We start from the raw sequence: 72,089 nt of genomic DNA, 5'->3' as shown, positions 1-72,089 counted from the left end.
AATTGCTTCCCCCATCATAATTTTTAAGTTTTTATTATTACTTTTTTTAGTTTATAATTTTTTATTTTTTATTGATACACTATAGTTCCACATCGTAAATGTGGATCATATTGACAATGGTATACATTCACACAGTACTTGAGGCCCTTCCCAACAATGAGTGTCCAGGTTGACCATGCTACATTCACACTTAGACACAAATTCGAATGTAGCTTTTCATTAACCAACCTCAGTCTTCTTTATCTTCTATCCTTCCTTTCTAGCTTTGCTGAGGTTTCCTTTCCATTATCTGTAGTCCCTCTGTCATCCTTAATACTCCCCAGTTTGGGCATATTAGAGAAAACATATGTCCCTTTTCTTTCTGTGTTTGGTTGACATCCCTTTAACATAATGTTCCCCAGGTCTTTCTATCTTCTTGTGAATGACATGATTTTGTTCTTTATTGCTGAGGAGAATTATATCATATGTATTGCACATAATTTTGCAATCCATTCATCTTTTGATGAAGACCTAGGTTGGTTACATATTTTGGCTACTACAAATTGTGCTGCTTTTAACATGGGTATGCATATGTTACTGTAGGTCTCTGATTTCAACCTCTTTGGAAAGATAACCAGGAATGCTATAGCCAGATCATATGGTGGCTCCATTCCAAGTTTGCTAAGGAATCTTCACACTGATCTCCATAGTGGCTAAACTAGTTTGCATTCCAACTAACAGTGTAAAAACATTCCTATTTCCCCATATCCTCACCAGCATTTGTTGTTATTTGACTACTTGCCACTGTGATTGGGGTTAGATGGAATTTCAGTGTATCTCTCTGATGGCTAATGATGTTGAAAATTTTTTCATGCTTCTATTGGCCATTCTCATCTCTCCTTTTGTGAAGTGTCTATTCAATTCAGTTGCCCATTTCTTGATTGGGTTATTTGTTTTTCTAGGGTATTTGTTTCTAGGTTATTTGTTTTTTCTTTTGAGCTCTTTGTATATTCTGGATATTAGCCCTCTATCAGAGTGATGGCTGGTAAAGATCTCACATTCTGTAGGCTTTCTCTTTAGGATCTTGATGGTTTTCTTTGATAAGCCAATTTTTTTTTAGTTTGATGCCATCCTACTTGTTAATTCTTGTTTTAATTTTCTGTGCTTTGGATGTCTTGTTGAGGTAGGTACTACCTGTGTCAGTATGTTGGAATGCTGAGTGTATACCCCTCTAATAGTTTCACAGTCTCTGGTCTAATTTCCAAGTCTTTGCTCCATCTCCAGTTGATTCCTCTATATGGTGAGAAGTAAGGATTTAGTTCTCTTTCTACAAATAAATATCCAGTTCTCCCAGCACCATTTGTTGAAAAAAAAATCTGTCTTTTTTATAGTGTATGAATTTGGCCTCTTTGTCAAAGATCAATTGACTGTAAGTGTGTGGGTTTGTTTCTGTATCTTCTATTCTGTTTCATTTGTCTGTATGACTGTTGTTGTACAAATACCATGCTGTTTTAACTACTATTGTTCTATAGTGTAATTTGAAGTCAGGGATTGTGATTTTCTCCCATTGTTCTTATTGCTGAGAATTACTTTGGCTATTCTGGGTCTTTTCTTTCTCCATGTGAAATTCATGACTGATTTTTCTAGGTTTATAAAGAATGCTATTGATATTTTGATAGGAATTGCATTGAATCTGTAGATCACCTTGGGCAGAATGGCTGTTTTGATGATATCTATTCTGCCTATTCATGAGAAAGGGAGATTTTTTTCATCTCCAAGGTCAGCTTCAATTTCTTTCTTTAATGTTTTATAGTTTTTGTTGTAGAGGCCTTTTACATCTTTGGTTAGGTTTATTCCTAGGTATTTTGTTGATTTTGAGGTTATTGTGAATGAAATAATTTTCTTTATTTCTTTCATTATAGATTAATTGTTGACATATAGAACAGCAACTGAAGCTGAGCTTGGTGGCGCATGCTTGTAATCCCCGTGCTTGGGAGATGGAGACAGGAGGATAGTGCAGGTTTGAAGCCAGCCGTGCTGGCTTAAGAGACCCTGTTTCCAATAAAAAAGTATAAAATAGGTCTGGGAGTGTAACCCAGAGGTAGAAGGGTTTCCAGGAACTCCAGTACCACCAAACAAATAAAAAATAAATAAATAAGAAGAAAGAAAGAAAGAAAGAAAGAGAAAGAAGAAAGGAAGAAAGAATGAGAGAAAGAAAGAAAGAAAGAGAACAGCAACTGATTTATTTAGATTGATTATGTATCCTGCAACTTTGCTGAATTGGTCAATCAGATCTAGTAGTCTTTTGACTGAGATCTTCGGGTCTTCTAGATATAGGATCATGTCATCTGCAAACAAGGATAATTTTATTTTCTCTTTTTCTATTTGAATTCTTTTGATATCCTTCTCTTGTCTTATTGCTGTGGCAAAAGTCTCAAGGACTATATTGAAAAGAAGTGGTGATAGTGGACATCCCTGTCTTGTTCCTGATTTTAGAGGAAATTCTTGCAGTTTATCCCCATTCAATATGATGTTGGTTTGGGTTTACTGTATATTGCTTTAATGATGTTGAAAAACATTCCTCATTCCAATTTTTGGCAGTGTTTTTAACAAAAATGGGTATTGGATTTTGTCAAATGCTTTTTCAACATCTATTAATATGATCATGTAGTTTTTGGTCTCAGTTTTATTTATGTGTTGAAGAATATGTATTGATTTTCATATGTTAAACCATCCTTGTTTTTCTGAGATGAAACCAACTTGTTTGTGGTATACAATTCTTCTGATATGGGTTTAAAGGTATATAACTGATATTTTTTTAGAATATTTGCATCTATGTTCATCAAGAATATTGACCTTCAATTTTCTTTTCTTGAGGTATCTTTATTTGGTTTTGGTATCAATGTGATATTGACCTTGTTGAAGGAGATTGGGAGAATTTCATTTCTTTCAATTTCCCAAAACAAATTGTGAAGTACTGGGATTAGTCCTTCTCTGAAGGTATTATAGAACTCAAATAAAAACTCATCTGGGCCTGGGCTTTTTTTGATGGCAGAAATTTTGTTGCTGTTTTTTTTTCTTTCTTACTAATGGCTGGTTTAGGTTTTCTATGTCCTCTTGGTTCAATTTAAGTAGGTTATATGTGCTTAGAAATCTATAAAATTCTTTCACGATATTCAGTCTATTGGAGTATAAGCTTTCAAAATAGTTTCTGATAATCCTTTGAATTTCCCGACTGTTTTGATGTCTCCTTTTTCATTTCTGATTTTAATTATTTGAATTGATTCTCTCTTTCTTTTGGTTAGGTTGGCCAAGGGTTTGTCAATCTTATTGATCTTTTCAAAGAACAAGCTTTCTGTTTTGTTGATTCTTTTGTTTTTTATTCTCTATTCATTTATTTTTACTCAGATTTTAATAATTTCCTGTCTCTGCTGGCTTTGGGATTAGACTGATGTTGTTTTTTCTAGGTCCTTGAGTTGTGTCATTAAGTTGTTTACGTGGCAATTCACTGTTCTTTTAATGTGGGCACTCAATGCTGTAAACTTTCCTCTTAACATTGCCTTCAAAGTATCCAATAGATTTTGGTATGTTGTGTCTCTATTTTCATTTATTTTCAGAATTTTCTTTATTTCTCCCCTTATTTCTGATCTTACCCACTCATCATGCAATAGTGTATCATTCAATCTCCATGTATTTTAATAGTTTCTTTTGGTCCTTCCTGTTGTTGATTTCTACTTTTATTCCATTGTGGTCTGAAAAGATGCAGGAAATTATATTACACCTTTTGAATTTGCTGGTGCTTGCTTTGTGGCCCAGGATGTGATCTATTTTGGAGAAGGTTCTATGGGCTGCTGAGAAGAATGTATATTCTGCTGTTTCTGGTTAAAATATTTTGCATATGTCTATTAGGTCCATTTGTTTAATAGTTTTCTTTAGTTCTGAAGAGTCTTTACTCATCTTTTGTCTTGAATATTGATCTAGTGGTGTGAGTGATGTATTGAAGTCTCCCAATATTACTGTATTTTGGTCTATTGAGACCTGATATCCTAAAAATTTTGTTTTACAAATGGGAGCGCATCCACATTTGAGGCATAAACATTTACTATCATTATATCTTCTTGGTAAATTGTTCATTTTAATGTAAGGAAATGTCCTGCTTTGTCTCTTATGATGTGTTTTAGCTTAATGTCTGTTTTGTTGGATATCAATGTCACTACCCCTGCCTGTTTTTGGTCTCCTTTGGCATTATATATCTTTTTCCATCCTTTTACTTTTATCCTAGGAATGTCTTTGGATATAAGGTGAGTTTTTTGCAAGCAGCATGTATTTGAATTATATTTTTAATCCACATTTCCAGTCTATGTCTTTTAATTGGTGAGTTAAGTCCTTTTGATGTTCAGGTTTATTATTAAAATATGATTTTTGTTTCCTGCCATTTTGATCTATCTTCTGTTGGATATGATGTTATTTTTTCTTTGCTTAGTTGCCCTGCTGATCAAATTTATCTCTTCTCTGGTTCTAAAATTTGCTTCTTTTTTCTTCTTTTTGGTTTATTTCTTTAAGTATTTTCTCTAGTGTTAGCTTTGTATTCATGAATTTTTTGAGATTCACCTTATCTTGAAACACTTTTTATTCTTCATCAAATTTGTATAATAACCGTGCTGGATATAGCAGGTTTGGTTGAAAGTTGTTTTCTTCTAGGGTCTGGATTACATCATACCAGTCTCTCCTGCCAGTCATGACTTGGGTTGTAAAGTCTGGGGTAATTTTTATTGTTTTGTCTCCGTACATCACCCCTTTTTTTGTTCTCACTGCTTTTAGGATTCTTTCCTTAGCCTCTATGTTAGTCATTTTTATTATTACATGGCATGGGGAAGCCTTTCTTTGATATTCTCTTAATGGTGTTCTGTATGTCTCCTGTACATGTATGTCCAAGTCTCTTTCCATATTTGGAAAATTCTGTGAAATTATTTCTCTGAAGACATTACGAATGCCCTTGGTCTGTACCTCTATCCCTTCTTCAGTGCCTTTTATCCATAAGTTAGGATGTTTCATGTTTTCCCATAGTTTTTGGATGTTTAGGTTTTGTTGCTGTAATGACTTTTGTATGCTGTTGCCTGTGCTTTTGGTTTTGAATGAACTGTCTTCTAACAGTGATATTCTATTTTCTATTTCATCTAATCTTCCTGAATTTATCTCTATTGCTATAAAGGGAAATATTTATTTCTTTAGCTTTTCCATCTATTAGAATCTACCCACATATATTGGCTTGTGGCCCATTAACTCAGTCTTCAAAGCCACGAATTCTGTTTCTACTTGACTGTTCTTCCATTATTACATCTCCCTCTGACTTTCTTTTCTGCCTTCCTCATGCACTTTCAAGAAGACTGGTGATTCAACTGGGTGCATCTAATTAAATAGATTGCCTCTCTATTCAAATTCAGCTGATTAGAAACCTTAATTCCCCTTTTTAATGTCATTGATATATTCACAGATTCCAGGTATTAAATTGTGGAAATTTGGGGGGAACCTCTATTCTACCTATGATATCATCCCTCAAAGAATAAAGTGAAGATATAGGGAACCCTTTGTTACAGAATTGAGGAGAAGATTGAGGATCCAGACTGGTGAGAATGTTGGAATCTAAGGACAGAGACAGGTGTGCTGGCGCACTCCTATAATCCTTGTATTTGAGAGCCTGAGACAGGAGGATAATAGATTTGAGGCCAGCCTTGTCAACTCAGTGAGACCCTGTTTAAAAATTTTAAAAAACAATCAGAATGGATAGGAGTATAGCTCAGAGGTAGAATGCCCTGGGTTCAATCCTCAAAATAAAAAATAAAAAAAGAATATGAGGTTTTTTTTTTTTCCAAAATGGCGACTGAGGGACACAGCACCTCTCAGTAGCTGAAGTAAATAAAGTTTAAATACTGAGAAAGCAGTGTCTAAATCAACAAAACAAATACATACCAGGAACCAAAACACATCCTGGTACCTCGGCGGAACCCTGAACTTGAACAAGAAGAACAAAGATCGGACACGGGACCTGCTGCAGATACAATCTGACCGCGGACCAGAACGCTGAGCCGCGGGCTGCTTTGGCAGCTGTCCAAGGAGCTGCCTGCCCGATATTTCCACGGCAAGATAATCCGGGAATAAAAACGGACTTAGGACCGCATCCTAAGCAGCGAGCAGCACCCACCAGAACTCTGTCTGCCCACCAGCGACCGGATCACATCGGCACAGAGACTCACACGGATTCCTGCACCAAGACAGGTACCTGAGGGCGCCCTAGTAACTGGGGTCCTAGCGTGTGCGCAGTCGCAGTCTCAACCCCCCACCACGGGCTCAAGCCTCAGAGCACTCTCCTCGCGCATCCTGCCTGTCCCCTACTAGTAATCAGTGCCTGTACACTGCCCTCCTAAATTGGAGCCTGCTTCTGTGGCTAACCCCTGCCACCTTGCCAGAGCCTACCCTCCAGGCTGCAAAAGCACTGGGAGACCCGGAAATCTCCTTGGGGCACCCCCAGCCTCTACGTCCCGCGGGACGCAGAGACCATTGCTGGACACCGCACACTGGACCCTTGAGCACCTACCCTGCACCCCTGGCCCACCGCGGGGTATTCCCAACCTCCTGGTAGCCAGATGCTTAGTTCTAAGTGAGAACACAGCTCAATACACCTTGGAAGAACATACCAGCAGCAATAGACAGCTGCACCCACTCTCACTAGGGTCCAGTATTAACAGTGCATCCAGCCTGCACTCTTGGAATAGGCAGAGCTCTGGCAGTAAGTGTGGCCACCCAGGAACCAGCATTCATTTGCCCAGGGCACATCTTGGGACCACACCGGCTAGCCCAGCTGGAATTTCCAGAGACACAAGAAAATCCATCGGGCCACAAAATCTGCTCAGGACCTCAGGGGGAAGTTCCAATTACACTTTAGTCACTCTCCACCCCTGCTGTAGGGAAGCACAGGCTGGAGGCGAGGGTGGTGAGTGCAGATGTGCTGACCACAGGTTAGAATTTCGCAGAATCTGTGAACTGTACAGAATCAAATAACAGTGAAACCAGACACCCGGACACATAAACCTAAAGCAGCTAAAGGAGAAAAAGGTGTCCAAACACCCAGAGTGACTTAAGAAGATAAAAATAGAGTACAAAGAAAACTAAGAGACATTGGACGGTATCCTGAAAGCTACCAAGCAATCAGATACGCACATATTATATGGACCTGACCCCATATGCGTAAATAAGGAGGACTGTTTGTTTTACTTTTAATGTGGATGTTATGTTTTCTTTTGCTTTTAAAGTGCTTTTGTTTTAGTATGGTTATTGCTGATTTCTTTTTTTTTTTTTTTTTTTTTCTTTCTTCTTTTAATCCAAACTTCTCTTACTTTAACTTGTTGTTTTATATATATATATACATTGGATAGTTTGCCTTATTTTTTTATTTCACACGGCTGCTAGTTCCTTTTATTTTATTCCTCTTCCTTTTTCCTCTCTCTTCCCTTTTCCTTCCTTTTCTTTCATTCTCCTCCTTTGATTGGTTTACCTTCCTTTTTCTTGGATTACATAATAGTCTTGGTATCTTGAGGGGATTCTTTTTTTTTTTTTTTATGTCTGTCTGCTCCTACCAGCATCCCTATTTACAAACCTTCCCACACTAACCTACATACATTTCTCCCCCAAAACTTTTCCCCATAATATACCTCATGGTTTAAAACTCAAAGTATTTTTTATATCCATAACTACTCTACTAACAACAAGAGTCCTAGTAGTTAACTCTCTCTCATTCATAGCAAGTTATTACTTTATCATACTTAAAGTCCTTCTCAACCTAACATATCCTCCACCTAATCTGACTCCTTTACCCATCACCCCAGCTCCTCCCACATCACCCACTTTCAACACTGGAAAGGCACAGCTGACTGGCCGATACTCCTAAACTCCTAATATTAAGATTTGACTAAACACATTACTCACGAACGATGGGTAGAAATCAGAAAAACAGGACAGAGAACACTATAAATATGAGAACCAGGAGTTATGAAGAGACAGCAGAAATCACGAATACTGACCTACTAGAAATGCAAGAAGGGGAGTTCAGAATCTTGTTGTTCAATATGATGAAAGGTTTTAAAACAAGTATAGAGGAGGTTAAAGATGAAATAGAAACACTAAAAAAGAATCAGAAAGAGGTCTGGAATGAAATGAAAGAGGCAATAAGTGAAATGAAGACAGCAATAGAAAGAAACTCTGGAAGATTAGATGAAATGGAAAACAGAATATCAATATTAGAAGACAGTACATCCCAAACCGAAAACACAGTCAGCGATATACAGAAATCTTTACAGCAACAAAACCTAAACATCCAGCAATTATGGGATAATATGAAGCGCCCTAATTTACGGATAATAGGCATTGAGGAAGGGATAGAGGTACAGACCAAGGGCATATGTAATATCTTCAAGGAAATAATCTCAGAGAATTTTCCAAATATGGAAAGAGACTTGAATCTTCAAGTACAGGAGGCATACAGAACTCCACTGAGACAGGACCAAAGAAAAACCACTCCACGCCACATAATAACCAAATTGACCAGCATAGAGGCCAAGGAAGGAATCTTAAAAGCAGTGAGAACAAAAGGACAGGTGACATATAGAGGCAAAACAATAAGAATCACCCCAGACTATACAACCCAGGTCAGGAATGCTAGGAGAGACTGGTACGACGTGATTCAGACCCTGGAAGAACATAACTTCCAGCCCAAATTAATCTATCCAGCAAAACTACTATTCAAGATCAATGGGGAAGTCAAAGTCTTTCAGGATAAACAGAATCTCAAAAAATTCATGAATTCAAAGCCAACACTAGAGAAAATTCTTAAAGAAATAAATCATAAGGAAGAAAAAAGAAGCAGACTCCAGAATCAGAGAAGAGAGGAAGTTAATAAGTGGGCCATTTAAGTAAAGAAGAAAGATCACAACACCCAAGAGTAGACAGAACACAAAATGGCAGAAAACAAAAAGCATATTTCAATAATATCACTTAATGTCAAAGGACTTAACTCACCAATCAAAAGACATAGACTGGCAATGTGGATTAGGAAACATAATCCAAACATATGCTGTCTGCAAGAAACTCACCTCACAGCCAAAGACATTCACAGGTTGAAGGTGAAAGGATGGAAAAAGATATACCATGCCACCAGTGACCGAAAAAGAGCAGGGGTAGCAACCCTGATATCCAACAAAACAGACTTTAAAATAAAACACATCAAAAGAGACAAATCAGGGCACTTCCTTTTATTAAAAGGAACAATACACCAAGAAGATATAATGATAGTAAATATTTATGCCCCAAATGTGGGTGCAACCACATTCGTAAAACAAACCCTTCTGGACATAAGATCCCAAGTAGACCCAAATACAATAATTCTGGGAGACTTTAATACGCCTCTCACACCACTGGATCGATCTTCGAGGCAAAAGATGAGTAAAGATGCTTTAGAACTAAAGGAAACCATAAACCAAATGGACCTAATAGACGTTTTCAGAGTATTTCAACCAGGAACTACAGAATACACTTTCTTCTCAGCAGCCCATGGAACCTTCTCCAAAATAGATCACATCCTGGGACACAAAGAAAATACCAGCAAATTCAAAAAATGTAATATAATCCCATGCATCTTTTCAGACCACAATGGAATAAAAGTAGAAATCAACAACAGGAAACTCGAAAGAAAGTATTCAAATTCATGGAGAATGAATGATACACTACTAAATGACGAATGGGTAAGAGCAGAAATTAGGGAAGAAATAAAGAAATTTATGGAAACAAACGAAAACAGAGACACAACCCACCAAAACCTATGGGACACCATGAAGGCAGTACTAAGAGGAAAGTTTATCGCATTGAGTGCCCACATAAAAAGGATGGAGAACCACCAAGTAAAGAACCTAATGAAACAACTCAAGGATCTAGAAATTCTGCAACAATCTATTCCCAAAGCCAGCAGAAGACGAGAAATCATCAAAATTAGAGCAGAAATAAATGAAATAGAGAACAAAAAAACAATTCAAAGAATCAATAAAACAAAAAGTTGGTTCTTTGAAAAGATTAATAGAATTGATAAACCCCTGGCCAACCTAACCAAAAGAAAAAGAGAATCAACTCAAATTACCAAAATTAGAAATGAAAAAGGAGATATCACCACTGATAGTGAAGAAATTCAAAACATTATCAGAAACTACTTTAAAAATTTATACTCCAATAGATTTGAAAACCTGGATGAAATTGACAGATTTCTAAACACAGTTAACCTTCCTACACTCAACCAAGAGGACATAGCAAGCCTAAACCAACCAATAACAACCAAAGAAATAGAAACGGCAATAAAAATTCTTCCACCAAAGAAAAGCCCAGGCCCAGATGGGTTCCCAGCTGAATTCTACAAAACCTTCAGTGAACAACTAATACCAATACTTCATAACACGTTCCGGGAAATTGAAAGAGATGGAACTCTTCCAAATTCCTTCTATGAGGCCAGTATCACATTAATCCCCAAACCAAATAAAGATACCTCAAGAAAGGAAAACTACAGACCAATATCCTTAATGAACATAGATGCAAAAATTCTAAACAAAATACTAGCTATACGCATTCAAAACTATATCAAGAGAATAATTCATCACGACCAAGTCGGTTTCATCCCAGAAAAACAAGGCTGGTTCAACATACGCAAATCAATACATGTTATTCACCACATAAATAGAACCAAGAACAAAAACCACATCATCATAGCAATAGATGCTGAAAAAGCATTCGACAAAATCCAACACCCATTTATGTTAAAAACACTGCAAAAAATTGGGATAGAAGGAAAGTACTTCAACATCATCAAGGCAATATACTGCAAACCCAAAGCCAACATTATATTGAATGGGGAAAAACTGCAAGAATTTCCGCTACAGTCAGGAACAAGACAAGGATGCCCACTTTCACCTCTCCTTTTCAATATAGTCCTTGAGACTCTTGCTGCAGCAATCAGACAAGAGAAGGAAATCAAAGGAATCCACATAGGAAGAGAGGAAGTGAAATTATCCTTATTCGCAGATGACATGATCCTTTACCTGGAAGACCCAAAGAACTCAACCAAAAGACTTCTGGAGCTGATCGACAAATTCGGCAAAGTCGCAGGTTACAAAATCAACCTAAAGAAATCAGTGGCCTTTCTTTATGCCAACAACGAATCCACAATGAAGGAAACAAAAACAACAATTCCATTCACTATAACCTCAAAACCAATAAAATACCTAGGAATAAACCTAACCCAAGATGTAAAAGACCTCTACAACAAAAACTATAAAACATTAAAGAAAGAAATAGAAGAAGACCTTGGAAGATGGAAAGATCTCCCGTGCTCATGGATAGGCAGAATAAATATCATCAAAATGGCCATTTTGCCAAAACTGATCTATAGGTTCAATGCAATTCCCATTAAAATACCAGTGACATTCTTCAGAGACCTAGAAAAATCAATCATGAACTTCATATGGAGAAAGAAAAGACCTAGAATAGCCAAAGCAATTCTCAATAACAAGAAACACGCAGGAGGCATTACAATCCCAGACTTCAAACTATACTATAGAGCAATAGTAGTAAAAACAGCATGGTACTGGCACAAAAACAGATATACTGACCAGTGGATTAGAATAGAAGATACAGAAACAAACCCACACATCTTTAGTCAATTAATCTTTGACAAAGGGGCCAAACACATACGCTGGAGAAAAGACAGCCTTTTCAACAAGTGGTGCTGGGAGAACTGGCTAGCCATTTGTAAAAAGATGAATCTAAACCCCTATATCTCACCTAACACAGGAATCAACTCAAGATGGATCAAAGACTTAGAAATTAGACCTGAGACGGTGAAGTTAGTAGAGGAGAACATAGGTTCAACACTACAACATATTGGCACAGGCAGTAACTTTCTCAACAAAACCTCCAAAGCTCAGGAAATTAAAGCAAGAATAAACAAGTGGGATAACATTAAACTAAAAAGTTTCTTCTCATCAAAGGAAACTATCAATAACCTAAAGAGGAAGCCTACAGAATGGGAAAGGATCTTTACCAGCCACCATTCTGATAGGGGGCTAATATCCAGAGTATACAAAGAGCTCAAAAGGCTCTACACCAACAAAACAAACAACCCAATCAAGAAATGGGCAAATGAACTAAATAGACACTTCACAAAAGAAGAGATACAAAGGGCTAATAGATACATGAAAAGATGTTCTTCATCACTGGCCATCAGGGAGATGCAAATCAAAACTACACTGAGATTCCATCTAACCCCAGTGAGAGTAGCAAGCATAAAGAAATCAAACAACAACAAATGCTGGCGAGGATGTGGGGAAAGAGGAACTCTTTTACACTGTTGGTGGGAGTGCAAACTAGTTCAGCCACTATGGAGATCTGTGTGGAGATTCCTAAGAAAGGTGGGAATAGATCCACCATATGATCCAGCTATACCACTCCTGGGTATCTTTCCAAAAGGGTTGAATTCAGAGAAATACAGCAACATATGCATACCTATGTTCATAGCAGCACAATTTGTAATAGCCAAAATATGGATCCAACCCAGATCACCATCAACAGATGAATGGATAGCAAAACTGTGGGAAATACACACAATGGAATTCTATTCAGCCATAAAGAAGAACAAAATTTTATCATTTGCAAGAAGATGGAAAGCCCTGGAAAGCATCATGTTAAGTGAGATCAGCCAAGCACAGAAGGAGAAGATACACATGTTTCCTCTAATATGCCCAAACTAGAAAACACAAAGGATACCAGTAGGACCCCAGATATTAGAGGGGAAATACTAGCTAAGTTTTAATGGAAAGATAGGAGAGGAGAAAGGCCGATCTTGATTAAGGAGCATCTTCACCTGAACATGTGTAAAATTATGAATAAGACATGGTTAACCTGGCCAACCATTGGTGGGGGGGGGGGGAGAAAACGGGGGCGGGGGGAGAGGGCACCAAATATAGTGTAAATGTATACTATTTATGTTCAATAAAAAAAATTGTTAAAAAAAAAAAATAAATAAAAAAATAAAAGCCCTGGAAAAAAAAAAAAAAAAAAAAAAAAAGAATATGAGGCCAGAGAAACCCCAGTTGGTTGTTCCAGTTGATTGTTTTCTAGGATGGCACAGAAGCCACTCCCTTCAATGATGCAATAAAAATGTACTAGTAAGGGAGGTATGAACAGTGTTTAGACCCCAAGTGAGAGTCCTACATAAAGATGTTCCTGTAAAACTTTTTCATCCTTAAAAATGGTAGTGTTGGGATTCCAGAATAAATTAAAGCAGCATCTGTTAGTGGTCTTTTGTATGTTATGACCATATTGATAGCAGGCCAATGTGTAATTATGTACCTACTCCTGTAGTGCTCTCTTACAATGAAAAGGAGCTCATGAGATTTCTAGGATCAATTTGGCTAGAAGAAAACCATATGAATTGACTCCCAATTAGTATTTTGAAAGAATTGTTTTATGAAAATCTTAGCTGATGAAAAACAGTAATTATAATCACTGCAAGAGCAAAGTGTGGTTCCTAGCCCAAGTTGGAAATAAGTGGATTTTAAGACTTAAAAACAGTGATTGGATGATATGTAGTGTCTTTATTAAGTAGGACCACTGCAGTGAAAGCACATAAATATCCTTTTGATACTTTCTCCAAAGGAAATTGTGTGCCAGTGTCATTTATGTAAAAGGGAAAATGGGATACCAATACTTTTCATGGATAATTAGATGTGGGTGCAGAACTCATAATGATATCAATGAATCAAAAATGCTATCGTGGTTCTCCATAATTTATGTAAGATAATATGGAAGCCAGGTGATAGAAATATGTCCAAATAAATTTTTCAGTCTAAGGGGTGGGCTCTTAGACTCAACTCAGTTTTATTTAGGTTAATTTTCCAGTTTCTAAATATGCGTAGTAGGTTATACATTTTCAGTGATTCCTGTCCTCTATAATAGATGCCCATATGTTAAGAAGAAACAAATGAATAGTCCCAAAACATTCTTTTACTTTCAAAAAATACTAAATCAGAAGCAGTATTTTACTCTGAAAGATATTTCAGGGAAGTGTCACCATCAAAGAGGAAAATGCAGAAGGAATGGTCTCTTTCTTGTCTTTTTTATAAATATATATCCTTCCTGAAAAATTCAAATATTTTACTGAGGAAGATAATGGGGCTATAGTCATAGTTCCATATCCTGAGTCTTTTATGTTTGGTAGGAGCAGAGAATTTTTTTTTTTTTTTGGTGGTACTGAAGATTGAACCCAGGGGCATATGACCTCTGAGCTACATCTCCAGCCTGATTTTTTTCTTTACTTTGAAACAGGGTCTCACGAAGCTGCAGAGGGCCTCACTAAGAGCTGAGGCTGGCGGCAAACCTGGTTAGGTGACTGCATGGTTCTTGACCCTCATAAATAAGTAAGATAAAATTATAATGTTATGTAGCAAGTAGAAAAAGTGCTGACTTACTAATCAGGCATGACAGGAAGGCTTTAAACTGGATATGATAAAGTCAACAAGATTTAAGTTTTGAAGGATGCACTAAGCTAAATTGGTAGAGCTGGGCTTTAGTGGTATTATATTTCTCTATATTTTCTTATAAAAGTGCTTTTTTCTGTATGATGTATACTGAACATAAACATATCAGTATTGTACATGAACATATAAGCACTATGCTTATGATATTATTATTTTACATTTTAAGTAGATTATTAAAATAAATGATAAGTTGGTAGTACAGGAAGAAGATAAACAGTGAGAGTATTTTGTTTCTTGCAGTTCTGGGGATGAAACCCAGGGGCATTCCACCTTGGAGCTATACCTCCAGCCCTATTATCCATTCTTTATTTTGAAACAGGGTCTCACTGAGTTGCAAAGGGCCTCACTAAGTAGCTGAGTCTATCCGTGAACTGCGATCTTCTTGTCTCAGCCTCCGGAATGCTGAAATTATAAGTGTTTGCCACTATGCGCAGCTCAGTGAGAGTATTTTATGAACAAAGTAATCATTTTTACATTATTTTCTTAATTATTTTTTTGGTGCATGATATTCATACATTTTAATGGAGTAGAAGATGGTAGAGGCATATATACACATCATCTACCTCTTTCAAATAAGTATCTCTTCCTCAACTCACACTATTGGCCTTTCATGGAGTACTTACAGTACTCTATGAAAACAAAAGAAAAGATTCTGGCCTAATATACAAATAAATTGCCACAATACATTGATATTAATCTGGAAGAAGATATATCCATTGTACCTTGATTCAATGGTGGTCTCAAAGATAAGCACTACAGTGAATTTCTGTTAGTGAACAAAGTCTTAAATGATAAATGACTAGTTTTTCACTTTGCATGAGGAAAGAACCATTTTTGGATTAGGGAAATGTATTGACTTGGGGATAATTAAAGGAAAATGTCTGTTTTTTATGTCAAGGGTCTGAAAGATAAAAAGACTTGACAAGGTGGTCTGGAAAGAGTTATGGGCATGGACACTGACTGGATAGCAGCTACAGAAGAGTAGGCTTTAAATATTCATACAATCAAGATGAAGTTTTCTCTGATATGATACAGACTAAAGATATCCAATAATGGCATAAGAAGTACATAAACAGAGGGTCCACTGTGACAAGTTGGAGGCTGTATGTGACCTCAATGATAAATTTCATGTCATCAACACTGGTTTGCTTTATGCCCCTGCAGAATGTCCAACCTCCCAGGAATAGATTCTACATCCAATCTATAAAGGGGTGTTTGGAAAACAGTCATCCACCTGACAGTAGGTTGACTATATCAGACTTAGATTATATCAACCTCTGTCACCAAAGGTGGCAGTATCCTTCTTCCCTATAAATAAGTGCATTAGATATAGGTTTGTCTTCTGCCTCCTCTTTGCCTTCACCTATATCAGCACTTGATGGCCATAGACTGACTGCTGATATGTTGATATAATGTCTCTTAAACATTGTCAAGGACATGATACCTATCTCTGGACAAAAAATATGTAAAATAGTCATATGGATATTAGAATTTACTGAACTTACCAGGTAGTGGATTGACCAGTAGCATAGCCCCAGTTGAAAAGGGAAAAAAACCTCATAAAAGCTAAGTTGAAGGACTAGCTAGAAGTCATTTTGATAGGTTACACAAACCTGGGCACCATTCTTCCTTTACTTCTTGTTATTCTTTTCTTTTCCCTTTTTAAAAAGTTTTGAATCTATTCCTTGGCTAAATCCAAATAGTGAGAATATAAACAACATATTCTTGGAACTTTTGTTGTCATATTAAAAAGAAAGAATGTGAGATAGAGTCTAAAGAGAAAAAAACTTGGCAAACATGAGGGAAAATAATAGGAATGGCAAACAACAGAAACAAGCAAGGAATACTACTTGTGGTTAAGAGTCAGCCTTGAAGTTTACACTCAAAATCTAGAAGAATGATAACCCATATTACCCAGGTATATATCATCAGACAATTGTAAACCACATATTTCTTCAGAAATCAGTATACATACAATTAAGAAAATTAGTAATGCCCCAGTTCATAATTGATCATACAATTTTCCATTCTTATAAAAATTTCATGAGTATGAAAATTCAATTTATGTTAATAAAAACAGATATTTAACATATTATATAAAATATGTACCATTAAATGTATATATTAGATGGGCAAGGTACAGTAATCCCAGTACTTGTGAGGCTAAGACAGGAAGATTAATGGTTCAAGGTAAGCCTTACAACTCAGGAAGACCCTCAACAACCTGGCAAAACCCTGTTTCAAAAAAGAAAAAGGAGCCAGGCATGGTGGCACACGCTTGTAATCCCTGCGCTTGGGAGGCAGAGACAGGAGGATCGTGCTGGTTCGAAGCCAGCCGAGCGCGCTGGCTTAGGAGACCCTGTTTCCAAATAAAAATGTAAAAATAGGTCTGGGAGTGTAGCCCAGAGATAGAAGGGCTTCTACGAACCCCAGTACCACAAAAAAAAAAAAAAAAAAAACTGGCCCAGAAGTAGAATTCCCATAAGTTCAATCCAGTATAAAAAAAAAAAGTATAAAAATGTATATGTTAAAGACCATTAATTTCAGGAACAAAGCATACACTGTCAAATTACATACATTTGATCAATTGCTTTGGATTAGGTTTATGGTCCTAAACATAAGAATCCCATGGATGATGAGAAATAAAACAAAATCAGTTTTAGTTTTTTTTTAATTAAAAGAAAATCATTACATTGAATGTCATTGTTAGGAATGTGATTTGGTTCTGATTCTGGGGAAAGACTTTGGAAAATCTTTCCCTAAGGTCATTATCATATTGCATCATTTTTACATTCACCTTATAAACAGAGAAAAGAAGATTTCTTGCCAAAGATACTGTGCAATCGCAGATTAGGTGGAAGAAGCAGGAACAAGGAACTCTGATTTCCAGCAGCTTTTTATTTTAGGTGATCAGAGATCTTCTGTTAATGGTTATTCACCAAGCAATTCCTCAAGCCTATTCTATTTTACTTTAGACAGCTGCATCCAGATCATATTGGAAAGACATAAGGACATAAAATAAAACTCAAGCCCTGGAAAACATTGGTGAGACTTTGTTTTTCTTCTGTAACTAACTTAGAATGTTGAGTGACAGGGAATTCAATGGAACTATTGCAACACCTGTGATATAATTGCAAGACACAATTCCAAGAAGTTCTATAGCACTGAAATTAAGATGTATAAAGTACATCTGCAAATGACCAAGATATAGGGAAGCATGCCTGTGAATAATAAAAGACCAAGCACTCAGAGGAAAATAACACTTATAATGTTTGAAATAATCAGAAATTGAAGGAAGGATTCCTTTGAGATGGGTCTTGATTTCAGGGTATAGAAGAGGTTTCCTAGGGATTTGTAGAATGAACACTAGATGAACAGGTCCCGGAATAATGAATGGATGCTTAAAAATGGCAAAATTCACAGTTGTCCCAAACTGCTGTGATTTACCTTCTCTTAATCTGAAATGTTCTCAGTGGAAAAATAGTACTTTTTCTAAATTAAGCAGGAAAAGCCACAGTGGAAAAAACATGTAAAAGCAGGGAAATGTACCTGATTCTGAATTTGAATGACAGTATTATTATTATTTTTTATTATTATTATTATTATTATTATTATTATTATTATAGTTTTTGTATTCATCAACAAAGGCTAATTTTAATAACTGCTCTTCATACTCTAATATACATACCTGACAAGACCTGTAATTGTATAAAAGCAGAAAATGGATGGCGCAATGTTCTTGTAAAAGCTAGCTGAGAGCACAGAGTATGGTGGTAGAAAGAAGTGGTCAACTAGGTATATCTTGAGGAGATGTGGTATGAGGAAACAACCTATAACTAGAAAAATGATTTACATTTATGGTTTGATCTTAGGAAGAACCTAGCAGGTCCCTTTTATCAGGACAACTCCATGTACCCTTTTCCACTCAAATATAAAAGGGACCCAACTAGTATGTCTGAAATTACAATATGGCAGATTCATCAATTTAAAGTAAGCAGCATGCATTTACTAAACCTATGATAATTATCATTAAGTGACAATCTCTTCCTGAAATATTGAATTTAACCAAATTAGAAGAATTAGAATATTCTGGCATGAGACTATAAAGATTAGAAGCAGGGCTTCCTCATCTCTGCAGCTAATTTACATATAGAATAATATCTTCTTTCCTTATTTCTGATTCTCAGCCAAGATATCATGTTATTCTAGCCAGACTGATTCAATATCGCAGTAGAAATTCCTGCCAAAAGAGAAACAGTAAGATTAAAAACTGTCATTTCACAAATGGGATAATAGTAGCTTTAGAAAGTTAAAGAGGTTACTCAGCTTACAGCAGAATTATTTTAGAATATGGTTTTTGTAATTATGTTTCTCTCTCTATGGCAGCACATGCCATCTGGACTCTAAGAGCTTGAGATTAGACAAGAACCATAAACTCACATGCATAGTGATCTGAAGGAGAACCTGAAGAAGTCACCCTATTTCAACATAACACGGGTATGTGAGAGGTGCAAGATCAGGAATGAATGCCAGTATTCAGAATGAATTTTATGGAGATACTCTTTTACTTCTATGGCCAAAATAAGACACACTTAATAAGATATACAAGTGTTACCATATCCTGAAAGAGTTGTTCCAAAATTTGGTCATGTATCTTTTATGGAAAGAGAACTAAGTGAATTCTTATTCATAAAGAGATAAATATATCTTAAGAAAAAAGTAGGGCCTGTGAGACACTTGGAGAGATGTGTTACATAAAAGGTTTGGTTTATCATTTTTGTCACCCTTCTTTCTCACTTGAAATGAATAAATGGAAAATAATATTGAAGTAAAACAATCATAATAGATACAATTTAATTACTTTAAGTAGGTATTCTAAACAATGGTAGGTACCCATTTTTTTTTCTATTATCAACTACTATGGTTATTAATTTACCCTAAGTTATAAGGAAATGCTACTAATTTTTCTTATGTTGTTTTCAGGTAATATAACTGATTTGGTAACTTTTTCTGCTGGATTCATTCCATGGGAAAAACAAACAATGTAACTGAATTCATTTTCTGGGGCCTTTCTCAGAACCCAGAGGTTGAAGAACTTTGTCTTGTGATGTTTTTGTTCTTCTACACGGTGATTCTTCTAGGAAACCTACTCATCATGCTGACAATTTGCTTGAGCAATCTTTTGAAGATGCCTATGTATTTCTTCCTCAACTCCTTGTCTTTGGTGGACATTTGCTTCTCTTCAGCCACAGCACCAAAGATGATTGTTGACCAATTAGCAAAGGTTAAAACTATCTCCTATGAGGGGTGCATATTGCAACTCTTTGGGGTGCATTTCTTCGGTTGCACTGAGATCTTCATTCTTATTGCAATGGCCTATGATCGGTATGTGGCCATCTGTAAACCCCTACACTATATGACCATCATGGACCAGGAAAGATGCAATAAAATGATGCTTGGATCTTGGCTAGGTGGGTTCTTACACACACTTATCCCAGTATCTCTGGTATTGCAACTACCCTTTTGTGGACCCAATGAGATAGATCACTACTTTTGTGATGTCCACCCTTTGCTGAGACTTGCCTGCACAGACACGCATCTTCCTGGTGGTATCATGACAGCAAATAGTGGTACTGTCACTCTGGGGGGTTTTGTTATCTTGCTAATCTCCTATACTGTCATTCTGGTGTCTCTGAGGAAGCAGTCAGCAGAGGGCAGGCGCAAAGCTCTCTCCACCTGCGGAGCCCACATTGCTGTGGTCATCATCTTTTTTGGCCCCTGTGTTTTCACATATATGCGCCCTGATGTTACGTTTACAGAGGATAAGATGGTGGCTGTGTTTTACACTATTATCACTCCCATGTTAAACCCCATGATTTATACACTGAGAAATGCAGAAGTAAAGAATGCCATGAGAAAACTGTGGGGTAGGAAAGTTTTCGGAAAGTCTAATGACAAATAGTTGAAAATAAAAAAAATTGAACTGGATGATTTTAAATCTTCTCAGCCCCAGTTAACTCATCTATACAATGAAAAAAAAATGATAACTTCACTGTATTTTCAGAAGAAACACTTTTTTCTACTATATTATGATAACAAGATAGTGTTCTAAATTATCAGACAGAAATTTTAATATGTTCATAATCTCAGCATAATAACACTAAGCATCATTTATCTCTCTTCCTTTTTTGCCTTTAATCTTTTGCATTTAATCTACTCCTTTTGCCTTTTAATCTTATTTAAGAGATTTAAAAATGTACTATAAGATATTGATGGTTGTTTCCAGAATTTAGAACTACGTTTGGTATGGATTAAGGAATTTATATGTATAGATTGGATAAATGGTAGAATAGATGAAAAACATCAAATATTAACTTGTGTATACTGAAATAATTCCCCCCAAATACAGTGACAGCATAGCCTAGTGATCTTGGAATGAGAACAGAAATTTTTGTTGAATGTTAGATTAAAAACCCAAATAAAAAAATGACTTGCTTTTATCTGTTGTTCTTGGAAAACAATACTTTCCCATTAGGATTCTTTTCCTTTATCCCACACTAAAGATCCCCCTGTCAATTGTACCATTTCAATACCCTTCTTCCTTCTGATTCTTGTAGTTTGCTGCCAGCAGTGCCTACTACTAATATTAAATGACTACAAGGAAAATTAAGCAATTGAATTAAAGCAAACCAAATCTGAAAAGTAGGTTACTGTGACTCAACCAAAAGTACAAATAAAACTTACTGAAATGCATGGTAAATAACCACAACTTTTGCCCAGTTTGAGCCAAACACCTTTACTGAATACAGTGAATCATTTCTCACTAACTATGCTTACCTACACTCTTTTCACCTGTGAGCTCACTCCAGAGAGAGTGACCCTAAACAAATATATTTTTTTATCTTAACTTTTACTTGCCCTGGTGATTTAAGCTCTGAATTGAAATGTATTTCATAAGCTATGAATAGAGCTTTATTTCTTATAGTAAATAAACATATCACTGATTGTATCTCAGAAAGTTGTTTTATATTCATATTTATAAATCTAAAAGTACGGGTATTACCTCTACTTAGGTTTGTGTTAATGCTTGGAATAGAATGTTAAGCACTGCTCGAGGAGAGGACTGTATAACTTAAATGTGATAGGTGATGTTGGTGCCTTTACAAATTTAAAGACAGAAAGGTCAAATAGCTTCGGGACGTCTTGATTAGAACTTATGGTAGAATGAGGATCTTTCCCCTACAACCCTGCAAACAGATGTCTGGTTACAGCCCTAGCTTGAATGGGCACGGATTGAGTCTCTATGTGCCTCAATTTGATTAGTTTTGAAATGAGGACTAGATCAGTGCTGCTAAAAATATTCTCATTAAAATTATCTGGCAGTTCCTCTGGAAATATAACAAAATATTCTAAGGCATTCTCATCCATAAATTTAGGTTTATGACTAATGTAAAGACATGTTTTTTTAAAAATAATCTACAGTTATTTTTGTTCAGTCAATGGAACATCTGAGTATTTAGATTTAAAACTGGGAATAGATGAATCTTGCTATTCTTAAAAAAAAAAAAAAAAAAACAAGGGTTCTATGCATGAATGGAATTCAAACAGACCCATCTGTTCTGCTAAAATGGAAAAGAATTTGGAGAACTGTGTGATAGAAAATGTTATCCATTTTTTTACTTTTGTACCCAACATTTTTTCCACCATTGAACTAATGGGTGAATTCTTAGGGACTATCTGTGAATATTAAAAGTGTGATGCTCTTGGGGAAGCATCATCTCCGTGATTCAATCTTCTAAGACAAGAAAGTGGAGCATATGAATGAATTCTCAAGTTTTCACCAGTAACTTTATAAATTTGTTTCATTAAATTCCCTCTGAGTCATTCCCCATCAGAGGAGCTCAGAGATCTCATTGTTATTCCTTAGAAGATGAATGAGAATAATGAGAATTCAGACTCTTCCCCAGTTCAACTGGAAGTAGCTCTGATCAACAGCACCATTGTATTATTCCAGATGCATGATTGCAGCACTGACTGCCACCCTTATAGTATTATAGGCTTATTGTTACAGAGGACAACAGATAACTTTGGCTACAACCCCTACTGACAGAAACATGCCTGCCTTTTCTTATTTTCAAGTTGATGAAAAATAGTTGAAAAATGAAAATGTTTATTTCTGTATTTTCAAACCAGTGGTTATACTTCTCTACATGGGAACAGCATAAAAATTTGGAAACACATGACTAAGTAATGCCCAGTGCAATTATAAGCATCATATCATCATTCTCCAATTGTCATCCCTTTTGTCATTAAGCATATTCAGAAATGTTTATCTCATGTAAGATTCTTTAAAACTAAAGTATTTGAAATTTTTGAGTCAAAATACTTAACGTGTCAGTGTTCTGTCATGTCCACTTCTTGTGTGGTGAGCGGTTGTACAATATGACAAACAGAGTTAGATAATAGTGCTACTTTATATATGAGAAAGAAAAACTAGCTGAAGAAACTCGGGTCAACCCTGGACTATAAAAATAGTCACAGTAACATCCAGCTTAGATCTCATCTAAACACAGGAAAAAAACATAACTTTTTTTATCAACCATGAATTTTTGCATGGACTTTTGCAAAAAAAAACACTGAGTTTTCTGATCTAAAAACAATATAGTAAAAATATGGAAGTTGGGGTATTGAGACACAGTTTTAAATTAATAAACTTTCCAAATAAAATTATAAAATATTTTTAAAGGAGCAATGTAGGCTGGGAGTGTTGGTACATGACTGTAATTCCAATACTTTGGAAGATGAGACAGAAGGATGGCAGGTTCGAAGCCAGCCTCAGCACATTTAGTGAGATTCTGTTTCTAAATAAAATGTAAATTAGGGCTGGGGTTGTAGCTTAAAGGTAGACTTTTTCTGGGTTCAGTCTCCAGCACCACACACACACACACACAAAAAGGAGCAGTGTAAATTGCCAAGGAATGACATCAAATTGCTGTGTATAATATTGTCCAAGTAAATTTGCATCACATTGCACCTCAATGCGATATATAATCTTGATGCATTAATAAAAGTATAAAATCATACAAAATAAAAATATAAAATTTCTATACAACAAAGGAATAAATCAAGAGCCAGAAGAGAAAGCCTCCAGAATGGGAGAAAATCTTTGCCAGGTACTCCTCGAATAGAGGACTAATATCTAGAATACATAAGAAACTAACCAAATTAACACTAAAAAAAATCCCAATTTTAAAAATGGGCAACTGAAATAAAATTTTCTTCTCAAAACAAGAAAAAAAATGGGCAAGAATAAGTGAAAAAATGTTCAACATCACTAACAATCAGAAATTAAATTGAAAACTATACAGATATCCCCTCTAATTACTGTTAGAATGGAAATCATCAAGTCTACTAACAATAAGAAATGCTGGCAATGAAATGGGGTAATAAAAACTCTCATATACTAATAGTGGGATTGTAAATTAGTATACTCACTATGGAGATCAGTATGGAGGTTTCCCAAAAGTATACTAATAAAATCACCTATGACCCAGATATACAACTTCTCAGTATTTGTGCAAAGTAATTAAAGTCAGAGTACTATAATGATACAAGCTTATATATGATTATAGCAGCACAATTTACAATAGGCAAATGATGGAATCAATTTAATAAAGTAAATATGATATATATACAACAATTCCAAATGCACTTTCTTCTCTGAAACATAAAAGTGAACCACTAGTGTATCTGAAATTCCAAGATGAACTATTCATCCTAAATTAAATATCATGTTTTTCCTAAATTAGTAAATAATAATCTTCTTCTGATATATTTAATTCACCCAAACTGAGGGAACTCATATTCTTACATAAGATATGAAGCATTAGAAGGAAGCATGTGAGCTCTTAATATTAAAGGGCAGATATATAATTTTTAAGGCTTATTTATTTTTATTTTTTAATGTATATATTGGTGCATTGTAGTCATACATCACAATGGAATACAAGACTTGTGTGGATATACAAGTACACATCATCCTATTAGCCTTTATCCAGTCCCCATCCCATTCCCTCCCCCTCCCTCTATCCCATGCTTGATTGGTGATTAACTTTGATACATTTGTTTATGTACATCATGAATTTTAAAGAGATTCCATCCTTCCCCATCCCATCCCCTCTGATTGGTCACCTTAATTGCTCCTCTATAGGGCCCTTTCTTCAATTAGATCTCCTCCTATTACCTATTTCTTCCTAGTTTTTGCATATTAGGGAAGGTATCTGGCTTTTTATGTTCTGTGATATTTCTCTGTGTATGCCGCATTGCAAGTTCCGATCCCACTCTTAATGGCCCCAGAACCAGCCTGGCCACCTGGCAGACTCTGATCCCAGCCTCGCTGGCCCAGGCCCCAGCCTTACCCCTTGGCAGGCTCCAATCTCGGCCTCACTGGCCCCAGAACCAGCCTAGCCCCTCGGCAGGCTCCGATCCCAGCCTCAGGGGCCCCAGCACCGGCCTTGCCTCACAGCAGGCTCCAATCCCAGCCTTGGAGACCCCAGCACCAGCCTTGCCTCACAGTAGGCTCCAATCCCAGCCTTGCTGGTCAGGACACAGGCTTAACCCCTCGGCCAGCACTGATCCCAGCCTCAGATGCCTCAGCCCTGGCCTTGCCTCATGGCAGGCTCCGATCCCGGCCTCATTGGCCCCAGCACCAGCCTAACCCCTTGACAGGCTCCAATCCTGGCCTCACTGGCCTTGGCACTAGTCTCACCCTTTGGCAGGCTCCAATCTCAGCCTTGGAGGCCCCAGCACTGGCCTTGCCTCATGGCAAGCTCCAATCCCGGCCTCGCTGGCCCCAGCACCGGCCTAATCCCTCAGCAGGCTTCTATCAGAGCATCCTCTTAATACAACATGTTGTCCCAAGTTCCCAAGCATGCGTGGTGGTAGTGTTCTGCCTCTGGGGCTATTTCTTAAAAAGATCCAGGTGTGTTGCATCAGATCTCTACCTCTTCTAAGTACTGGCCGCTGCCGTTGCCACTGCCTCCACCATCTCAATTTTTTCCCAAACTCTTTTCCCACACTGAATATTGTCTAGTGTTCCTGATCATGCGCAACAGTAGCATTCCACCTTTGGGGCAATTTCTTCAGATCAGGGTGCATTGTTTCAGATCTCTGCCTCTCGCAAATCCAAGCCTCCACCGCTACCACAGCCACCGCTGCCAACACCGCCTTCCTCCTAGGTCTCCACTGAGCTCCCTCCTTACAGATGATGTCCAGGATTCTTAGGCATGTAATGAAGAAGCAGTCCTCTTTCACAGGGAATTTTTCCAAAAGTTCCAGGTCAGTTGGATATGTTTTGTCTGCATCTCCAGAATCCTGGCTGCCGCCGCAGCCATCTTGAACCCTCTCCAATATTTTATCTTTTCTTTTTTCTTTCTCTTTTTTCTTTCTTTTATTTTCTTTCTTTCTTTCTTTTTTAATTAGACAGTATTTGTGGTTTGAAGAGGTTGTGGGGTCAGGCACTCGGAGGCAATGAATTTTTTCTCCCTTCCAAGAGCAGAGTCCCACAGCCTCACCTCGCAGAGTAGGATCTGCTGTTCTAAGTGCTTCAAGGCCTGGTGCAGCACAGCAGCGCTGAGTTCCTCATTAGCCATAGCTTGGCCTCCTACCTGGCACTGGGCCTTCCCGGGAACGGGTAGAGCCATCCGCCCCTAAAGGGAAGATATATTATTTTTTATATTTTGTAGTTTTATGGATTTTTATATGTTTTCAGTTAATAAAAATGATTGGTAATAAATGAGGGCAAAGTAAATCCTGGTGAAGCTTCCAATACTGGGTCCAAAGGTGAAGAAGTAGTACCTCTTATAGATCAATTTTGAAATAATTACATCAATGTTTCTTAAAATAAGATGATCATTAAAGTTACTTAATAACCATAGGGAGATGAACAAATAAGGTGACCTAACTTAAGGAAAATTTTCTCATGTATATTATATACATTCATAAATATATCAAAGTCAACCATTAAGCCAAACACAAGAATGTGGGGGAAAAGATGGGGTGAGAATGAGGAAGAGCTGAATGAGTGATATGTGCATGTATGCCTCTATCATCTTGTACCCCATTAAGATTTATGACTACAGTATGCCAATAAGAAGTCATCTGATAGGTTTTTCAGGAAATATAACAATATATTCTAAGAATTCTGATCCATTAAGCCAGGTGTTTGAGCTATTCAAATCAGTGTATTTTTAACAATCTTCTTAGTTTATCTATATACAGTCAATGGAACATTTAAGAATTTAGATTTAAAAAGCTGGTAACAGATGATTCTTATTGATCTAAGAGTTCCATAAATGAAATGATTTCAAACAGATCCATCTGTTCTGCAAAAATTGAAATGAATTTGGAGAAATGTGTGATGAAGAGATATTATCCATTTGCTAACTTTCCCCCAGCAGTATTTTCATTATGCCATTAAAATATAGCATTAATTCTTAGGGGCTCTTTGTGATATTGTGAGATTGATAGCCTTGAGAGAATAGCATCTCTCTGATTCATAATCTTTGAAGACAAAGAAGTGTAGCATGTGAATGAGCTCTCAAGTTTCTACCAGTGAGTTTACAAACTTATTCACAAAAGCTCCTCTGAGTCACTCTCCATCAGAGGAGCTTAGATATCTCATTGTTAGTCCTTGGGAGATGAACAAGAGTAATGAGGAGTTAGACTCTTCCTCAGTTCAGGTGAAAGTAGCTCTGATCAGCAGCAGCACTGTATCCTATAGATACATGGCTGCGGCATTGGCTGCCAGTCTTGTATCACAAACTTGCTACCATAGATGGTAACATGACTTTGGTTGGAAACTTCACAGATGAAAATATGGTAACCCTTCTCATTTAAGCGTTGTAAGAAATTGGTTTATTTAATAGTAAAAACCCAAAAATGTTTTCCTGTGTATCTTCTAACCAGTTTCCTTGCATACTAGCCTTCAACCAATGATCCTCCTATATCTCAGCCTCCCAAGTACTATGTATATTACAGGCATTGCTGCCCAGGTCCATCTTGGAAGATGCTGACAAAGGGAATGAGCGTTGTTTCCCTTAGTTTTATTTCAATTGTTAATAATAAGACTGCTGTGATTATTTAAATGTTGCCTCTCTCACTAGTGCTTTCTTTTATGAATTGTGCAATTGGTTTATCTAAAATTAGCAAAACAGGTGTGGTGACTCACACTTGTAATCCCATAACTTGGAAAGCTGAGACAAAACAATCACAGGTTCGAGGACAGCCACGGCAACTTAGTGAGACCCTCAGCAGCATAGTGAGATACTATTAAAAAATAGGGGGGGGGGGTGAGGAGAGCCTGGTGTATAGCATGGAGGTGGAATGTTCCTGACTATGTAGCATTTTAGTTGACATGAGCAGACAAGTGTGTTATGTTCTTGTGATGGTCTCTGTTGTTGAAGATTTTATCCACTCACTCATGCAAGTGTCGATTACTATTTAATTTCCCTTCTGTTCAAAGAGATCGCTATTTCTATTACCTATTTCTTTGGCTGAAACTGGCCTGCACTAACACACGACTCTTGGATATATAATTATTACCACCACAGAGGTGTTGTCTATTTTAACCTTCATAGCCTTAGTGATTTCTTACGTCATCATCCTGTTCACCTTGAGGACCTGCTTGTCCAAGGGCCCACCTCAAGCCCTCTTCACTGCAGCTCTCACATGACTGTTGTCAAGTTCTTCTTGCCCCTCATCTTCACCTATGTCCCGATGGCTGACTCATTCAGTGATGACAAAGTGTTTGGTCTGCTTTATACTACGATCCCCCCCCCTTGTTCAATCCCCTCGTCTACAGACTGAGAAACACAGACATGAAGAATGCCATGAGGAGAGTGTGGTGTCAAGAGAAATGGTTGTGAGGGAATTGAAGCCTCTGATGTTGGAGCCCTTTGCCTAATCTTGTGCTACCACAGAACCAATGTCACCAAATGTGGCAGGTGCAGAGAGGTGGAATCTGCAAGCCTGGAAGAGAGAAGACCCCTGGCCACTCTCTGCTGCTTTGCTTCTCGGAGGCTGTACACAAAGAAAGTGGATCAGATGATTTCTAAGTCCTTTCCAGCTTTGATATTCTTGGACTTATTCTATCACTTATTTTAATATACTTTTACTGGTGTCTTGTAACCATACATCACATTGAGATTTAATGCAACAGACAAATAAACACACACAGCACCCTGTACATTTCCCTTCGTATCCTGCCCCTCCTTCTCTCTCCCTGTTCATAGTATTGAAAATGGTATTGGTAGCTTCACAAATGTATGAAGTATCATTTGAACTAGTTCCTTCATCAAGTCTCACCTTTCTCCTTCCCACCTCTTTCCCTAAGTCCCCTTCCACTATTCTTCTGGTATTTCTCCTCATTTACTTGATATCTCTCTTGTTTCCTAGTTACTCCCCAGCTTTTAAATATGAGATGAAACATATCAGTGAGACTTTATAATATTTCCTTTATGATCCTACACATAACAGGCATTTTAATACTGTTACCAGGGCAAAGTATAAAAATTATAATTATATCCTGCTTTGGGAAAAAGCTATCTTGACTAAAATACTTAGAAAAGTGTCCCAAACACTTTCATGTAAAGATTTTCATTGAGATAAAGGAAAAATAAAGTGATGCTAGAAGGTATACATGTTGTAAGTTTTAATTCTTACTAACACGATATTTTTCTAAAAATTCATTTCATTGTAATTATACCACTCACATTTTTACCATTGGATGTTACTGTAATTAATTCTTAGTATCTTGTTGGTAGTATATCAGAGTAATTTGATTTTTTAAATTAGTGATGAGCACCTATTTTTTAAAATTTCAAATATATCACTATAACCGTATGTATAACTTTATGCTAAAAGACTTTTTCAAAATGATGTTTGACATAAAAAATCCTCCACTCTGTGTAATGCTTTGAAATCAGAATAGCATGTATATAAAGAAATGGATATTTCTGAGGTACAATTTGTCGATCTTCACTGTACACTGGGCATCTAAAGAGCAATAAAGTTTTTGTTCCAGCTTTCCAACCATTCAATTTTCTGTCCTTTTGTACACAGCAATGCCCTCATCCTGGAAAGTAACAAAGACAACTGAATTAAGAAGCAAAATGGCCAAATGTGTATATACACATAAGCGCATATACAGGATAACTGAGAATCACGTGGACATATTAATTAATATAATTGTGGTAATCACTTCCCAATGTATATGAATTACAAATCATCATAACTTTGTACACTTTGAATACATTTAATTTATCTATTGATCAGTTATAACACAATAAAATTACAAATGAAAAAGAAACCAATGCATCCAACTGAAACTAGAGCATTTTCTAATTGAACTGTTAACACAATGAAGTATTTCACTGATTTTATAGGAATCCTCCCTCCATCTTTGTGAATTGGAAGGTAACTTTGAGATCATCCAGTGTCATCTGCTGCCATAGGGTACAGCTCAAGAACTAGGGCCTAGCGTATGTATGAAAGTTCAAGTTTTCAAGTAGGAGAGGCACAGACCTGATATTTTCTAATGCTCCATCTCTGCACCAAAGACCCCCCCCACTAAAAACAAAATTATATACATTTATACACAATTGCCATTCCAACAGGAACCCAAGTTTAAAAGTAAGGAATACATTTAACAAAATTTGTTAAAGTTTTGCAAAGATTTTGGAAAACTACCAATAGTTTTTCCTTCCAAAGAGACCCAGATATGTGTCCTACTTGAAAAAATCATAGAAATTAGAACCATAAGAAGAGAGAGAAAAGTGATCCCAAACGTTGAAAATTAGTTAAGAACACAAGAAGATCAAGTAGGTTCCACTTTAGATGTTTATCTGGGGAAGATTCCATCCTGGAGACATTATCTAACTCAGGAAATTAATGGTGAACACAGAAGCCTACAGCTGCATGGGCAGGCCTGTTATATTGCTTTCTGTTTTTAATAAGGCTACAATTGATGTGTATGTAGGACACATTTTTCTGCTACAAAATTAAAAATGTTTTAGAAGTTTTTCATCTTGTTCCCAAAAAAGGCATATATCTCAATAAACCGTTTGAACATGACTCAAATTTACCCTGTGTTCACCTTCAGCTAACAACTAATCAATACAAGAAAGATGAAAGGAAATCTACTCATGGTTAACGTCATGTCTATATCTTATGTTTGGTCCACAGAATAAATACTTGAAGAGAAGCTTGTCTGCTTAACATTTTGATATTTTGTGTTTTTCTATTAAAAAAAATAACCTAGGTTATATTTTCTCTTTCATGTCCATCTCAGTAGCTTGACCTTTTAAACTCTCCTTTCAAAGTACTTTTCACTGTATATTTTGTAGGTTTTATTAATTCAAGGACATGCTTGACAATTACCAATATATATTTCACCATGTTCTCCTTAGATGAGCAAGAACAATAATGATTGATACAAAGTCATTTAAAAACTCATAGCTATAAAACAAGTACTAACTTTAGTGTTTGAGTTTTTTATTTTCTTTTTTTACATTATTGGGGATTGAACCTAGGGCATTCTACCTCAGAGATAAATCCCCAGCCCTATTTTGATTCTTTATTTTGAAACAAGGTCTCACTAAATTGCAGAGGGCCTCACTAAGTAGCTGAGGCTGACGGTGAACCTGAGGTCCTCTGGTCCCAGCCTTCCAAATACTGGGAATATAAGCATGAACCACTAAGCTTGGTTAGTGTTTGAGTCTTAGAGTAAACTCCAGGTTGCCTTATGCATGTTGAGCTTGGCTGAACTTAATACATTTGGGACTTCAAAGTAGACTTAGAATTCCATTTAACACTCAGTTTTATTTTACAAGAAAAATCTGTTACTAATTACTAGAGATGCATTATTAACTCTTTTCTACTCAGATTTTATTAACAACTTGTAACTATACAATGACTAGATATATCAGAACTTGGACTAAACAATTCATTCCCACTCAGATACTAAAAATAAAGTTATATTCTAAAGCCCCCAAATTGTGATGTGTTTTAATATGTGTAAATGAGAAAAGTGTTGAAATATGGCAGAACATGAAACCTATGTTTAAATATTACACTTGAAATTGCATATAATTGAATTCACAAAAGTTTATGATGCTCCCAGGATATAAGTATAACCACTTGTTTGAAGATAAAAAGACGTATTCTTATTATTTTTCCTATCATTAAATGAACAAATTTCTTTTCAACTGGATTATGAGAGGAGATGCTACCACTTTCTTCAATGATGTTTCCAACCAAAGTCCCATCTGTCATCTTGTTACTGCAGGGATAACTATTACAAGGCTGGCAGTCAGTGCTCTGGTCATGCATGTATGAGATGCAATGCTGCCGTTGATGAAGATTATTCTCACCAGAACTGGGAAGAGTCTGTGTGTGTCTTCACAATCCTTGTTCACTTCTTTCCCAGGAATAACCTCAAGGCTCTCTAAGCTCCTCCAGTAGGAATAGACTTGGAGAAAATTTTGTGAGCAGGCATGAGATTATGAAGTCATTGGCGGAAACATGAATACCCTTTCAAGTTTTTCTTGAATACCTTTTCTACTTCCTTGGTCTCTGAGAATCATGAATGTGTCATTAGCTCATCATTAACATGAATGTCCCAGAGAGTTAATTCTTCAGTGCAAAGGCATAGATGAAAGAATACTGTGGAGAAAAGTTACCAAATGCATAGCATTTATTTATTAGACAGGTTTGCCAGTGCAGTCAAATTTTAATTCCTTGCTTATTGAGCAGCAGAACTTTTTTGGGTAAATATTCAAAAGGCCTGTTTGGATTTAATTGACTCACAGAACACTTATACTCTAAGAACACCAAAGGTCATCAAGTCTCAACTTTCCAAATCCATATTCTGAGATGTGCCATTGTCTGTATACAAATTAACAGAGGAGTTTTTTGTATACTCCTTAATTTTGATCTCATTGATACAAATCTCTTACATCTTTTTATATGTAAGAAAAAATCCCTCGAGGTTATTCCAATGACATAACAATTTTATATAGGATTTATCTAATTCTTGTTTTAAAATTAAGAAAATCAAGGCTCAGACAGACCTAGTACATGTCTCAACTGAGAAAATCAATATAAATGTGTGTGTGTTTATGGAGAAAAACCTATAACATGACAATAATTTTTAATTCAGATTTTTTAGTTTTTATCTTTCTTTACCATTAACTATGTGGATACATCAACAGTAGATATAATTTTTATAATATAGTACTTTCCATAGTAAAGTTTATATTCTATCTCTGACCATAAATGTAAACCCAGATATAGATCATATCATAGACAATTGGATTTTAGGTAAAACAATGAAACGATGGCAGAGATAATCAGTGGTATACACATTTACCAAAGAAGGATAAATTTCAGGTCATTGCTCACAATGAAGAAGAAATGTATCACTAGGAGACATAACAGCTGACACAAGAATAAAATATTTTTCCAGAATGAAAAGAATGCTAACATGATATCATAATTGAAAGGAGGCTCTCATAGTCAATCAATCCAATCCTACTGTTTGGGTAAAAAAAATGAGCACTAGAGAATGGAAAAGCTTTATTCCAAAACCAAAGATAAAAACCAACCATCTATCTTTTAATTTGGGGTGTTACTTTTTTGAGTTTCTGCACACACCTTCACTTCCATTTGAAGATTACTGAGTATAGTCTTCCTTGAGTTTTGGAAAACCTAAATAGAGCTCATTAGCATGAATGTTTTGCTTTTCTCATATTTCATTGTCCATGCAATGCATATATATATATATATATATATATATATATATATATATGTACTACATATGCTACTTAATATCCACCAACATAGTTGAAAACTCAACAGTCTAAAGTAATACACTCTCATTTTTTTTCAGATGAAAATAGCTAAAACATAAAAAGCTGAAGAAAATAATGATGTTGAGTATTGTCATGTCTGAAATTCTCAGCAGTAGGATTTCTTTGTTATACAGATTTCAAGAAATTATGTGATCATCAAGTATTAGAATAAATATGATGATAATGATCATACCTTTCTTCTGTATAATATGTTATTATTTCTTTTGTTCTTCTCTCAAACACTGTGAGGTTGTTGTGATTATTTTCAGTGTAACAAGGAGTTAATCAAGGCAGAGAGAATTTCAGGTCAGCCATTTAAATTATTACTTGTAACTATTTTGCATTGGCCACCCAGTAAATCTTCCAGCCCAGAGTTTCTTCATAGCATTCTTTACTTCTGCATTTCTCAGAGTGTAGATCAGAGGATTTAACATGGGTGTGATAATGGTGTAAAATACAGCCACCATCTTGTCTTCTGAGAAGGTAGTGTCAGGCCGCATGTACATAAAGGTACAGGGACCAAAGAAGATGATGACCACAGCAATGTGGGAGCCACAGGTGGAGAGAGCTTTGCGTCTGCCTTCTGCTGAGTGCTTTCTCAGAGAAACCAGAATGACAGTATAAGAGATTAGCAGTATAACAAAACTTCCCAGAGCAATGGTTCCACTGTTGGCTGTCACGACAGCACCAACAACATAAGTGTTGGTGCAGGCCAGCTTCAGCACAGGATGGACATCACAGAAGTAATGATCTATCTCATTGGGTCCACAAAAGGGTAGCTGGACAACCAGAGCCACTTGGATGATGGAATGTAGGAAACCCCCGACCCATGCTCCCAACAACATCTTATTGCATCTCTCCCGGTCCATGATAGTCATATAATGCAGGGGCTTGCAAATAGCCACATAACGATCATAGGCCATTACAGTAAGGATGAATATTTCAGTGCATCCAAAGAAATGTACCCCAAAGAGTTGCAACATGCACCCCACATAAGAGATCGTTTTTTTCTTTGCTAACAGGTCAATGATCATTTTGGGGGCTGTGACTGAAGAGTAACAAATGTCCACAAAAGACAAGAAGTTGAGAAAGAAATACATGGGAGACTTAAACAAGTTGCCCAAGCACACTGTCAGCATGATGAGGAGATTTCCCAGAAGAATGACTGCATAGAATAGTGAAAACAGTACAAAACAAACTTTTGCAACCTCTGGGCTCTGAGTAAGGCCCCAGAAAATGAATTCAGTTACATTGTTTGTGTTTGTCATGGAGTAAGTCCATGAGGCCATGTCCCCTGAAGGCAATTAAATTATCTGAAAGACACATCAAAAGTATTGTCAGGATTTACTTTTTACACAAAACAAATGAATACTTACAGTGGTTGATAATGAAGAAATGAATATTTACTGGTGACTAATATATATACTAAGAGAAACTGGATTATATCTATTTTTATCATCCTACCTGGATATTAGATAATATTTTTTTTTACTTCAGATGAAAAAACATTGTCCAGAGAGATGATGAAAATCTCCTGAGACTCACTTGTTAGCAAGTGTCTCTCCTTCTCTCACTTGCATTGAGGTTTATTCATCTGTTTCTGAATTTTCTTAGTTTTTGCTATTATTGTTTGAATATTTTCTTGTTTTAGTTTTCTTTCAGTTTTTTTAATTGGATCATGGATTCACTGTGGTATATTTGTATATAAATAAAATATAGCTTGATCAATTTAGTTCTTCATTTGTACATGACACTCTACAAAGAACCATGTTTGAAGATGTGATAAATGCAAAATATAAATATAAATATAAATAAATATAAATATAAATATAATATAAATATATTTATATAAATATAAATATATAAAATATAAATATAAATGCAAAATATGTCTGCCTTATTTTTGATGGAGAAATGAAAACATATGCCCATAATTTTCTTAATAACTATTTCCATGCCTGCTATAAATATCCACTCAAAGGTCTTCAAGTAATTGAGATTGAAACATCTGCAGGTTCTCCTTCTTATGAAATTTGGATATTGTCTAAATAAATGCATTGCCCCTCATATGATTTCAAGGTGCATATGTGGTGTGAGATCATAGCAAGACAATATAGAACCTGGATACATAAGGATTTATAACCTGGATAAAATTTATAACCTGGCTATAAAGAGGATTTATAACCTGGATAAAACATTTAACTTCAAGGGTCTTCTCTTATCTCATTTATTAAATGACATTTTCACTCACTATCACCTGTGATCTTAACACTTATTTCTATCATAAAATTAAATAACTTTTGTAAGCATGGATTAGCCAAGAAACTTCAACATGTAATCAAAGATAAAATAAAGCAATAAAAAGGGAAACAAGAAAGTAATTTCTCCATCTACAAATTCAGAGTATTTTAAGATTCACCTAAACATTTTAGGAAGACACTGTCATTGAATGACAATTTGAATGAGTTAAGAAAGAGAACAATACTAAATTTAAATAGATGAATCTCCAGAGGTGAAATTTCAGGCACTCTAGTGGGGTCACTGGTATGTTTTAGTGGGTAAGTGTATGTGAAATAGTTGTGATTAAAAGGGCTCTCCAGTTTTTTCTACAAACCAAGTCCTGAAAATAAATGACTCCTCTAGTTACAGATTGTCCTCCAGAGAACACATCCCCTCAAGATCCACTGAATTTATCACTTACTGCCCTTCAGCTCTGTGCCATCACCTGGCGCTTTACAGAAACACTGGGTTTGACCTTGGGGACACTACAGGGCTGTGTTTTATCAGGTCTGTGCTTTACATCAGGTGGTCATTACATTTGGCCTTTTTCTGTGCATGACAATGTAATGATAGTAATAACGATAGTAACAATGGTAATGATGGTAACTGCAATAATGTCATTCAGTTTTCAAATCAAGAACATTCCCCTGCTTTTGTGTGTTCTTGTTTTGGTTTCTCTACTAAAAAAAATGTTATCCAGGTAGAGAGCCCCTCCATTTAACAGAGCTCACTTTGTAGCAGTTTTGGACAATTTATTTGCATTCTTTGGTTTCCACTATAATAAACCAGATATTATTACACAACCCTGGAATCTGTTCCACCAAAAACACAAGGAAAACTTATCTCCTTTAAACCAAGGTTCATCTAAGGGATTCCTTCCTTCCTGGGCTGAGCATTTCAAGCATAATGATGACTTTATTGACTTATTTGCCTCTATGCTACTTAATCTCATGATCACATGCAGATACATTTTATTATCTTGCCATAATCTTACTCCTTATTTCAGTGTATTAAAATAATATTAAAAACTGGACATGGTGGGTGGTGGTGCACAACTGTAGATTAGAGGACAGCCTCAGCAAGTAATGAGACTCTATAAACCTAGTGTGACCCTGTTTCCAAATAAGAAATAAAATGAGGCTGGGGATATAGCTTGAATGTGGAATGCCTTGAGTTCAACCCCTAGTACTATATATATATTGCAAGTGTACAAGACAGCACTGTCAATGAGTTCTCTTTTTCCATAAACATTCATTTTATAAAGAAAAAAAATTCTCACCAGTACTTTTCAAGGCTTTATTTTCTTCTTTATTTTTCTGTCTCTTCTTTAGGTAATATAGGTGCAACAATTTAAGGTAAACTATGAGTGACGGCTGAGATATTGCTTTGTGAATAATGACTTCCAGAGAATCCTTGGCCTCCTAAACTCGAAGGGCAGTAGAGATCAGTATGTTGCTCTCAGTCTCTCACCAACTAAGATCTATTACTTCATGGTGTATTTGGCAATCATTGCTCTTTTTTCTTTTCTTATAGGCTCTACTTAAAGAATATGAAGAAAAATTATAATGACCTTGGGGAAAGCTTTTCCCTAAAGTCTTCCCTCATAGTTCAAACCAAATTGCAGACCTAACAATGAGCTTTCATTTCTAGTGTTTGTTCAATTAAAACCTACATAAATAAATCTAAAACATAATCAGTTATCCTTATTTCATAACACCAGCCCAAATCAAGTTAGAAAGTAGAAATAATTATTTTATGTTTGAACATTTTGTTTCTTGAATTATCATACAGCAATATATTCATTATGTAGTATATAATAATATAACATTAAGATATTTACTTTATGTTATTGAATAAATTTTAATTATTTTACTTTTATGTAAGTTGCATGCAAAGGAAAAAGGGTAGATTCACTTATGCTACTGGGGGCTTTGTTTTTCTTCATTGAGTCTTTGCTGGTTTCTATTGAAAGAGGACACATGTGCTTCATGTCCTATATTTGGGATGAGCAGTGATGCTGGCTTTAACTCTTTTACTTTTTTTATTTTCACATTTTACTTTTATACTTTTGTTGATGCATTATAGTCATACATGATAACATAGCTCATAGTGACAGTGTCATACATGCACACAGCACTTAGTGGGCTTTCTCCTAGTCCCACCCCAATTCCCCTTCCCCTACAGGATATTGAACTTGGCATTGGTATTCTCACATATATACATAATAAGAATGGAGATGATTTAGTCATTGATTCTTTCTCTCACTCACCCCAACTCCCCCTAGATCACCCCCTAACTCCACTGTCATTTCTCCTCTATTATCAAATATCTTTCTTGTATCTTGATTACTGCCTAGCTTTTTCATATGAGAGAAAACATGTTCCTTCACTTTCTGTGAACATATGTTCCTCTCACTTAACATAATGTTCTCCAGGTCCATCCATTTTCCTGCAAGTGACATAATTTTGTTCTTTTTATACTACTGAGTAGAATTCTATTGGTGTGTATATTCTATAGTTTTGTAATCCATTCGTCCGTCGATGGACACCTAGGTTGGTTCCCTAATTTGGCTACTATGAATTGTGCTGCTATAAACATGGATTATATGAATAATATATTATCAGAATTATTATAATAATACATAGAGATGCATGTATTATTATAATATCCTGGTTTCAGTCCCTTTGGAAAGATGCTCAGGAGTGGTATATCTAGAGCATATGATGAATACATTTCCAGCTTTCTGATAAATATTCACACTGATCTCCATAGCGAATATACTAATTTGGAATTCCAACAACAGTGTAGAAATGTTTATATTTCCTCACATTCTCACTACCTTTTATTGTTTGACTTATTGATGATTGCCATTCTAATAACAGAGGATTGTATGAATTGTTAATATCATTAAATATCCTCTTTGTCTTTCTCTTGTCAGACTCCCCTTCCCCATTCCACTAGTGTCTCCCTTCATTTTCTTTATATTGGTGCATTGTCATCATACATCTTGATGAAGTTCAGGGTGAGAGGCATACATGCACACAGCACACATTGAGCCCTCCTCCAGCTCCCATTTAATTCCCTCCCTCTCCCCTCTTTTCCATGCTCGGCATAGTGATTAACTTTGATGAGTTTGTTTACATACCATGTCCATTGAGGTGTTCTACTCTTCTCCCCTTCCACTTCTCTCAGTTTTGTCCCCTTCTTCACTCAACTAAGGTGTATTTTCCTTTGTCTGGAGTCCCTCCTAAGTCCCATTTTCTTCCTAGCCTCCACATATTAGGGAGAACTCCAACTTCTCACCTTTTTGTGACTGACTAATCTCACTTGGCATAAGGTTCTCCAGTTCCATCCATTTCCTGCAAATGACAATAATTTTGTTCTTCTTTATGGCTGAATAAAATTCCACACATTCACAGCCAATTGATTTTGGAAAAGGGAGCCAAAAATATACACTGAAAAACAGATAGCCTTTTCAACAATGGTGTTAGTAAAGCTGGATATCAATATGCAGAAAAATAATAATAAACTCCACGTTCTCACCCCTCACGAAAGTCAATTTAAAATGGACCAGAGACCATGCAACTATCTGAAATGGGAATAGGACCAACACTCTAATACATAGTCAAAAGTAAAAACTTTCTCAACAAAACCCCAAAGGCAGAATAAATTAAAATGAGGATCAATATGTGAGATTGCTTAAACTGAAGAGCTTCTGTACAGCAAACTATCAAGAATCTCAACAGAGAGTAAACAGAATGGGGAAAATTTGCTAACTGTTCCTCCAATAGAGGAGTAATATCTAGAATATAGAGAGAACTCAAGAAACTCACAACTAAGAAAACCAATGACCCAATCAAAAAATGGGCAAATGAACTAAATAGACACTTCATAAAAGAAGAAATTCAAATGGTCAATAAATGTATAAAAATGTTCAATATAATTACCAATCAAAAAGATGTATATAAAGACTACCCTGAGATTTCACTTAACCCTAATTAGAATCATTGGCAAATATTTTCTTTCCTTTTGTTGGCTCTCTGTTGAGGTTCTTGATAGTTTCCTCTGTTGCACAGAAGCTCTTCAGTTTCATGCAATACCACATATTGATCCAACTTTTAATATCTTGTGCCTTTGGGATCTTATTGAGAAAGTTTTTACCTGTGCCACTGCGTTGAAGTATTCAACCTATACCTTTGCTCTTCTAATGAGTAATATTATTTTCCAACTTATTCTATATTGTGGTCCAGGATATTTACTTACTTATTTGTTTTACCTTACATATTTTATACTATTTTATTCTTCTGTCTTCTAATCTTTCTGTGTATTGAATTATTATTAATTAAAGGTAGTATTTTATATGGCTGTTTTTAAGAGTACTATTTTTGTTATATTTTTCAATTTCTCATTAATTCTGGAATTTATTTCTTTAAATGTATTTCTCACTATTGCGTAAATCCTAGAAACTAATATATATAGTTTTCAGCTTATATATATTAGTTTTTGATAGCAGAACATATATATAAATATTCATTTTACTCCATATCTGATGAATCTTAATAAAATTAAATCTCTTTAATGTTTTTAATTTCTTTGTCTCTTTATTTTATATTCTTAGTACTTTATTAATATACAAACTCCAGAACTTCAGTTCAACATTTCTTACAATATAGCTACTATGTTTTTGTGTTTGTTTGTCTTACACATGGATGTGTGTGGCATTGGGGATTGAACTCGGGGGCATTCTACGTTTGAGCTACTCCACCAACCTTTTAATTATTTTAATTTTGAAACATAGTTGTGCTGGCTTCAAACCTGTAATTCTCCTGATTCAGTCCCCCAAAGAACTGGAATTCTAGTTGTGTGCCATTGCACCTTTATTAACTATGGTTTATTCATCAAGTTTCTAATATACTTTTTATTTTTTGAAGTTATTTTGTTTTGTAACAGCCTGGAATATTGAAAGATCATATTACTATATCATGTTTTTAAATGTATATTCTATTTCTGTATAATAAACAAAATTTTATTAACTGCAATAAGTGCAGTCTTTGTATTTTTACTGTAAAATATATGTTCCTAAATGTAGGGGCTCAGAGAAAGAACAGACCTGAAGTAAAGCTTTCATTCCCATGTACCCTGCACAGCCACAGATGTGCCCTCATCTTGCACAGCTACAGATGTGTATATAATTATATACGTATTACTAGGCAAGAAGCAACATATAGGCACACCTTGCACTGGGGTAAAATTTTGCCATTAACCCTATATAAGCATTGAGTATGCAAAATAAAGCTGCCATTTTTCCCTTTCAGATAGCTACTCTGTGTGCTTTCTTCTCTCTGGGGATCTCAAAACTTCCTCTACAACCACAGCTGACTTCTGACTAGGTCTCTGAAAATTAGCATAGTCAACAAGATGAGTTGCATTCCCCCAGTGATCCTCTAGAGGAGCTTCCCTGGGAGAAACAGCCCAGGGTGGAGATGTGACCCCCAGCCTTTCTGTGGCTTTTGATAGCAGGATATATGGTGGTGTGGACCCCATAGAGTATTGTAAAGGTGTATGTCCCCAGCTGGATGAGTTCTGAAGGGTAGTAGAGGCACTGGAACCAAGCAACCTGATCATGTACCATGAGGCAGTGGGACAGGTGGCCTGGATGTTCCTGTTATAGTGTGCCAGTCATAGAAAGGTAAGTGTAGCTGACTTTTCTTCAGACTAGAGACTCAGATGAGGTACCTGGTTGTTGGAGGAACTGACTGACCTGTGGAATTGACTATTTACTGCCCCCATCACAATGGGCAACACATTCACATACTGGCACCAGTTGATACAGGAGCAGGGATAACCCTCCTTTTAGGCAATTTGGACAAATTTACCAGAACTAATGCCAACAAAAAGGGTTATAGAGGCCACCTTATTATTGTTCAATGTGTCCCAGTGACTTTGTGAATTAGACATCTGCCTCTTAAGCAGTATGACATGTGCATATCAACCATATCTATGTACATCCTGGGGTTGGGCATGTTACAGAGATTGACTGTACAGACAACTATCAGAGAATTCCACCTACAGGTTCATGTGATAAAGACCATCACTAGAGAACATTTCCATCATCCTCTATACAATTAATTCCATCAAACCATGAAGATTATGAGTGTATGGCAAAGTTAACTCAGGAGAGGGACATGAGTAAAATGGACAAATGATAATAAATCTAGAAAACACAATTGTAATCTGCACAAATCATAGCCCATTCAACTCTCTCATGTAGCCTTTGCAAAAATGTTATGGTTCCTGGTGCATGACAGCAGACTATTGGGAGTTGAAGTGGCACTGCCTTGCCTGCAGTGATAGGACACATTTTAAAGTTGATTGATCATCTGTCACGTGAACTGGAACAGTTCCATTATGGTGTAGACTTGGCAAATACCTTTGCCAAGATATCTGTAATCTCCAGTAACATTGCTCGGAAAGCCAAGAACCATGTGCTTTTACCTGAGAAGAGAGCCAATGACCTTTTCTGGTATTGTCCCAGAGATATCTACATAGTCTCACCTTGTGTCTTGGTCTGGTAGCACAGGACTTGGCCTCTTGGCAGAGCCTGTGATTGTACAATTGAGCCATTTTATTCATGATATTATGCTAAACTCAGATTCTTTTAGTGAGTTAGAAGCAGCTGCATACAATCTCCAAGCCACTCCCTAACATGGGGTGGATTTCCAACAAAGACAAGGTCTGGAGACCTGGGTATTCTGTCACGTTCCTGGGCATTGTCTGGTTGAGTATGATAAAGGTAATACTGGAAACAGTGATAGGTAAGATACAAGCATATCCTGGAAACAACAATTAGAAACATACCTGGATCTTTGGGGGTTCTTGGGAACATTTATATCTTACTTAGCTGTGTTTAGGCACTTCTCACATCATCTTGTTCATAAGGAGATAGTTTGAGATTGAACTCTTAAAATGAAAACTGCATTTAATGCTGCCAAGGCGTCAGTAGCACAAGCACAAACTATGGGTCATCTACCCTATTGAAGGCTTCCTGATGTCCTGGATTTGGATCCTCCCAGAGAGGGTAGTCAAAAGGCCCACTCTGACTAATTGGAGAACATACTTAAAACAACAAAACAAGGAGAGTTTTATAGCAGCCCTTTGTCTTTTTTTAATATTTTTTAAACAAATATTTTATTGAACATAAATGGTATACATTTAAACTATATTTGGTGCCCTCTCCCCCCACCACTGTTTTCCCTTCCCCCTCCCACCAATGGTTGTCCAGGTTAACCATGTCATATTCATAATTTTATACATATTCAGATGTAGACCCTCATTAATCAACATCAGCCTTCCTCCTCTCCTATCTTTCCATTCAAACTTTGGTGATATTTCCCCTCCATTATCTGGAGTCCCACTGGTATCCTCTGTGTTTCCTAGTTTGGGCATATTAGAGGAAACACATGTACCTTCTCCTTCTGTGCTTGGCTGATATCACTTAACATAATCAATCCTTCTTTTAAATGGCTGCTGTTAAATATCTGCTTTTACTGCTTTAGCTCTCAAGCAATTAATGCTGGAGTTTTAGAAATCACTTCAAAATGGTAAAAAGAAAGATGTTCCCTCTATGACATGCATCATCAGGGCACACGCATCACTGACCCTCAGGCTGGAGTTACGCCACCATGCTATTTATATAATATTTAGCTTTCTTAACAGCTCAGGTTCAGATAAAGGTAGCTGTCCTATGCTTATGTTCTAAACTTAAAGAATGCAATCCCCTCTTCAAGAGTGGGTGGCCCTAAAACATATCTTTCCAGGATCCCTGCTTCTAAGGCAACACCTCTCCATCAAAGGTGCTAATTTATTCCTTAGGGAGAAAGCATAGTACAAGTAAGGTCTCTGAGTCTTACTGGAGATTCATTTAAATAGTCTTGTAGTCCAACTCGAAAATATTTTTTGTTGTAGTTAATACATCTAGAGCAAGATTCAACATGAGCTGAGTGACCCATTTGAATGCTTTTCTTCCATACCCTCTACCTCCTGCCCTGCTGGACCAGAGCTGGGTAATGAAGATCCTTTCTCATACTCAATCAAGGAACCTGTTCTAAATACAAACAGGGATTTCCTTAGAAAATATTTTGGCATTAGAGGAGAATGAAAGTTTTCAAATTATAAAGACATTTCCCTAAAAACTGTTGCCTTGACATTGAATAATCAGAAAAGCCTCTTTCCAAGTCCACTTCACCTGTCATACTGAAAGATTATTACTACAAGAAAAGCTCATTTGGAGATGTTTCTGAACACCCCCAAACATCGTCAAAATCATCTAACACTCCAAAGGTAAGATTTTCAATAGTTCTAACACTTATAAAGTATTCTTATTTTTCATATGCATTAATCATTTTTTAAACATTTATAAAATACAATGATAGAGATTATTTTCTAATCCCCACTTATTTTAAAACACTGTTGATATATAGTGTTAAATTCATTTGACTTTGGACAATTTGGGGCACATACACATGAAGCAATGAATAAAATCCAGCTAATACCAGAAAACATATTTTGCAATGAGATGCCTCATTTGATAGATACATTTAATCATGAATATAAAAACAAAATTTAAATATTACACAGAAAAGACCCAGATATAATTATTAATAGGTGTAAATCATCAGTTGTTAAGTTTTAGCATACGATTCTAAATACTATGAATAATAATATTGCTATTATGAACTACAACTACTATGAATAATACATATTTCTATGGCTTCTTAAAAAGTAATATTAGAGAAGATTCTTCCTAAGCTTATTAAAAAATTAAGTTTCTTTGTATTGTTGTTCAAACTGTCGATTCTGTGCATCTGCCTATATGTGTCTCTAGGACTGTGATGGATATGTTCATATAACAATGTTATCATAACATACTATAAGGTGTTTTGTTACTCTTAGCTGATGGAGGGGTGTGCAGCAGCAAAAATTTCAGTCCAGGTAAGAGAAGTCACAACACATGTCTGCAAAAGTACTGAGGCACGTGACGTTTCAGAAAGTTTCAAATAATATTATGCTTGTTTCTGTAACCATAACAATTAGTCTCTGAGGTCATCTTCTTATCTATGTATAAAATAATATCAAACATAAGGAATATTCTAAACATTAACAGGAATCTTATGTGCAAATCTCTTGGTACCATAAAATATGCTGAATATAAATTGAAATATTTTATTATTAACTATTACAAAATTATTGAAATTAGTGAAAAAGTTTAGATAATTATTATGTATCTTTTTTTTATACATTCACTACATTTCCAGCACCCTTTACATCAACTATTAACAACGGCCTGCACCAGGGTTCTCTGTCACTGGCTTCTGCCCTTATCAAACCTCACTCTGCTTCTTCCAGGACACATAAAGGCCTCTCTCAGAGTAGAGACTGAGTGACCTCTTCCTCAGATACTTTGTGAACCTCCCACTCATATTCTCAATAATCTCTGTTACTCCCTATTTCATAATATAAATGGAAAAATCCTTTATCTGTACATGATGTCTATTACATCCATCTTTTTCTCTCTTTGGGGATTTAGATGCAACTTGTTTGCAATTATGACTTCAATTTATGTTCCTGGTCATCTCAGACAATTATGTGGACTCAGATAACTTATTGCCTACTACATATTCAAAAGTCCCTGATGTATATACCTTTTGCAAAATCTGCACCGAGGAGGTAATGTGAATAAGAGTTCAGGGTCCTTTTCTTCATCTCTGAATATAAATAAATAGCAAAACACACACAAACACACAGCAACCAAAAGCCGCTTACTATCTCACAACTCAACAGAATCCATCCTTTGACTAGTGACTACAAAGAAGATGTTAACAAATTCAAGGTTGTACTGTTTTTTCAGATAATGTGATTAACTTTCACATGAAGTACATGGAGAACAGAAATAATGTTACAGAGTTTATTCTGCTGGGGCTGACAGAGAACCCAGAGCTACAAAAAGTCGTATTTGCTGTGTTTTTGTCCATCTACATCATCTCCATGGTAGGAAATGTGCTCATCATTATCACTATCGCTTCCAGCCCATTGTTGGGTTCACCTATGTACTTTTTCCTGGCCTATCTCTCTTTTATTGATGCTTGCTATTCCTCTGTCAGTACCCCTAAACTGATAGTAGACTCACTACATGAAAAGAAGACCATCCTGTTTAATGGTTGCATGAGCCAAGTCTTTGGGGAACACTTCTTTGGAGGCGCTGAGGTGATCCTGTTGACTGTGATGGCCTATGACCGCTACGTGGCCATCTGCAAGCCACTGCACTATACAGTCATCATGAACTGGAGAGTATGTGTCCTCCTGGTGGCAGTGTCCTGGGTGGGAGGTTTTCTTCATGCAACCATACAGATCCTCTTTATCATCAGATTACCCTTCTGTGGCCCAAATGTCATAGATCACTTTATGTGTGATCTCAACCCCCTGCTTGACCTGGCGTGCACTGATACCCACACTCTGGGGCTCTTTGTTGCTGCCAACAGCGGGTTCATCTGCCTGTTAAACTTCCTCCTCCTGCTGGTCTCCTATGTGGTCATCTTGCGCTCCCTAAGGACCCACAGCCTAGAGGGGAGATGCAAAGCTCTCTCCACCTGTGTCTCCCACATCACGGTGGTCGTCTTATACTTTGTGCCCTGCATATTTGTGTACATGAGACCTGCAGCCACATTACCCATTGATAAGGCAGTGGCTGTGTTCTACACCATGATAACTCCTACATTAAATCCCTTAATCTATACTTTGAGGAATGCTCAGATGAAAGACGCCATTTGGAAATTGTTTAGCAAGAAAGCTATTTCAGCTGACAATAAATAAATAATAAATGTTCCTACAACCCAACTTTAATTCAACTGAGGAAAAGATGTACAACACATTTTGGGAGACTTTTGAAAACTATAATTATAGGCCACAGATTAAAAGCACTACCATTCATAAATTCTGCATTAACAGAGTTAGAAATGAATGCAAAAAATGGAAACAACATAACCCAGGACAACTTTATGCATATTTGTAAAATTTTATCAAATTGAAGTAGGGGGAGGGAGGGATCTTGGGTTTGATAGCTTTGTCCATTTATATTGATTCGTTGACTTGCCTTCTAATAACAACTGCATGTATAGAAGTTGAGCAATAACCTCTAATAACACTCAGAAGAAGTAAGCACTTCCATTATTCCTGTTTTATCTGTGAAGATACTGAGAGAAAAAGGAAGTTATCAAAAGAAATATATTGATTATCCAGTAACCGGAATATTACTTATTTTCCAGACCATATTCTTTACTCCTATGATATACTGCCAGGTAATGGTGAGAAAAATGTCATATAATTATACTGGGCATATTGAATGTATTTGTTGATTCTCAGTAAATAAAAATGTATTTGTTGATTCTCAGTAAATTAAACTCCAACAATTTTCATTAATATCCCTTATTTTATAATAATGATTGATGGTCATATTTTTCTAATAATATTTTAGTGTCAAAACCTTTGAGATTAAAAAATGGGCTATTCATTTAACATGCCAGTGGTTAGTAATGAATCAATGTTTCTAAGTTTCTTTTCACCCTTTAGAACTACTCACTATTAATTATCTCAACCTATACTGATTACCAAGAAGAAAGAGTAATGGCTCAACGTGTGATTTGCATATAGGAACTCCTATTGAGTAAATGTTCAGCTGTACTCCATAAAGTGCCTGCCTGCAAGCTAAAATTAGCTTCTCACGAGCTGCAATGCTGTACAAAGTCTGACACTCGATAAATATTAAATGAATTAGCAAAAGTCAAATATCACATAAATAAATTCAATAAAAGATAGAGTAAAAAGAGTAATAGTGATTTCAATACTTTTTGTACTTTCATCTGATGTAGACTCTGAAGAAGATTCTAGGGATCTCTACGGGAAACCACAATTTGTCTTTATTCTCACTTAAAGGAGGAATGAAAAAGAACTTGAATCTGAGTTTCTCAGCACATGAACAAATATTGTATCTTAATATTTCCTCTGAAATATTTCATTATCTTATGAATATGGGCTGTGTATGATTTTTGTGTTGTTTTGTAGCCATGTTTTATTATTATTTCTCAAAAGATAAAGCTCTTCATATGCACAAAGAAATTTCAGGGTTAAATATTTTTCATTAAATTCTTCATTCATTGACAAAATTAGTTCCAACCTATCAAATTGAATATATTTCGAATGCCTCAGATATGGGTTAAAAGACACTCATCTCCCTCCTTTACAGAATTTTATAATTCATTGAGAGAGACCCAGAAAGGAGGAGAAAATTACCGCTAGCTACATGTTATAAATGGTAATATGTACAGGGTGCTATGAAAATATACTACAAAATCAACAAACAAGGACTTGGGGGTGGATAAGGTAAGAGTTTCTAACATAGAAGACATCAAAAATAGCACCTATGTGGTAGAATGGAAGAATCAGTAGAATGAATAGGCACAAAATTTGGCCAAAGCACATTTAGAAAAGCATCTATGTGTTGCATATAAAATGTCCCCAAGAAAAGCTTACATGTTAAAGAATTCAGCCAGCTCTGGAGATAGAACACGGCTGGAGGAGTTAGATCACTGGCAATGTGGCTTTGGGGACTCTATCTGGCTATTTCTCCTCTCTCTCTCTCTCTCTCTCCTCTCTCTCTCTCTCTCTCTCTCTCTCTCTCTCTCTCTCTCTCTCTCTCTCTCTCTCTCACACACACACACACACACACACCTTCCCACCAGCAGGACCTGACCTCTGAAACCATGAGCCCCAAAAGTTGTGCTTGCTAAGTATTTTGGTCATTATGATGACAAAGATAACTATGCCAATTGATAATAGATAACAAAGGCCCAGAGGTGAACAAAAAAGAATATGCAGGAAAACTAATTATAAATAAAACAATATGGTTGCTGTCATTAAATCTATTCATTAAACAATTATTTATTGAAATTCCAAGGACTAATCTGTACACTGAGCTAATAAAGGTAAATTCTAAGTTATGAGATGAGAAACAGAAATAGGCAAGCTCAGAAAAGTCTTATAATTTTGTTCAAGTATAATGGTAAGGACCAAGAGAAAAATATTGAAAGTATTTTAAGCCAGTGAATGTTGCAAATAAATTTGATGATATATGATTGCAATGCACCAATTACAAAAATGATAAAAATAATTTTAAATAGATTCAACTATGATAGCATTTCTTCCAAGAGCAAGTCAGCGCTAGGTCTCTAGCCCTTCCTTATACATAGCACATCAAATGAAATAGTAGGGAGAATGTCTCCCCTACTGGGGGGGGGGAACTATAAAAAATTAAGCCCTAATACACCAATAATATTAACACAAAATATAAATGATCTAAATAAAGACATATTGGTAGAGTAGATTATATTTAAAAGATCCAAAAATATTCTGTTAAGCAAAAGTCACTTCAATGTAATGATATAAGCAGGTTGAACATAAAAATATAGAAAAAATCAGTATTAAAAATAATAAAAGGAAAGCAAAAGTGGCCTTTTTAATATCAGATAAAGTATACATTAGAATAAAGAAGACTGTTAAAGGTCAATGGATAATATACAATAATATAAATTAATTCACCAACAAAACATAGCACTACTAATTACATGTACATCAAATAAACTGAAACTTTGCATGGCAAAAACTGGTAGTGTTAAAAGATAAGTATAAAATTAAATTCTTCTATTAACAATTAAAACAAATAGAAAATCAGTAATAATATGTTAAAAGTAGACAATATCAACGAATAATTGACATAGGTTCCTCCAACTAACTAAAGCAGAATGCACATTCTTTTCAAATGCCTACTAAAGGGTTGTCAAGTTAGAGCAGAACCTAGGACATAAAACTTCCTCAGTGAATTCAAAAGAATAAAAATAATGATCAGGCCCACTTTCCAATTAAAATATAAATAAATTGAAAATCAACAAGGTATATATAAGAAATATCTTTAAACAATTGAAATTAAACATATTTTAAGGTAATTATTACAGAATAAAGGAAAGTGTGTGTGTGTGTGTGTGTGTGTGTGTGTGTGTGTGTGTGTGTGTTGTATAGGGCTTTGAACCTCGTGCATTCTACCTCCAAGCTACATTGCTATTTTACATTGCTAATAGCAAATACATTGCTATTTTATTTTTGTTTTGAAATACGGTCTCACTAAGTTGCTAATGGCCTCACAAGTCTTCTGAGGCTGTCTTTGAACCTGCAATTCTCCTATCTGAGACTCACATGTGCTGGGATTACAAGCACGCACCACTACACCTAACTGAAGTTACTATCATCATTTTTTTTACATATAATGGTTCATTATAGTCTCACATCATAGAGTATTTCATAGTGATAGTACCATACATGAATACAGCACTTGGTGGACTTTACTCTGGCTTCTACCCCATCCCCCCTTCCTTATACAGGACATAGGAATTGACATTGGTATATATATGTAAACAATGTCAATGGAAGTGATTTTTTCACTGATATTCTCTATCCTCCCCTCTTCTTCTCCTAGACCACTTCCCTAATCCCCTAGAGTTTCTCCTTCATTATCTGAAGTCCCCCTGGTATGACCTTTACTCCCTTGCTTCCACATATGAGAAAAAACATATGAGCCTTTACTTTTGGTTAATAGCTAATTTATTTAACATAATATTCCCCAGATACATCCATTTCCCTGAAAATGGCATAATTTTGCTCTTCTTTATTGCTAAATAGAATTCCATTGTGTATATATCCCATAATTTTATAATTCATTAATCTGTCAATGGACAGCTAAGTTAGTTCCATAATTTGATTATTGTGATTGTGCTGAGATAAACATAGATTTGCATAAATCACTCTAATTTTCTGATTATAGTCCATTTGTAAAGAGAAACAGGAGTGTATAGCTGAATCATATGCTGAATCTGTTTCTAATTTTCTGAAGAATCTCAACACTGATCCCCAGAGCAGCTGCACTAATTTTTAATCCCACCAACAACATAAAAGAATTCTAATTTTCTGAATCCTCACCAAAATTTTTTGTTGTTTGACTTCTTGATAATTGCCATTCTGATTGGAGTTATATGGATTCTCAACATGGTTTTGATTTGCTGATTGCTAATGATTGTTGAATATTTTTCATGTATTTATTGGCCACTTGTATCTCTCTTTTTGTAAAGTATCTATTTCATTTGCCCATTTATTGATTTGATTATTTATATTTTTGTATTGTCTTGAAAGGTTTTTGTATATTCTAGATATTATTCCTCTATTTAGATCTCCTATTCTGTAGGCTTTCTTTTAAGATTTCTTTATTTTTTATTTTTTTTGTACTGGAGTTGAAACACAGGGGCATTATTCCTTTGAGCTTCACTCCCAGCCCTATTTTTTATTTTTTATTTTGAAACAGGGTCTCGCTGAATTGCAAAGGGTCTGGGACTAAGTAGTTGAGGCTATTTGTGAACCACAATCCTCCTGTCTCAGTTTCCCAAATGCTGAGATTGCAAGTGTGTGCCACACCACTCCAGGATTCTTTATAGACTTTTAATGTTTTCCTTCGATGAGCAGAAAATTTGTAGTTCAATTCTATCTGATTTATTGACTCTTGTTTTAATTTTTGAGCTTTGGGAGTCTTATTGAGGAAGTTTCTACCTATACCTATATGTTGGAGTATTGGACTTAGTCCTCCTCTAATAATTCAGAATATCTGGTCTAATTTCCAGGTCTTTGATCCATCTCGGGTTGACTCTTGTGTAGGTTAACAGGTAGGGATTTAATTCCATCTCTTACAAATGTATATTTTCCCAACAACATTTAAAATTGTTTTTAAATGTTCAATTGAAAAAAATTAAAATGCAAAATATCAGTACTTGTGTTGTGAAGCACTGCAAAGAAGTATGGAAAAATTCCATCTCTTCTGACTTTATGAAATAACTCGTGAAGTATTGAACTTAGTTTTTCTATAAAGGTTTTATGAAATAACTCGTGAAGTATTGAACTTAGTTTTTCTATAAAGGTTTTGTAGAATTCAGCTGGAAATACATTTGGACCTGGGCATATATTTAATAGAAGGCTTTTATTAGTGTTTCTATCTCTTTGCCTGCTATTAAAAGCCTTTTGTATGATATTTAAATATCTGAAAGCTCTATTCTTTCCTCTCTCTCTCTCTCTCTCTCTCTCTCTCTCTATATATATATATATATATATATATATATATATATATATATATACATATGTGTGTGTGTTTATATATACATGTATATATGTATATAGATACACACATATGCCAAATATATATGTCACATACATCACAATGTACAATATAATATTAATATATACACACATATACAATGATGTGTGCATGTGTGCTTCTACCATCTTGCACCCCATTAAGATGTATGGTTAATTTATTTTATTTTTTGGGGGGTGGTACTGGGGTTTCTGGAAGCCCTTATACCTCCGGGCTACACTCCCAGACCTATTTTTTTACATTTTTTTATTAGGAAACAGGGTCTCCTAAGCCAGCGCGCGCGGCTGGCTTCGAACCTGCGCGATCCTCCTGTCTCTGCCTCCCAAGCGCGGGGATTGCAAGCGTACGCCACCACGCCCGGCTAAGATGTATGGTTAAAACACACCAACAAACAATGAGTAAATAATATTTTTAAAAGCCCATTCTAACAAAAGGTTTCTGCAAAGATATATTAAAGCACATAGAGCCAGGTGTGACGGCACATGCTTGTAATCCCAGCATCCAAGAGGCTTAAACAAGAGGATTGTGGTTAATGGCCAGCCTCAGCTACTTAGTGAGGTCCTCCTTAACTCAGTGAGACCCTGTTGCAAAAAAAAGAAAAAAGAATAAAAAATAAGGCTGGAGATGTGACTTAGAGGTAGTATACCCCTGGGTTCCATCTCCAGTATTGCAAAAAGAAAAAAAGAAAAAAAAAGAAAGAAAAACCACATAGATTTAGCTTCAGCTAAGTCTAGTGTACTATTAAGCATATCAAAGGCTTTCTTAATTTTTGTTACAGTGTTTTTTTTTAATCTCTACCATTTCCTTATAGTGTTTCTTAGAATTTCTATCATTCTGCTTATATTTTCCATCTGTTCTTGTACATGGTGTACCTCATTCTTTAGAATCATTCTATGGATTGAACATCAAGCCTACATAATCCATATGTTGATACCCTAACTCCCAATGTGATGTCATTAGGAGGAGGAGAAACTTAAGGCAGTAATTCAGTCGGGGAGGTGGAGTCCTCATGTGTGGAATTAGCACCTTATAAGAAGAGATGAAGAAGAGACACAAGAGTTTGATTTCTCTCTTTGTCTGCTATATGAGAATATGGCAAAAAAAGATGAATTCCCCTAAATCTGAAAGAGTGCCCTCACCAGGAACCATCCTTTGGCACCTTTATTGTGATTTACCTAGTCTTCAGAACTGTGAAAAGTAAATATTTAAGTCTCCTAGTCTATAATGATTTTTGTTTTATGAGCCTTAAAAGTCCAAGACAAGTCCTTAGTATATTACTCATTTGTTTTAATTCCTAGTCTGAAAATTCCAACAACCTTGCCAATCTCATTCTAGCCAAATTTGTTTTTTAAATTGTCTGTTTTTTTTTTTTCTCTTTTCTGCAGTACTAGGGGTGGAATCCAGGAGCATTCTACCTCTGAGCTACACTCCTAGCCCTATTTTTTAGTCTTTATTTTAAAACACGTTCTCACTGAGTTGCAGAGGGCCTCACTAAGTAGCTAAGGCTGGCCGTGAACCCAGATCCTACTGTCTTAGCCTCCCAAATGCTGGGATTACAAGTGTGTGCCACCACGCCCGGCTTTAAATTGTCTGTTTTTATTTCTAACCACAATATACTTTGACATTTTAAGGTGCCAAAAAGGAAAAGCATTTACAGTATTAGGGCAGGTCACAGTGTGGTCGTGAGCTTGTTGCCTGGGAATGATTCACAAGTGCTTCATAGCCTCCTGCTTCCTCTGTGGGACAGGGTGGTTTACGGAACAAGACCTGGATGCTTTCATTCTTCCTTGGGCATGGATGGGTAACTCAATAGCCAAGTACTTGCCTAGCATGTTCAAGGTCGTGGGTTCAATCCTTACTAAAATAAATAAATAAATAAATAAATAAATAAATAAATGCATACATACATACATAAATATATAAACAAACACATACATAAATATATAAAAAGTTACTTTTCAATCATGAGTTAGTTATGCCAATCAAGTTTGGATAAGCTGTGTTTTTATTTTCATTCACTGCAATGCATTCTTTGATTTGACTTTCTCTTCAATGTAAGGATTATTGTTGCTGTTAATTCCAAGTATTTGGATATTTTCCCATTATTTTATTTTTTGTTTTCTAGTTTGTTTACAATGAAGTTGGAAAACACGTTTTGAATGTTTTAATTTATTTTTAATTAAAAAGTAATGTTGTGGCCCACTATATGAGCTATCTATCTTTATATTTTATAGGTAGGTGTATTCTTCTGTTGTTAAATTTAACACTCTCTAGGTGTCAATTAGGAAATGGTTCTGAGGTCTACACCATACGTGATTTCTCACCTTCCTCCATTTATTGTAAAGAGACAGTTCTTATAACATTGCTTAAGTTAGTTCTTCCTTTGCCACTTAATTCAACAAGTCTTTTTACTTTTGTATCTGAAATTAAATATCTGTTTCTCAAATCTCCCAGTGTGTGCATGTGTGTGCATGTGTGTGCATGTGTGTGCATGCCTGTGTGTGTTTCATACATATTAGTATTGCTATGTGTTATTTTATTACATCTTTATTTTATTAAAGACTTCAGCTATTTACAAAATCATATCTTGTTCTGTATTTTTTCAAAATGAAATGTTTTTTTAATTTGGTGTACTTAAAAAATAAAAATAAAGCAAACATGTTAAGAGCACTTTTAGACATGTAAATTTAAACTTACTAAATACTATTCTGTTGAAAGTATCAAATTCTCTCAATGCAAATTATTCATAATCTGCACCAGCATTCAGATTGCTTGTATTTCATAGCTTCTCAATATCTGTGACAATTTGACATGCAGAAATATGATGTTGGGCATTTGGTAATGATATTTGAATAGTACATGGGTAAATCTTATAGAGCTTGAGGATTTCAATATGCATTTTAATAAAAGAGAGTTCATACCAAAAATTTGTACAGAATTTCAGATGACAAATTTTAAAAATGGTAATTAATAGTTGGTCTTTGTGTTGTGAGCATAACATTTTAAAAGTATATTTTAATCCATTTGTGGTGGTGCATGCTCATAATCCCAGTATTTGAGACAGGAGGATCACAGCTACTAAGGCCCTCTACAACTTACTGAGACTCTGTTTCAAAAAATAAAGAATAAAAAAATAGGGTTGGAGGTATAGCTCAGAGGTAGAATGTCCCTGGGTTCAATCCCCAATAACCCCCCAAAAGTAGATTTTATTCTTTAAAGCAGACTTGAGTTTACATAAAAATTACAAAATATAAAAAATTTCTTAATACCTACACTATGGTTCTCAGATATTCCCCTATTATATTGCATTGGTGTTATACATTTGTTAAAATTAATAAACCCATAGCAATGAATTTTTGCTGAAATTCACAGATTATACCAGGGCTTATTATTTGCATTGTACAGTTTTGTGGGATTGGTCAATTGCATTATTTCATGTATACACTCCACTGTTTTATAAAATATTTTCACTGTCTACACTGCACCTATTCATCCCTTCTCTTTTCCTACTGGAGCCTTGGCAACTACTCATTGTATTTTGTTTTTATTTTATTTTATTTTATTTTATTTTATGGTTTTGGTGGTACTGGGGTTCCTGGAAGCCCTTCTACCTCGGGGCTACACTCCCAGACCTATTTCATATTTTTGAAACAGGGTCTCTTAAGCCAGCGCGCGTGACTGGCTTCGAACCTGCGCAATCCCCCTGTCTCCGCCTCCCAAGCGCGAAGATTACAAGCGTGCGCCACCACACCCGGCTTTATTTTTGTTTTATATACTGTCTAGGGTTTTGCTTTTACAGAGAGAAAAAGCATAATTCATATATATGTAAATAGATATTCAGTATATATTACAAAACCTAAAATTGTCCTCATAGCTACCTCATTGTTTCTTGTAAGTTATTAAAATTTAAAATTCAGCAGCATCAACTGCATTTGTCCTCAGCCACTAGTCCATATAAATTCATTGCCCTTTATTTGGGACATTTATGCTACAATCATAATAATGCACTATTACAAGCAAATAAATAGAACTTGCATAATTTAAGAGAAGCCTTAAGGCTACCCTCAAATTATAAGGAATAAAATTATGAGTATAAAATATATACTGTAAAAATAATATAATTATTACAAAACCAGCAACAACAAAATATTTCTACGCTCAAAGGACTCCTTCAGAAAATTTTCTATGCTTGCCTTGTCTTCTAGAAAGTTCTATGTAAACGTATGAAAAGAATTCAAAGTATATATATATATATATATAATGGAAAATTACCTAAATTATATACTGTCCCTAGCAACAGGAACCTTCTAGAATTATTGGAATATGATACATTTTTATTTTGGCACTGAGGATAGAACCCAGAGGCATTGTATCTCCAAGCTCTACCTCCAGCCCAATTTTATTTATTTGGAAAGAGAGGTTCATTAGGTTTTCTGAGGGCCTCACTACGTTTTTGAGGCTGGCTTTGAACTTATGATTCTCCTGTGTCAGCCTCCCAAGTACTGGGATTACAAACATATGCCACTATGCCCAGCTGATGATACATTCTTTTGAGTCAAAAAGAACAAGTAAGTTGAGGTACGTAATCAGATATGAGACCAAAATATCTAAAAAAGGAAACAATTTGGATGAAAAGAAGACTGTCACTCTGTTACTATACATCAACTATAAAAGGATAATATTTTCTATTGACTTTTCTAGGCTAATGTAAATTATTAAAATACTTCAAATCTCCATTCATCTTATGTCATCTGAGACCAATTTCTTGCTCCATAGCCTCCTCATGGCATTTTTCACTTCTGCATTCCTCAGAGTGTAAATCAGAGGGTTGAGCAAAGGTGTGCCAATGGTATAAAACACAGCTATCATCTTATCCATGGGGAAGGTGGTGGCAGGCCGTGTGTATATAAATATGCAGGGAACAAAGAACAAGATGACCACGATGATGTGGGAGACGCAGGTGGAGAGGGCTTTCTTCCTGCCTTCAGCACTGTGGTTCCTCAGAGAATGCAAGATGACGACATAGGAGCACATGAGCAGGACAAAGCTCACTGTGCAAATGGCCCCACTGTTGGACACCAGGAGGAGGTTGATCACATAGGTGTCTGAGCAGGCAAGCTTCAGCAAGGGTTCCAAGTCACAGAAATAGTGGTCGATCTCATTGGGACCACAGAAAGGCAAACTCAAGGCCAGAAAAATCTGAGCTAAAGAGTGCACACAGGATCCCACCCAGGCTGCCGTCACCAGTATGCTACAGACTCGGTGGCTCATGATGGTCGTGTAGTGCAGGGGCTTACAGATGGCCACATAGCGGTCAACGGCCATTAGGATAAGGATGAAGATCTCCAGGCAGCCAAAGAAATGCAATGAAAAGACTTGAATCATGCACTCACTGAAAGAAATAGTCGTCTTCTTTAAAAGAGCATCCACAACTGTTCTAGGTGCGATGGAAGTAGAGAAGCAAGTATCAGATAAGGATAAATAGAAAAGGAAGAAGTACATGGGACTCCCAAGTGCCCGGCTGGTCTTGATGGTAACAATAATGAGCAAATTACCCAGCAATGTCCCCAAATAAAAAATAAAAAAAAAGGCAAACACTATTTTCTTCCTAAGAGGATCCTGTGTCAACCCCAGAAGAATGAATTCGGTCACATTATTGTTTAGATGCATGGTTTCATGAATGAAGAGAAGAATCAGGTGTGAAATGGTTTATCTGAAAAATATAATGGATTTCATTTATGGAATGTTTTGTGATGTTATGGAGTACTTTAATCAAGTCAATGATGGTACTGTGAGATTATGGAATATGTAAAGCAAAAATATTATTACTCATTGGGTACATTGTAGGTTTATTTTTAATAAGTTACGTGAATACTTTGTTTTTTAATGACTACTTCTTAGGGTTTTCTTATTAAATGATGATATGATTGTGATGCTCTCCAATTGAACTCTTCAAATACAACTCTTTGGAAGTTTTGGCATAATTGGCTTTGCCCTTTAATCAATGATATATTAAGAGATTTGATTGTTATTATTTTGTTAATATTTTAATATTCAAGAAATCTTGGAACTTGTATTTGTATAGTGTAGTACTTAACATTTAGAATTTTATTTCTCTTGGAGTGTCATACTATAACAAATTTTAAACCACATTCAGCTGCATAAAAATGACTATTGTACTGTATACCTCATGTTTTTAAAACTATACTTTAAACATATCTTTAAAATATTTGTACAAATGTGAATTATGTATAAATGTAATATGTTGCAGGTCTCTACATCCTTCCATAAATGCCAACTTTAGAAGAGGAGCTAGAAACGCTTATCTATTAAATGATCTTGTGCAGCATTCATGCATCTTTATGTTATTTAGTACTTATAACACACACTAAAGAACATAAATGCAGGATCTTCAGTCATTCGTAGTACCTCAAATACTGTTTCTATTTTTCTTTCTCTGTTTACTGAACATCAACCTTAAGAGCATGTAGAAGCCTCATGATAAATTTCTAAGGTAAAATGTAGTTATCTTATATAATAGTCAATGCTTTCATGATTCAATTTTTCAGTGTAAAAATTTTAGATCTCGTGTGTATGTGTTTAGTGGTTAGCACCAGCCAGTTGGTATAGGAAGAGATAATGATATTAATCCACAAGTCCCCCACTCCTGGAAACACATTTGGAAGTCAGAAATGAGATGTAGTTTAAAAAGAAATAGTAGTAGACAATTGACTTAATTCAGTGCATTTCTTTTCTGTCAAAGTTGATGATTATTTAATTTTGAAAGACCATTTCTTTTAACGAAGATCTATTTTTTTCTGAATTTGGGAAGAAATATTATTCTGAAGATTTTTTTCCAAGAATAAAACTTTCTCTCAAAACTTCCTAGTCTAGATTATATTTTAAGGGACACTCTATGCAGGTAAAAATGTAAACTGAAATGTTCAGTATTTAAATGCCACATAGAAGACTACCCTATACTATTGTCTTTCTCACCTACCGTTTGTGTAACATGAACAAATGAAAATGTGAACTGACCAAAATACATACTATGTTAAATTAAGTTGACACCACATTCTATGTATACATATTTTTCTCTCCCTTTGTAAATTTTTATCTTCATAGTCTTCAATATACCATCCTCCAATCAAAAACACTCTTGAGAAAGTATCAGATAAAATTATTTATTTTGAGATCTAAATATAAAAAAGAAATATATTTTGAATTTGGTTGTCTTAGACAAAAATATCAAACTATAAAAGTCCTGAGTCCTGACATATTAATCATTATAATATGCTCATTTTTTTCTTTATTTCTTTAAAAGGGATTTACCTTAAGTAGTGGAACTTGAAAGGTAAGTAGGCATTGAAAATAAGATGATGTAAAATTTCTACCATGCCAGGATTTCAGCCACCTTTGTTAATGTGTAAAGAAATATATATATTTATCATTTAACATTTTATTTAATGTCTATTCATACTATACATTTTATGTTTTTTAAATACATTTATTAGCTTTCTTATTTCTAGGACAAATCTATCTTTCATGAACTCTTGGAGGTATATTCTAAGATAAATTGTGAATCAAATATATGTGATTTATCATGTTTATGATTATAGGTCCGTTTTAAGTATATAATCAATACTTTCAGAATGATATTAAGTTTCAGAAATATATGTAGCCATAAAGCACATTTTTAATACTTTTATGTTTCAAATAAGCTATATTACTTTAACAACATATTTAGAATTTCTTCATAAACCCTCTTGTGGGCCCCTAAGTACATTTTAAATATTTCTATTTATTTCTATTTATTTTTATTATTATTATTTATTATTATTATTATTATTATTATTATTATTATTATTATTATATACCTGGGATTGAGCCCAAGTCATTCTACCCCTGATATATACTCCAGCCTGGTTTTATTTTATTTTTAATAGTATCTTATTTGCTGATGCTGGCCTTGATCCTGTTATCCTCCTGATTCAGACTTCCAAATGCTGGGATTATAGGTGTGCACCACCATACCTGGTTCAGGAATTAGGGTCATTTTAAGTTTATGAAGCTGCCCATGAACCTGAGATCCTCCTTTCTTAGCATCACAAGTACTGAGATTGCAAGCATGTGCCACCACATCCAACTAATAAATATTTATTGAAGTCAGTTATAATCAATTTAGGTTCAAGATGGAATGGAAGCATATTGAGGTTTTTTTACTGGATTTCATGAAATCTTTATAAAAGAAATAATGTAGAATTCAATTAGTAAAAACACATAGATGTAGAGTATCTAAACTGTTTTTCCCTGTCCCCCCCCTTCCAGGAGTGTCTTTCTATTTCAAGTTGCTTTAATCTGTCACCATCAGTACTTTTGAGAAATATTTCCAAGGTTGTCTTTAATACTTTCCCATGATAAAGGGAATTCTCACTCCTGCTCTTTACAGACTTTTTATAGTTTAAAAAATAACATTATGCCGGGCGTGGTGGCGCACGCTTGTAATCCCCGCGCTTGGGAGGCAGAGACAGGAGGATCGCGCAGGTTCGAAGCCAGCCGCGTGCGCTGGCTTAGGAGACCCTGTTTCCAAATAAAAATGTAAAAATAGGTCTGGGAGTGTAGCCCGGAGGTAGAAGGGCTTCCAGGAACCCCAGTACCACCAAAAAAAATAATAATAATAACATTACTTATTATTGCTTACTGTACAAGAATATATGACCTTATATTTACATCCTTCCTAGAAGAAAAATATTCAAAAAGTATGTGTTCTTTGAATAGAAGTATCCAAGTTCCACATCAATAGCTTCTTCAATGCAGATACCCAGTAGGGTGTTTTTAAGTCAAGAATTCTGTTTCTGAAATGTAGTAATGTTTGTCTCATTGTAATACTATTCTGATAATAAAACACATTCTCATTAATGTACTGGGTATTCCTATTGATCCCATATGATAGTGATATAAACACACAATTTATACAACAAGAAAAAAACAATGTGAAACAGCATAAAAACCCAAGAGCACGTTTAAATGACTTTGAAATTTAGCTCCACTACCTGAAGTGTAAGATGTTGTATTCTGGACAAATGCGGTACGACGGTGCATGATAATGTGAGTCTAAGACCAACACAATGGTTATTTAAAGCATTTATGTTCTTCTTATGGTTTCCTTGATTTTCATGAATCTTTAAGGATTAAAAAGACAGATCCTCCCAATGTGAATTCACATTTGTGTGGGGGGTATATATACACACATCTCTTGTTCACATCCTTTTCCAGAGAAATGTTAAAGGCTCCAATATGCACTCAAATTAACCTAGCATTTAAAATGAATTATTACTCACCACAACTCTTCGAGCAATATCAGCCAACTTTAGATGGTCAAATTGGAAAACCACAACAATAATTAGATAATGTGTTGATGTGGTAAGTAAAGAGAAGTTCTGAACTCCACCAGGCAGCAGTGTATAGATGCTACATAATGTAGAACAGTGTCTGTAGGCTCTTTTAGTCTCCCATGTCACGCAGTGCAGAGACCCCCGTGAAATCTCTGCTGTGTTTTCACGACTCTCTCTTGAACTCCACAACCTTCCTAGATTTAGCGACTTGTGTCTTCGAAGAATCTTTACGTTCACTTTACTTTTATGCAGAATTTAGCATTCCCTGTGGAAAGGTAAACATATTGTCACAGATTGTTTTATTCTGCCTCCAAATCCAAATTAATGACTGATGTAATCTCCCCTGCTTGAGCTCCTAAGTTTAACTAAATACAATGAACCCTGCTTACTAGTCAAGAGATGCCTTGGCATGAGGTCCAAAGCTCATCTTAAAATTCAAGACCATTACCCACGATTTGTATATCTGGTTGCTCCAAATGTCATAAAATTAATATTCAGTTATTCCTCTTTCTAAATGTTCTGAGACATACCAATAACACATGGAAGAAATTTGGATAAGAGCTATCACTGAAAAAGAAACTATACAAAATATTTTCAGCTGAATATATTTCTGAAGCTATGTGCACTTTTGCATATTGAATGAAAAAAGAAAATGTGGTGTATACACACATTGGAATTTTACTCAGCCATAAATAACAACCAAATTATATCATTTCTAGAAAAATGGATAGAACTAGAGACTATAAATGTTAAATGAGATCAGACAGTCCTAGAAAGTCAAGGGTTATATGTTTTCTCCCAAGTGTGAAAGTTAGTGAGAAAATAGATAACAAAGGGGACTTCAGATAAATGAAGAGAAAGAACAATAGAATAGTGGAAAGATTTTGGGGAAGAAAAATGGGATGGAGATAAAGGAGAATTGATGAAATAAACAGTTCAACTAAAGTTATGTCCACATATAAAAGTATCACTATTAATCTCAGTAACATGTATGGGAAGGGAGGAACAGTAAGTGAGGTAAAATGTAGAGAGAAATACACCAAGTGTATGTGACTGTATCTTTCCATCACTTTGAATTTCACTATGAGTTATAATTACAATGCACCAATAAATTATCTTTCTCTTGTTTTATGCAGCATTTAGCCATAAAATATTGTCATGTTTGCTCCGAACTATTATGATTCAACTTTTCAAATGAAGTCTTGAAAATGTGTCAACTAAAAATTACACTTTTGTAATACCATTTAGGAAACATGCAAGTAGTAATAATTCTTTATTGGGATACACAACATTCTATTCAAAACTACCCATTGGAGGTAAAAATATGTTGGCATTCTGCAGAAGCTTTGCCAATATCATTGTCTTCATTAACCTTTTATTTTTCTAGTACTTATGGCACCTAGTGCATATATATCCTGCCTGGCAAACTATGACAAAACACTAATGAACCATTCTATATTCTGTCACCTAAAAAATGAAAATCGTGGTGATTCTTAAGTTATCAATGCACGGCTCTCTTTTGGCATATCATCAGTGATGGCTTTCTCGTGCCTGTCGCATGTAAAATGTTACTTGAGGGCAAAAGATCTTTTTTTCTCTGAAAAGTTGTTTTCATCCATTTATTCTCTATATTAACATTAATTTAAGAAACCACTTTGGGTTTATCTCTTTCTTTCTCAGAAAGTGGCAATAGTATAGTCATGAGATTTGTGGAATTAAGTTGGAAAGTTGAGCTGGATTATTTTGTAATGATGCCTCTTTGTATGCAACAGTGGACATGATTTATCACTCACCTGTTAAAGGACTCTCCGAAGTAGTGTCAAAGGTATCCGTCCATCCTTTGTTGATAGTAGCCTTTTCATAGAAAAGTTGGGATAATAAAGGTCTTCTCTGTATTCTAAGGAGAATAGTTTAAGACATAATGACATAAGACATTGGTATCCAAGAGAGTATCATTCCCTAAGGATTCCCTTTCTTTTTAGTTGTCACCTTCCAAACTGTAATAAACTTAACTTTCAGTTGTTCTACTTTGACTATAAAAATAGCAAGTGGCTCCTCTTTATGATAATTAAACAAATGGAAAAAATATTTTCATGCATCAGGTGATTCAGGTTGATCAAAGGTACCACAGGGGGGAAAATTACCAATAGATAATGAAGACAATAGCAAATAAAAAGTAAGAAAATGTATAGTTTTATTTGTAAAAAAGTAGTGTAAAATCATGACATGATTCTAATCCCCTTTTCTTGTCCTCTATTGCTGCCCCATTCTGCATTAGAAGATTAACTTTCTAAGTCTTATAATTTATTGTCAAGTACAATCCAGGAATATCAGTGTTATACTGAGAAACTAGAGGTCCTATGCTTTGAGCTCCAGGCATCCCCACTACAGAACAACAGATTTATTGCAAATATTTTAATGATTAATAAACATACTGATATTTGATTGAAAAGTAACTTTTAAATGAATTTCGACATGTTTCATTAGTGAAAAGGTACCCAGTATTTACTGAGTACTTTCTAAATACTATGTTTTTTGCTTATCACTTTGTATAAGTTATATCTTCATTAAGAAACTTGCTCATATTACATACTTAGTAAATTCAATATAAAGATCTGAGTCAAGCCTGATGACGTACTTCTGTAACCCCAATACATGGGAGATTGACTGTAGTTTCACAGCAAGCAGATGGTAATTTAGACAGATGCTGTTCAAAAATAGAAAGTTATTCTAATAACAAACTGTGTAGGTATAGCTCAGAGGTAGAAACTTCCCTCTGAGTATTTAATAATAATAATAATAATAATAATAATAATAAATAAATTATCTATACTGATTATTTTATTCCATGTTTTTGCTATTTCCAAACCATTCCCTTATATCATCTTCAATTAAAAACCAAGAAGTACTAAAAAGAATGATGATGAAAGTGATGTCTGTTGACTGAGAAATTCTGTATCAGATTGAACAGTTTAGAACTGATAGTACATAAATAAGTCATATTCAGGTAGCCATGGTATATACAAGAATAAAAGATGTTTGGTAGACCTCTGAATGTTCTTTAAAGTATAAAGTTCAAAACAGAGATATCAAATTAGCTTTACTAATTACTTATAAATATAAATTTAAATCATGAGATTGGGTGAAAACATCTGAAAATGAGATATTGGAGTAGTTAACCAATATCTATCCAATAAGTATACTTATTGGATTATCCAATAAGTATAAATTGTAAATTATATCATTTCTTTATTTTTTTCCTTTTTATAATGAAAAAATTACTACAAATTACAATCAATTTATTTTTAACAAATGGGCCAAAAACATACACTAGAAAAAAGATAGTCAATTCAACAAATGATGTTGGGCAAAACTGGTTAACCATATGCAGAAAAATGAAAATAAACCCCACTTTCTCACCCTGCATAAGAGTCAATTAAAAATAGATTAAAGATATGAAAACCAGATCACAGACCTTGAAACTCCTTGAAGAGGGCATAGGTCCAACATTCCAAAACATAGGCACAGGTAAAAACTTTCTCAACAAGCACCCAAAAGAATAAGAAATTAAAAGGAGGATCAATACATGGGATTTTATGAAACTGAAGAGGTTCTGTATAGCAAAGGAAACTATCAGAAACCTCAACAGAGAGCATACAGAATTGGAGAAAAATTTTGCCAACAATTTCTATGAGAGAGGACTAATATCTAGAATATACAGAGAACTCAAGAAACTCAGTACTAAGAAAACAAAAGACCCTCCAAAAAGCTAAATAATAAAAAAAATGGAATGAGGAGAGAAAAAAATGGTGATGGTGGGACGCAGTACATCTCAGTAGCTGTAACAAACAAAAATCAATTACCAAGAAGGCAGCTCCTTGAAAAGGAAAACAAGCAGAGAAATATTTATGAATGAAAACACAAAATAGGGAACCACAATAGAATAATATCCAAAACTCAGATGGAGAGACCCACAGTAAGGAGCCAGAGCACGTGACTGATCTTGTGTGGCAGCCGGCGCCATCTTGGGCCACCAGCCTGAGCCAACTGCTGGCTCCACAGCCCCAAGAAATTCCAGCAAGTAAACTTGAAGTACAGAAAGTGGTGGCAAAGCTCCAACATTGTTTTTTTTTTTTGCAAAGATAAAGCAAAGGATACTCTTTGATTTATTCAAATATATATATATATATATATATATATATATATATATATATATATATTTTTTTTTTTTTTTTTTTGGGAAGATAATCTTTTTTTAACAATTTTTTATTGAACATAAATAGTATACATTTAAACTATATTTGGTGCCCTCTCCTCCCCCCCCCTGTTTTCCCTTCCCCCCTCCCACCAATGGTTGTCCAGGTTAACCATGTCTTATTCATAATTTTACACATGTTCAGATGTAGACTCTCATTAATCAAGATCAGCCTTTCTCCTCTCCTATCTTTCCATTCAAACTTTGCTGGTATTTCCCCTCCATTATCTGGAGTCCCACTGGTATCCTTTGTGTTTCCTAGTTTGGGCATATTAACAAAACAAACAACCCAATCAAGAAATGGGCAAATGAAATAAATAGACACTTCACAAAAGAAGAGATACAAAGGGCCAATAGATACATGAAAAGATGTTCTTCATCACTGGCCATCAGGGAGATGCAAGTCAAAACTACACTGAGATTCCATCTAACCCCAGTCAGAGTGGCAAGCATAAAGAAATCAAACAACAACAAATGCTGGCGAGGATGTGGGGAAAGAGGAACTCTTTTACACTGTTGGTGGGAATGCAAACTAGTTCAACCACTATGGAGATCTGTGTGGAGATTCCTAAGAAAGGTGGGAATAGATCCACCATATGATCCAGCTATACCACTCCTGGGTATCTTTCCAAAGGGGCTGAATTCAGAGAAATACAGCAACATATGCATACCTATGTTCATAGCAGCACAGTTTGTAATAGCCAAAATATGGAACCAACCCAGATCACCATCAACAGATGAATGGATAGCAAAACTGTGGGAAATACACACAATGGAATTCTATTCAGCCATAAAGAAGAACAAAATTATATCATTTGCAAGAAGATGGAAAGCCCTGGAGAACATTATGTTAAGTGAGATCAGCCAAGCACAGAAGGAGAAGGTACATATGTTTCCTCTAATATGCCCAAGCTCCAACATTATAAATGACCAATACCATGGTTCAGGGATAGAAGAAAAGACCCAAAGGCCCCTGTGCTTACCAGAAGCTGACACCCACAGGGATGGACTGTGCCCTCCAGAGACCCGGGCACACAGGACAGCAAGGTAGCCTCGCTCCTCAGTGGATGACTACCCAGTGCAGTCGCAGGGATCCTGGTGGGCTAAGATCTGGCAGCCCACCACTGAGGTGGTCGAGTTAGAACATACAGACACAGAAAAGGCCCATAGTGCCCAGGGCGCAGTACCAGCACAGGGTCACAGGGGGTCACTACAAGATTATACTGGACACCCTTCACTGGTGTGGGCAAGGAGGTGCAGGCTGGGACGCTCAGAGTCCAGGCCTAGGAAGCACAGAACCCAGGCCCGGAAAGTGCAGATTGAGGGCCTGAAAGAACAGAGCTAGAGTTCTAAAAGTGCAGAGCACAGGGCCAGAGATCACAGACCCCAGGGTGGAAAGCATGGATCCCAGGGCCAGAGCACAGAACGCAGGGTGGGAATGCATGAAGAACAGGGCCGAGATGGGGGAGCCAAGGGCCTGAGAGCGCAGCGCCCAGGGCTAGAAAACTCAGAATCTTGCACCTACATGCAACTAATTTACAGTGAAATCATCGCCTTGACACCTAAATACAAAGCAGTCAGAGTAGAGAGAGGAGCACAAACATTCATAAAGTAGGTCCAAAACCCAACATCAGGTTATGGAGCAAATGAGAAATATTGGAACATACTCCAGAAGCTTCTACAGTGAACAGACATTTTACGGGCCCTGTATATGTAAATTAGCAGTACTGATTTTTTTCTTGTTTTATGTCTTTGATTTGCTCCTACAACCATTAGTTTTTGTTGTTTGTTTTGTTATTATATGTATTTTTTGTTTCCTTTTTCTCGCACCGGGCATGGTGGTGCACGCTTGAAATCCAAGTACTTGGGAGGCTGAGACAGGAGGATCCAAGTTCGTGGGCAGCCTAAGGTACTTAGGCTCTCTGCAACTTAGTGAGACCCTGTCTCAAAAAAACAGGCTAGGGGTGTAGCTCAGAGGTAGAATGTCCCTGGTTTCTATCCCCAGCATCACATACAAAAAAAAAGAAAAAAAAAAAGAAAAAGAAAAATACACTGTTTTTCTTACTGTATCTCCTTGTTTTATACTCATAATTATTTCATATCTCCATATCGAAACACTCTGTACTAACTACAAGATTCTAATATATCACCATCTCTCATTCTCAAGCAGACACTACCTTATTATATTTAAATTCTTAACTTAATCACATCCTCTACTTTACCCTACTCCTGTACCCATCACTCCAGCTCTTCCCCCCTCACCTGACCCTCACCATTGAAAAAAAAAAAAAACACAGTTCATTCAAACCCAAAAGCACAATTAACAGTATACAGAAGAATTACAACAGGATCTAAACATTAAGCAACTATGGGACAGTATGAAATGTCCTAACTTACAGATAAAGGGCATTTAAGAAGAGTTAGAGGCACAGACAAAGGTATCCATAATCTCTTCAGAAAAATAATTTCAGATAATTTTCCAAACATGGAAAGAGACTTGTACATCCATGTACAAGAGACATACAGAACACCATTTAGGTAAGATCAAAGAAGGACCAACAATCAAATGACCAACATAGAGGATAAGGAAAGAAACATAAAAGCAGTGAGAACAAAAGAACGAGTGACAGTCAGGAGCAAAACAATAAAAATCACTCCAGACTTTACAACCCAAGTCAGGAATGCCAGGAGAGACTGACATGAAGTAATCCAGACCCTGGAAGAAAACAACTTCCAACCAAAACTGCTATATCCAGCAAGGTTATTATTTAAAATCAATGAAGAAATAAAAATGTTTTAAGATAAGCGGAATCTCAAAAATTTATGAATACTAAGCCAGTAGTAGAGAAAATACTTAAATAAATAAATCATAGAGATGAAAAAAGAAGCAAATTCAGAATCAGAGAAGAGATGAATTTGATCAGTGGGGAACTAAGCAAAGAAGAAATAACATTGTATCAAAGAGATTATAGAATACAAAATGACAGGGAAAATATCATATCTCAATAATAATGCTGAACTTCAAAATGCTTAACTCACCAGTTAAAATACATAGACTGGCAATGTGGATGAAAAACCATAATCCAAAGTTATGCTACTTGCAAGAAACTCACCTTACAGCCAAAAATATTCATAGGCTAAAAGTGAGATGGTTGAAAAAGACATAACATGATGCTAATGGAGAACCAAAGAAGAGCAGGGATGGCCAAAATATGGAACCAACCTAGGTCCCCATCAACAGATGAACAGATTGCAAAATTATGGGAAATACACACAATGGAATATTACTCAGCAACAAAGAAGAACAAAATCATATCATTTGTAAGAAGATGGAAAGACCTGGAGAACATTATGATAATGAGATTAGCCAAGCACAGAAAGAAAAGGGACATATGTTTTTTTCTAATATGCTCAAACTAAGAAGTATTAGGGCTACCAGATGGTCTCCGGATAATGGAGGGGAAACCTCAGCAAACCCAGAAAGGAGGAGTAGGGGAGGAAGAAGGCTAAGGTTAATAAATGGAAAAGCTACATTTCAATATGTGTATACATGTGAATATAACATTGTTTATCTGGACAGTCAGTATTGGGAGGGAGGGAAAAGCGGGAAGTGGGGCAAGGTGGAAGAAAACCAAAGACAGTGTGAATATATGCCACTGTCAACATAATCCACATTATGATGTGAGACTATAGTCCACCAATAAAATAAAAAGAAGAAATACAAATAGCCAATACATGTATAAAAAGTTCAATATCATTAGCAGTCAAAGAGATGCAAATCAAAATTACCCTGAGATTTCACCTAACTCCAAGTAGAATGGAAACCATTCAAAACATAAACAACAACAAATGCTGGAGAGGATATGGAGAAGTGAAAACTCTAATGCATTGTTGGTGGGACTGAAAATTAATGCAACCACTTTAGAAAACAGTATGAAGGAGCCTCAGAAGACTAGGAATAAATATATCATATGATCCAGCAATACCACATCTGGTTATCTACCCCAAAGAATGGAGACTAAACTACTAAACTACTGCATAGATATCTATATTCATAGCTGCAAAATTCACAATTACCATACTATGGAACCAGCCAAAATGTGGAGCAACATATGAATGGATTTCACAACTATGTACGTAATGGAATTTTACTCAGTCATAAAGAAAATCAAAATTATGTAATTTGTGGGGAAATGGATGAAACTGGATTAGGCCATTAAAAATGCAGGAACAGGAGTTACACTAGCAAGATGGCAGAACTGGATGTTCCAACCCACTTTCTTCAACATATATATATAGTTTAAACAATATGTACAATACAATTATGAGTATTTTAGAATCAAAATACATAGTTGCAGCACCTCAGATGAACTTTGGACTAGAAATGTCTACATTTGGAGGCTTTTCAAGTTCAAAGAAAAAGCCATTTCATTTTGTTCTTGGCTGGCTCCCCCTCTTCCATTTTAGCCCAGCCCAAACAAACAGTATTTAATGTCTTCTTTCTATATTTTTCCACTTTGTTTCTTTTTTAAAATTTTTTATTGGTGCATTGTAGTCATACATCTCAATGGAGTACAAGATAGTAGAGGCATACATGCACACATCACCAGTTAGCTCTCATCCAATTCCAACCCCATTCCCTCCTCCCTTCCTCCTTATGTTTGGCTTAGTGATTGACTCTGATATGTTTATTTATTTACATCCTGTACATTACACTCCTCTACCATCCCCCTCAGTTAGGTCACCTTATTTGCTCATCTATAGTTTCTCCTTCTTTGTCTGGAGTTCCTCCTATGACCCATTTTCTCCCTAGCTTCCACATATTAGGGAGAACATCCAATTTCTTATTTTTTGTGACTGACTAATCTCACTTAGCATAATGCTCTCCAGTTCCATCCATTTCCCTGTAAATGACGTAATTGTGTTTTTCTTTATGGTTGAGTTAAATTTCATTGTGTACATATCTCATAGTTTTGTCATCCATTCATTTGTTGATGGACATTTTGGCTGGTTCCATAGTTTGGAAATTGTGAATTGTGTGGCTGTGGATATAGGTACAAATGCATTAGTCTAGTAGTTTGGTTTCTATTCTTTTGGGTAGATACCCAGAAGTAGTAAGTTTATTCCTATTATTCTAAGGATCTTCCATACAGTTTTCCAAAGTGGTTGCACTAATTTGCAATCCCCCCAACAATGTAATAGAGTTCCTATTTCTCTACCTCCTTGCCAGCATTTTTTGTTGTTTGTGTTTCGAATGATTGCCATTTTAGTTGAAGTTAAGTGAAATCTCAGGATAACATGACTTGTTTCAAAATAAAAAATAAAATATGGTGCCGAGATTACTTCCTCCTCCTCGGCATCTGCGTGAAGATTTCCCATGCAGGAAATTGGTGAAAGCTTAAAGTAAGCGAAGCCCCAAGGGAAGTGTTGTCTCTGGCCAAAGTACTCCCCCACTCTTAGATATTCTTTCATAACTATTATTCTTTTGGTAATGATTCTTTTAACTTTCCACATGAATTGCTCCAGTGATTTAAGATCAGGACTGTGGGAGAAACTGAGTCCGTGGAAAATTTTCTAGTAATTTGTCTAAGCCTCTAAACGCCCTCAGCTTTGCTCAAATGGTAATAAAATCTAGTCAGAATTCAGATACTGTGGAAACATTCCTGCTATAGCAATTAACAAATGCAGAATTCCTCCCTATCTTTGACCTTCATTCTAATCATTACAATAGAGCCAAGGGCTAGGAGGAATCTTGACCTTTGCACCTAGTTATAGCACTGCCTGGAAACAGGACAACACCACCTGGTTAAAATAGTTATGACAGAATGAAAGACATATAATAAAAACTTCATGTTGTTTTTTGGGCCCTGTTTCTATTTTAAGTGTTTAATAGGGTAAAACGTTCAGACAGAAGATGGTATTGCAGACAAAATCCAGCAGACATCCATCGAAATCCTCTAAATCATCATAAATGTACATGGATTTCCCTACGCCAACTACATGTATGAAAGCTGGAATCTCCGACTTTGTCCCCATTCAGCTCAAAGGAGGTTGCTAGATAGAGAAGGATATTGGCCTAAGCCCTAGGAATAAAAGGTTCCGAAAGGGTTAAAGAAAACTCTTAAAAACTGAATTCTTCAAGTGATTTTGGGTGTGACTTTTGTTCCTCTGGAATTTGCTCACTAAAAGCCTCTGCAGCTGCAAGGCCAAAGGGGCTGACTTGAAGCACAAGACCCACCTGCAGGGTCATGGAACTGATTTCAATCACAAAGACCTGTGATGTCACAGGCCTTACTTTTGTCTTGTTCAGGGTTGGTGATTTACATGTATATCTCACTATTGTAT

The 72,089-nt window shown here is 35.7% G+C and overlaps 4 protein-coding genes across 4 annotated transcripts; 2 read left to right on the top strand and 2 right to left on the bottom strand.

Moving 5' to 3' along the window:
• Positions 1 to 19,632: 19,632 nt before the first annotated feature.
• LOC308265507 (olfactory receptor 4S2-like) lies at positions 19,633 to 20,568 on the top strand (the record flags this gene model as incomplete). Its single annotated transcript, XM_080699304.1, has 1 exon — positions 19,633 to 20,568. The coding sequence occupies one exon, from the start codon at positions 19,633 to 19,635 to the stop codon at positions 20,566 to 20,568; it is 936 nt and encodes a 311-aa protein (XP_080555430.1).
• A 13,279-nt stretch (positions 20,569 to 33,847) lies between these two features.
• LOC308265327 (olfactory receptor 4S2-like) lies at positions 33,848 to 34,803 on the bottom strand (the record flags this gene model as incomplete). The annotated part of the gene is given in 2 exon segments (XM_080698967.1): positions 33,848 to 33,885; positions 33,888 to 34,803. Coding segments are annotated over 2 exon segments (954 nt in total).
• Positions 34,804 to 45,721: 10,918 nt separating this feature from the next.
• LOC308259742 (olfactory receptor 4C46-like) lies at positions 45,722 to 46,663 on the top strand (the record flags this gene model as incomplete). The annotated part of the gene is made up of 1 exon (XM_080690985.1): positions 45,722 to 46,663. One exon carries the CDS (start codon positions 45,722 to 45,724, stop codon positions 46,661 to 46,663), a length of 942 nt encoding a protein of 313 aa, XP_080547111.1.
• A 10,168-nt stretch (positions 46,664 to 56,831) lies between these two features.
• On the bottom strand, positions 56,832 to 57,764 carry LOC308265583 (olfactory receptor 4C16-like; the record flags this gene model as incomplete). The annotated part of the gene is made up of 1 exon (XM_080699366.1): positions 56,832 to 57,764. The coding sequence occupies one exon, from the start codon at positions 57,762 to 57,764 to the stop codon at positions 56,832 to 56,834; it is 933 nt and encodes a 310-aa protein (XP_080555492.1).
• Positions 57,765 to 72,089: the final 14,325 nt, after the last annotated feature.

The sequence above is a fragment of the Muscardinus avellanarius genome, assembly GCF_963383645.1.
Source record: "Muscardinus avellanarius genome assembly, chromosome: 1".
Lineage (NCBI taxonomy): Eukaryota > Metazoa > Chordata > Mammalia > Rodentia > Gliridae > Muscardinus > Muscardinus avellanarius.
This window is presented reverse-complemented; position numbering and strand designations above follow the sequence as displayed.